The sequence below is a fragment of the Spinacia oleracea genome, chromosome 3, assembly GCF_020520425.1.
Source record: "Spinacia oleracea cultivar Varoflay chromosome 3, BTI_SOV_V1, whole genome shotgun sequence".
NCBI lineage: Eukaryota > Viridiplantae > Streptophyta > Magnoliopsida > Caryophyllales > Amaranthaceae > Spinacia > Spinacia oleracea.
In genome coordinates, this window is record NC_079489.1 from 77,753,843 (window position 1) to 77,819,940 (window position 66,098).

Sequence of the window (66,098 nt, forward strand, 5' to 3'; positions counted from 1 at the left end):
AAATATGTTTGCACTCAACGCATATCACGATAACCAGGTTTTGTCAGTTTTCTTAAACTGAATGGCGACTCCTACAGACTAGTATAAAGAGGCTAACGCCCACAGTTAGTTCCTATTTACTCAATATGCTTGCCATATCCAGAGGAGAAAATTCGTGCAGGCCGTATACTCTTTTAGAGGCTCCCCATCATGTTTTTTGACCCCCTCACAATGACTACTACTAGTCTGCCACCTCATCAACATATATATTAAAATGATATTATAATGTGTTACACTCTTACTAGTATGTGCCCGTGCTAATGCACAGGATAACTATATTTATAATCAATACTTAATTAACAATGTTTATAGAGAATACTTCGTATAATGGACGTGAATACTCCGTATAATGTTTTGATAAACCAAATTAAAAAACTAATTAAGAGCAATAAAAGACATTTCTAGAAAATCATGATGGCCTTTGCAAATAAAAACTTCGAAAATGATTATATATGTGGTTAATATTAATTTGTGGATGCCCTATCGTAATGATAAAGTTATTTTTCTTATCTCATTCAAGTTAATTTTCTCATCTAATTCAAAGGATTGTCGTCAGTTGCCAAGCACATTTCTTCATTTTTTCTTGTGAAACACGTAGAATTAGGGGTGTTCATTGGTCCAAACCCGGACCGGACCGGACCGACCCGGACCAGACCGAAGACCGAATTTTGATAATTCAAGACCCGAAGACCGGAACGATTATGCTTGGACCGAACCCGGACCGGACCGAAAAAATCGGTCCAAAACCCGGACCGGACCGGTTTGGACCGGTTGTAGACCTATTTCTATATATTTTTTATTTTTTCTAAAAATTATGGTAAAAAAGAAAAAAAATATATAAAGCCAATTGTTTAAGGCCTTTTTTGGAAGCTAAAATAAAATATATGACAATATAGTAATATTTACAACATATTAAAGGAGAGAATTACATTTTTTAATAGAATATATTTTATTTTATTAAGGAAAAATCGGTCCTGTCCAAGATCGGGTTTTTGACCGGACCAGACCGAAGACCGGAAATTGAAATTTCTCGACCCGAAGACCGGACCGATTGCCTTCAGTCCAGTCTGGTCCGGTCTGGGTCGGTCTGCTCCGGTCTATTTTTCGGTCCGAACCAATTTTTTCACACCCCTACGTAGAATAAAAGTAAATGAATTCAGATGATGCTTACGTAAATATTTGTTGACATGCTTCATAATATTTAGTCTTTATAAACTTGAGTTTGTATAATCCTCCAAACTTATTAAGCTTATAATTTATAATTTTACCAAAGGATCCTTATACTACATATTTTTTTATTCCATATTACGGGAATGGTTTACTCTCTAAATTTAGTTGTCAAATTTAAAATTCAATCTATGTTATGTTCCTTTAATTGTGTGGTTTTGATGGACATTGTCGTTTCTTGGAGATTGAACCGGCGATTTTGGAAGATAACTTTATAGTGTATTATGAATTATGATTGTGTAATGTGTTATTGTCACAGAAGGCATGGAACATCAAACGAGGAAAAGGAGTAATGCTTAAGTTATTCTGTACTAGATTTTAGCCCGTGTGATGCACGGATTCTATTAAATTGTTTTATTTTTTGGCAAGTAAGTGAGAAATATATTAATTGGAACCAAACAGATTACAAGCTGCTAGGGAGATGGCCCTAGACAAACAAAAGGCAAAATCCTACAAATAGTTCCTATCACACAAACAAAAAGAAAAAACAGAGTTACAAGGAGTTGAACCACTCCCTATCTATATCCTTAACTTTTTTGCTAATCAGGTTTTGCACTCTACCCCTGATGTCTGCGTGAATGTTCTTCACTGTGAGGTTCCAAAATGGCTGAATTCCTGGCTCTCCAAATGTGATACACCAGAGCTGCAGTGACATCATAAGCAACCTCCTTCTTGAACTTCCCTTTACTGTACCTTCTTAGCCAAGTAAACACCTGACTAATGTTGTCCTTAGTACATAGCAGACCAAGCCAATCCAGAATGGCAGTTTTACAAGAACTTCCAAAAGAACACTTGAAAAATAAGTTATCTACACCTTCTACTGAGTTTCCACAGATACCACACCCAGTATTACAGGTAACATGCATCTTGTGTAATCTTTCCCTGGTTTTTAGTCTATCATGTATTGCCAACCAGAGAACAAATCCGTGTTTAGGAACAGATAACCTGTTCCAAACATGAGAGCAGCATCTAACTCTAGAGTTTGAAATGGACATGGACTCGTATATCTTTTTAATGGAGAATCTAGGTGATTGCATCCATTGAGAAGATTGAAGGAAGTTAGTGATGGTGTCTTTGACTGAGCAAACATATTTAACCACCCAACTTGCTGCTACAAGAGCAGCAAATTCCTCCCATGTTTTATCCTTAACATATAAAGCATGAACCCATTTTACCCACAGGTTGTCTTGCTTCTTGGCTATTGCCCATGCCTGTTTCCCTAATGCAGCTAGGGGTGTGCATTGGTCCAAACCCGGACCGGACCGGACCGACCCGGACCGAAGACAGAAATTTGATAATTCAAGATCCGAACACCGGACCGATTATGCTTGGACCGAAACCGGACCGGACCGAAAAAATCGGTCCAAAACCCGGACCGACCGGTTGGACCGGTTTGGACATGTTTCTACATAATATTTATTTTTTCAAAAAATTATGGTAAAAAAAGAAATAATATATATAATAAAATCAATTGTTTAAGGCATTTTTTGGAAGCTAAAATAAAATATATCATAATATAGTAATATTTACAACATATTAAAGGAGAGAATTAAATTTTCAAATAGTTTATAATATATTTTATTAAGGAAAAATCGACCTGGTCCAAAATCGGGTTTTGGACCGGACCGTACCGGATCGGACCGAAGACCGGAAATTGATATTTCTCGACCCGGAGACTGTACCGATTGCCTTCGGTCCGGTCCGGTCCGGTCTGGGTTGGTCCGATCCGGTCCATTTTTTCGGTTCGGACCAATTTTAGCACACCCCTAAATGAAGCTTGATTCCAAAGCATAATATTCCTGAATCCAAGTCCATCATGACTCTTAGGTTGACATAAGTTATTCCAAGCTATTGAACCTGGTATATTGTCCTCAAAAGTGCCATACCAAAGAAAAGTTCTGCAAATAGCATTTATCCTCTGTAGAGCAGCTCTGGGAAAGATGAACAACTGGGACCAATAGACACATATGCTCATGAGGACAGAGTTAATCAGTTGATCCCTTCCTGCAAAGGAAAAATGTTTGGAACTCCAGATCTTAATTATGTGAATCATTTTGTCCACCACTCCATCACAATCACCAGCTCTAAGTTTCCAAGGGCTAACAAGAACTCCCAGGTATTTAAAAGGCAAACTTCCCTCTAGAAATCCAGAAAGCTTCACTATGTCATTGATAGTGTTATCATTCATCCCACAACAAAAGAGAGAAGACTTAGCTTAATTAACCTGCAACCTAGTAGTGTCAGCAAACAGTTGAAAACCTTATAGCATAATTTGGATCACTGATTTATCTCCTTTCCAGAACATAAGGAGATCATGAGCAAAACATAAATGATTTTGTTTCAAGCTCTTGCATCTAGAATGGAATTTAAACAGGGGGTGATCCCCTACAATTGCCATAACTCTGGAAAAGTACTCCATGCGTAGAGTAAAGAGAAGTGGAGAAAGAGGATCTCCTTGTCTCAAGCCTCTCTGGGTTGGATGATTGCAGTGGGAGCACCATTAATCAAAATTGTATATTGAGTTGTAGTAAGACAAGTCATGATGAGCTGAATAAAGTGATTTGGAAAACCTAGTTCCACCATGATTTCACCAATAAAAGCCCACTCTACAGTGTCATAGGCCTTTTTAAGGTCTAGTTTCATGAAGGAGTTGGCCTGTTTTTGCCATTTCCTGTACATTTTGATTATGTCTTGACACGCCAGTACATTGTGTAAAATTGATCTTCTAGCTACAAAAGCCCTTTGGTTTGGGGAGATGATGTCAGGTAAGACAGGGTTGATTTTGGCACAAAGAGGCTTGGAAATGTACTTGTACACTATAGAGCAACAAACTATTGGTCTGAAGTCACCAACAGAAGAGGGCACACTCACTTTTGGGACCAGGGTAATGGAAGTAACATTGATCTCTTTGAGTAGCTTACCAGTTCTGAAAAAGTAAAAAATGGCATTACAGAGGTCAGTTTTGATGATATTCCAGGAGGATTTGAAGAATAGACTGTTAAAGCCATCAAGGCCAGGTGCTTTGTTGTTTGGAATAGAATCTAGTACCCCCTTGATATCTGCCATGGAGAAGCTGCAGTCAAGTTTAGCTATGTGAATATTAGAGAGTCTTGCACCTCTGTCAACAATAGCTGCCTTCACATGAATTCTATGAGTCATTATTGACCTGAAGAGATTGCTGTAAAAGTCCAAAAAAATCCTTCTGAACCCCCTCACTAGTATTGATCCATTCCCCATCACCTTCTTGTAAAGAGTATATCACATTCTGCTTACTTCTCTGCTTGATACTTTGGTGAAAAGCTTTGGATTTTTCATCACCATGCTCTAACCAGTGAAGCTTTGCTCTTTGTTGCATGAAATAATCATAATTTGCCTTTGTAGCTATGTATTGTTCTGCATAAGCTCTCTCGGCAGTAGCAAGCTCACCACTGGTGGGGTTGGAGTGAAGTTGCTTCTGAGCAGAAAGAAATAGTTCTTTACTTCTAAAATAAGCTACTTCAACAGAATTGAATCCAGCTTTATTCAAGAGTTTCAGATCAGCTTTGATCCATTTGAGTTTTTGAAGTACCCTAAACATGGGGCATCCATATACAAATTTTCACCAATGAGTCTGAACAATCTCTAAAAAATTTGGAGAGGAGACCCACATATTGTAGAATCTAAAAGGTCTCTTCACAGAATCAGCTTTGTAAGTACTTAGGATCACGGGGCAGTGGTCAAAATCTTCCTCAGGTAAGAAGCAAGCTTATGCATTCTCAAAACAGTCACCCCAGTTGGAGTTGGCCAAAACTCTATCAATCCTTGTTATAAAAACCCTGTCTGCACCATCTTTCTTGTTGTTCCAAGTGAAGTGTCTTCCCACAGTTTTGATGGTGGTGAGCTGACACAGAGCCATACATTGTCTCATAGGTTGCACTTCACTCACTCTACATTGGAACAAATTCCGTCCTCCATCTCCATAATGGCATTAAAGTCCCCCATAATGATCAATGCAGAGGTATTGCACACCCTAGCCACTTCAAAGAGAGTGTTCCAAAAGTCTTCCCTTTCCTTAGTTGTATTCAACCCATAAACAAAGGTGCAAAAGAATTTACTCTGTGTGGAGGAAGGAGTAACAGAGCAGTGAAGAACTTGACTAGTCATATGAATAATATCAATTGTGAAAGTAGCTGCATCCTAGGCAAGAACAATCCTCCCATTTTTGTGAAAACTACTATTTGAAGTAAAACACCAAGAAGGGCAAAGGTTCAAATAGAGATCACCCATTTTTGAAGCCTTCACCCTTGTTTTAAGGAGACTGGACAGTTTAGCTTTGTGAGAAGAGATCATCTCTCACCTTGAGTTGTTTTTGTTTCCTATTGAATCCCCTTACATTCCAGCATAAGATTTTATCCATAAGGCATAGGGGCTATCACCTCCCTGCCTGTAGGACTATCCTGAACCACCAACACCTCATTAAGATCCTCCACGTGATCCACCACTGAGTCATCATCCCTCTCATCACTAAGCATCTGAAACTTGTTTGCAGTATTGATTGGCTTTAGCTGTTGGCCTCTATATTTGATGAACCTAGTGGCCTGAACAAATCCATTGGGAGTGATAGCTTGAGTGTCATTGTCAGCATCCTCCATTGGGGATGGAGGTTGTGAGGCGCATATTCTATTAAATTGTTAAGTTAAAATAAAAAATCCTATATATACCAACTTCTATATTTTATATATTAGATTAGATTAGTTTTTGAATTTGGATTTAATTTCATTTTAAATTTATTTTTTAATTATTAGAGTGTTTGGTTTTGGATGAAATTAGCGGTAGAGGTAGCGAGTGTGTAGCTTTTGTCAAACGTTAAAATTAGTAGCTTTTAAGGTAGAGGGTAGCGTTTGACAAATTTATAGTAAAATTTTAAACAATATTCTAGTGTTTATTTTATTTTACATTATCAACCGCTACTTTTTCCAAACACTCATATTAGTTACTCACTACCTTGACAGCTAACCGTTACCCATTACTATTCACCACTACCCGCTACTCAACCGCTACCGCTAGTTTTTCCGAACAGGGCCAAAATCACAAATTATATATAAAACTAGATTTTAGCCCGTGCGATACACGAATTCTATTAAATAGTTAAGTTAAAATAAAATTCATATATATACTAACTGCTATATTTTATATATTAGATTAGATTAGGTTAGTGTTTGGTTTTGGATTGAATTTTATTTTAGATTTATTTTTTTAATTAAGATTTGGTTGATTTTGGATGGAGTTGTACATACGTAGTATTAATAATAAATTAATAAAAAAATCTACGTGACACTCGACATTTTTAATTCGTAAATAATTTTGAAATCTTATTTTTCATTCGCCTAAGTCATTAGATTTATTACGTGGCACTCTAATATTAGATTAGTGTTTGATTTTGGATTGAATCTTATTTTTTATTAGTGTTTGATTTTGGATTAAATTTTATTATAGATTGGTGTTTGATTTTGGAAGAAATTTTATTTTATATTTTTTTTAAATTATTAGAGTGTTTCATTTTGTACGGAGTTGTATATATTAGTGATTAATTAATTAAAATATCTATGTGGCACTTAATTAATTATCTACATGGCACTCTATTTTTTTAATTCAAAAATAAATTAGAAATCTTATTTTTCATTGGCCGAAACCATTAGATTTCCTACGTGGCGCTCTAATAGCTCTTATGTCCTCTTACCCTCTTTTTTTTTTATGTAAAATAATGATGTGGAACTAGCTCTTATTTGTAAGAGTTAGCTCTTATTTCATAATTTATTTTACAAACTTTAATTAAAAGTCTCTCATTTCTCACCTAAGAGATATCTCTTAATTTTTCTCTGAGCCTCCCCTTATTCATGCTCTAAGTATTTCTCATCTTCTTCATTTATTCTTATGGTTAAATATAGAAAGGGGGATTTGTTTGCGCGAAAGAAAACAACTTCCAAATCAAGGTATGACATTATTTTCCAAACAACTTCCAAATCAAGGTATGACATTATTTTCCAAACAACTTCCAAATCAAGGTATGACATTATCTTCCAAATCAAGTAATTATATTTGTTATCAACCAATTCTATATGTACAAGTGTCCTTTTTAAAGCTCAAACTTGGAGGCAGTTTGACCTTGTCGTTCAGTACTCCGTAGACGCAAAGGCTTTGCTTACCCTGAGGGTAAGTGGTCCCTGGGAACCCTTGCATTTAACTGGACCATTCCACGTCACCCTTGACACGTCATACCCAAAATTTCAAAACGAAATTTGAGTTTGTTTTTGAATTTGAAATTCAAAATCTATATTGTTTTTTTTTCTTGTCGATGATACCTAAGTCAGATCTAATCTTCCATGAATGAAACTCAACTTGGTGCAATTTCTATCAATGAAACTCAAACCTGTAATTTCTATGAATGAAACTCAAGTTGGTGTTCAACTTAACTAAATTTATCCACATCTTCTAAAATCCTAAAAACCTAAACATGATAGCCCTTTCGATTGTAATAAAAATAGATGGATTTCTGAAATCTGTTGTTCGTTTCCACAACCATCAATACCAGTGTATGTGGATATCAATAAATGGGGAAAATCTAATGTATTTTTTAAAAAATTGGTTGCAGAAGATGAAATCGGAGAAGATGATGGCAGAGAATCCAATGTTAAAACGATAGGGTTAAAAAAATTGGATGGGTTGGGAATAATAAGTTTGCGTGAAATCGAACCCGTGAACTTAGCGTAATCATGTCGAAGAGCAATGTGTAGTACTAGTAGTAATCATTGTGACAGTGAGGCAAACCCATTGGCTATTGTCATTGTAAATTGTAGTTAAACGTTACCGTAACAATTAAGCTGAACGTATATCCTTCCTTGTAGTTGTATCTCAAAAATCGAGTAAAACATTTATATTGTATAAAAAGTTGAATAAATTAAAAAACCTAATAAGTTTGTAAAATAAATAATTGTAAAAAATTTGTAGTTATCTTAAATTGTTTCGTTTATTTATGTTTTCAATTCTTGTTACTTTGAATTTTTTTTAAAAAAAAGTCATTCGAAACAAAGAGTACTAGAAAAGAGTAATTAAACATATATCCACTAATTCAAGAAGTAATGAAAATTCCATAATTCATATTGAGTAATGATATTATAATTGTGTACACAATTTCGACATGATAATACCGTACACAAATCCAAAAAACTTTAGGCCATACAAAAGTTGTTAATAATAATTACAAACCCAAAAAATTTAGGCCATTAAACCCTTCTAAAATACTAACTAGTACCGATTAGACTACTTAAGTTAAATCATCATAATCTTTATGATGAACAAAATGTTGCTTGATCGGACTATAACCATAGTTGCGTCTCGACTTGAACTAGTATATTAGGTTACCTAATGACTCTATACACAATGTTAGATCGGAATTACGAGTCAACTCTAGCTAGTAAACCAAGAATAACTTGATCGGACTTTAACCATAGTTGCGTCGCAACTTGAACTAGTATATTAGGTTACCTAATGAATCGATACACAATGTTAGATCGGAATTACGAGTCAGCTTTACATAGTCAACCAAGAATAACTTGATCCAACAATAACCATAGTTGCGTCTCGACTTGAACTAGTATTTTAGGTTACCTAATGACTCGATACACAATGTTAGATCGGAATTACGAGTCAACTCTACATAGTCAACCAAGAATAACTTGATCGGACTATAACCATAGTTGTAAACCATAGTTGCGTCTCGACTTGAACTAGTATATTAGGTTACCTAATGACTCCATACACAATGTTAGATAACTCTACCTAGTCAACCATGAATAACTTGATCGGACTATAACCCAAAATTAGTTTATAAGGTTATATAATGCCTCGATACACAATATTAGATCGAAATTACGAGTCAACTATACTTAGTCAACCACGAACAACTTGATCGGTCTTAAATGAACTTAGTGCTTATTATATCAGGTTTGAACATACAATCAATAGGTATTATGTTTTATTTAAATACGTATCATATATACAAAAAAAGGTTTAGCTTTAAAAGAAATAACAGTAATGTGGTATTTAAAGTTAAATTAAATAATAAAAAAAAGGAAATGGTTAATTTAATTTAATTTAATTGAAACCGCTTTTTGTATATTGAAACAAGCAAAAGCGTGTCAGACATTGAATGCAGTGTCTGGGAATCCATACTTGGACTAAATTGACCAACCGTGACATTTTTACATTTGGTGAGACTTAAATATCCATAAATTGTTATTATTATTTGAAATAAATAATAAGTTTCGTTGTATGCACGGTGGTATTTATGCACTAATAATGGGATGAGTAGAATTGTTTATAAATGCCAATGGTTTTGCCTCATTGTCACATTAGTTACTCATTCTTCTGCACTCCTTGTTTGCTAGCTCTGCCATTTGGTCCTGGGTTCTATGCCTAAATCAATCCCCTATTACCGCATTTTTTTTTCTTTTGGGTTTCCAAGCGATTGCAAAAGGGCATTAACTACTAAGTTGGTTTTGAATCAAACATATAGATATTTATTCTAATGTATAACACCAAAAGCATCTACATTTGTTTTAGAATTTTAGTTCACCCTAACATTAGTTCGGAGCACGGTGTAGAGTATAACACCAAAAGAAAATTTTGCAATAAATTTATTTGTGAAATGAAAATTTAATAAGAAACAATTACATAAAATCATTTATGGATATAAAAAAAATAGTCAATTACGTTAATTCATTTTGAAAGAAATAATTTTACATAAAAATTTATAAAAATGTTTACGGTGTATAAAATAGACGAATAAAATGATTTTTTTTAAAGGGGAGTAAGTTGTATGACTATATATGTATGTCGTATTAAATTAGCTAACTTGTCTTGATATTAAAATTCGATCTATTTAAAAGCTGGAATTATGATTTTTTTGAAGAAAAATATATAAATATTATTTATTAGATGAATTAATATTTAAAAAGGTGTTCACGTTTTACTTTATGATTCGAGCCTCCTAAATTTCAAGAACAACTATGTTAGTTTGTATATATATATATCCTACAATGTTTTGTTTATATTTCGTAGGCAAATACTTTTTTGATAAAATAAGTAAGTCATTTTCTACATATTATAAATAAAATGATAAAAAAAAAAATCAAACAATCAATATTCTTGCAAATGTATATACATAAACATTTCAATAAAACTACTGGATTAAATAAAAAACAAATAATAAATAGGAAAATTTGTAATTATTAATCCAACCTTTGACTGGTTTTCTTTAATTAAGCCTACCTATGCGATATTTCTAAATAATCCAACCTTTATGACCCAACTACTATTATTAAGCCTGGATGACCGGTTACCTGCTACAAAGTTAAGGAAATTTTTTAATTATTAATCCAACCTTTCCCGATTTTCTTTAATTAAGCCTACCTATGCGATATTTCTAAATAATCCAACCTTTATGACCCAACTACTATTATTAAGCCTGAATGACCGGTTACCTGCTACAAAGTTAAGGAAATTTTGTAATTATTAATCCAACCTTTCCCGATTTTCTTTAATTAAGCCTACCTATGCGATATTTCTAAATAATGCAACATTTATGACCCAACTACTATTATTAAGCCTGGATGACCGGTTACCTGCTACAAAGTCAATGTTAAAAACGTTGACAACCTAAAGTTGGTTTCCCTCCTAAAATATTGGACACGTCATCATCACTTGCCACCTAAACAAGGATTTCATTTTTTTTCAAAAAACCCTTAACCCTTCTCTTCTCTGTACCGTGTTTCAATTCCTCTCTCCTCCATTACTGCTGCTTCAACCACAATTGTACTGGTTCAAGACATCATCAGCGATTTTCTTGTAGAAATAGGTGACTTCATCCACACGCATTCAAATTTCGTCTCCAAAATCGTACAATTGAAGGTGAACTTACGAACCTTAGCGTTTTGGTTTCTTTTTTGGTAAATTTTGAATTTTGGGCTTCCTTGATGGTCAGTTCGTAAAAACCCGAGCTGTTGCAATAATATAGTTCTTTTTATGTTGTGGGATGTTGGTTATTGTGGTCTTGTTGAAAATTTAGAAAGAAAAAAGACCTTGAATTTGAAGAAGATCCAGATCCAACAGGCAATTGCTTTACCCCAGCCATTTGCTGATTATTTTTGATAAACTTCGAATGGAGAGGTATGAGGGATCGACAATGGTGGAGAAGAGGTAAAAGAGAAATAATGGAGAGGAGTACAGAGATGAAGCAGAAAATTGCAGAGGAGAGAGGAACGAAAATTAAAATAGCAATTAAAGAAAATAAGGGGAAAAAAATAAAAAATATATATAATTGTTATATGCCACGTACGAGTGAATACCGCCTATAGCAGGTTAGTAACTTGTTAGGCTTAATAATAGTAGTAGGGTCATAAAGGTTGGATTATTTAGAAATATCACATAGGTAGGCTTAATTAAAGAAAATCGGAAAAAAGTTGGATTAATAATTACAAATTTTCCTAATAAATATCTATGATAACATTAACTACTGAATTTAGCTTGTGCAATGCACGGATTCTAATAAATTATTAAGTTAAAGTAAAACTCCTTTTACAACTAATGTATTTTATATATTAGATTAGATTAGTGTTTGATTTTAAATTAAATTTCATTTTTGATTTATTTTTAAATTATTATACTTTTTGATTTTGAATGGAGTTGTATTTATTAGTAATTAGCCAGATTAAAATATCTACATGACACCTAATTATTATTTACGTGGTACTCGACTTCTTTACTTCAAAAATAATTTGTAAATCTTATTTTTCATTGGCCAAAATATATTTTACATTGTAGTAAAAATTAGCTTAAAATGTTTAAAAGTTACCCCTGCATAATGTAACATTTATCTATTATTTGGTAATAAAAAAAATCGCTTTAATAAAAAACTACCCCTTTAACATCTCCAATAATGTATAAAGTTAATTGTGACTCGTAATTCTTCTAATATTTACTGAAGAGGTATATATTATATATTCTTCTAATAAAGTTAAAAACTACCCCTTTAAAATCTCTAATAATGTTGTAACTCTTACGATCGTGAAGAGGTATATAATTCTTCTAATATTTACTTTATGATTTTAAAATAAACTTCTTAAATTAACTTAAATCAAATTTTGTCCAACACTTTCGTCCAAAATTAGTTGAGGGGAAAATCTACACAAATAGATTTTATTTTAGTCCAACCTAATAAGGAACAATATCGTATTTTCGGAGACAACAATATAATGATACAATTTTGTCAAAATATTGTTGTTAGGGCCGTTGGGGATATAGATAAGATCCCAATGCATCAATTTGATTGTGTACAGTTAAAATACTTGAATCAGTTTGTTAAAAACTACTCACTTCTTGTTATATGTATTTTTTTTATTTAGGTATTCAAAATGTTTATTTGCTAAAAAAATAAATTTTAACACCATAAAAAAATAAATAATAACACCATAAAAAATAAATTTTTTTTATTCAGGTATTCAACATGTTTATTTGCTAAAAAAATTGTATTTTTTTCCTTGTTTTTTTATCTTTTTAGATGTCGTTGGTGTGATTGTGAATGAAGTTAGAGATTCTATCGAAATAGAAGACCTATGTACACATTTTTTTTCTTCTAAAGAGTTAATTAAATATATTTTTTATGGTATTATTTTTTATTTAATTTTCTTATCTAACAGGGGACAACATGCCCAATTAAAAATTTGGAGCAACTGTTTTGATGAATATTCGCAACAAAAAAATCATTCCACTAAGCCTTTTTCTATAGTTGTTACTTCTACCTATGTAAAACAATTTTTAGGTAAGTATTGATATCACACATTATAACTCATGTATTTCTTAAAAAATGTTTTATGAACCATTTATATTTTTTATATTGTATTTTCTACAGGTAAAATTAATCTAACCACTTCATTGTCAATATATATGGTTTTTATACTTCAAAACTACGAATTAGTCTCATTAGGATCTGTTGTTGCTTGGTGGTTGTCCTGTTTTCGATTGGATTTTCGCTTGTGGTTCTAGAGTATTTAGAAAGTAGTGAAGAAGGTATACATAATCAAACGGCTGAAAGTGATGCGTTTTTAGTATTGCTTAATTTCGGAGTGCTACGTACAATGCTAAATTAATTATCAAGTGATCTAGAGAAAATAATATAAATTTATGGTAGAACGAGACATGCATAAAATTAGTTACAATCGTAGGATGAAGGATTGATGACGCAATAAGTCAACATAGTGAAGAAGGTATAATTAATCAAACGGCTTAATTTGAAGTCGTATATGGATTCAAGAATATAGTTTGAGACTTGAGAGCATACAGTATAGCCTATATGATGGTTTGTAGATATTCTATGATGCGTTTTCGGCTACATAAGCCTGTTTACCAATAACACTCCATGCATGAAATTCTATGATACGTTTTCGGCTACAAACTAACACTCCATGCATGGAATATAGATATGGTTTACTCTTAATATATATTTGTATCATAATAAACTACAACTTCACAAGAGATGATATACTAGTGCGTAATAATGAGATTTACAATAGAAACTTAATTAAACAAATACTTAAATAGTTTAAGTAATTGGACTTAGAAATAGTTAAATTTATTTGATATAAATGTTTAACATATATAATGGTTCAAAATTCTAAATACAAATTCGTGCATCGCACGGGCTTAAAACTAGTGTATATATAGGTTTAGGCCAGGGGCGTGACAAAGCAATGAGGGGCCCTGTGCGATTTTATAAAATTGGGGCCCTCGTTAAATTTTTTAAAATATATATTGACGATATATATAAATAAAAAAAATTACTTAAATAATTAAATATACAAAGTGTAAAGTAAAATATAATAAAATAAACTCTATATTCCATAATCTAACTTAAAAATGTAGCTTACCCATTTTATTATGGAAAAAAATTAAAAATAAAACTTTAAAATGCTTTTTTTTAAGTTACAAGTATTATTATTTACCAAAAACAATTATTTTAGAATTTAAATTTAAAGAATAAGTTTTCCTCAAAGAAAAAGTTAAAAGAATAAGTAGTCTACCAAAAAAAAGTCAACTGAAAACTTTGGAAAAGAAACAAAAAGATGAAGTTAAAAGCAGTAGTACAACAGTATGGAGTGAATGAAAAAAACGGAGTAAAAGTTAAAGCATAGTACTGTATAGGTACAACTGTAAACTTTCATTTGTAAAACAAAATCCTTTGAGATTCGAACCCGAATCTACCGTGCAGCATTCACTACTTCTATCCACGGAACCTAACATATTCATTATTAGAAACTGCCAATCTAATTACTATATAACAATATTTGATTTCGGGGCCCCCATTTTTGGGGGGCCCCTGTGCGGTCACCCTGGTAGCACCACCCCTCCGCCTAGGGGTGTTCAAAAATACCCGACCCGTTGACCCGCTGACCCGCTTCAAATTAACCGGGTATTTTGCTGATTTTTTAAAATTTAACGGGTCGGGTACCCGACCCGGTAAACTATGCTTTTAATCGGGTCGGGTCATGGGCCAATGTTTTGTTCTGGCGGGTACCCGAATACCCGTTATTTCTAATCTCAACCCTTTTTTTGGTTCATTGTTTTTTATGATTCTCTCTTCTGCTTCTCATTTCTATCCAAACATTATCATCTTTTTTCTCTCTCCTCCAAAAAAACTCTAATTTCTCGGATCTTCGGTCTAGAAATTCGAATCTTGTAATTTCTTCACTTGATTCTAAAAATTGGTTTGACGATCTACGTTTTGAGTATAATATCTTTGTTGGTCATCAATGGATGTTCTCTTCAAAATCGTATTCAACTAAATGTTATATTGTGATGTTGCTACTGTGTTCTTCAATCCATGGAGTGTAAATCGCTTAAGTTAATTTACCACTATTATGAGGAAGGATGCGTGAGATGTTGCTGTTGCTGTTTGTTCGTTCTTAGATTCTTACCCATTTCATCCTCTTCCCAGTAAATTCCTCTCAAAAAGAAATCAAAGGAAGGTCAGGTCAACCATTCAGTTGGGTGTATAGCTGTGTATAACAATAGAATTGAAATTATATATACCCGTATGTCATTAATCTATTTGGTTTAATTTACTTTTGTCAAACTTTTAATTAAAATTAGATTATTTTGTTATGTTGTTTGTCATTATGGATTTAATTTCCAGGATTTGACTACTATGAGTCTCTAACTCGACTAGTAATCTTATTTTAGTGCTATTGATTGGATCCCTATATTTGTTCTATGTTCAAAACTTTCGCTAATTAAAATTTCGGGTACCCGATATCCCGACCCGGGAAAATCGGGTACCCGAAATCCGGGTACCCGCTTTTTCCGGGTCGGGTCATGGGCCGATATTTTAACTACCCGCAAAAGCGGGTACCCGTATTATCGGGTACCCGATAAGCCGGATACCCGGTAATGAACACCCCTACCTCCGCCGCCCCTGGTTTAAGCTCACGTGAGAAATACAAGTTACGTGAAAAGCGTGAGAAGCATTTCGAACCGTTGGATCAAGTAAATCAACAGATGATAGCGCACCCACATTTGTTTAATTAGTAACACTAAATTCCTCAACCCAGCCCATCTTCCCACATGTGATACAACCAAACAAACAAACATCCATTTTTTCTCTCATCTTTCTTTCTTCCTCCTCTCTTTTTTCTATTGTGATTTTTTATGCTAATTCTTTTTTGCGGGTAATTTTTGTTTTTTTGGTAAAATAGAGAATTTTATTACCAAAACATAGTATCCAAACAAGGAAACAACAAAAACAGCAGAGGAAGCACATTCCACTTCCTAACTAAAACACAAAAGAAGCTACAAGAGAGGAGCCACTCTCTGCAAACAACATCTGCAGGACCACACACCCTAGCCTGCATCTAGCAAAAAACACCACAGGAGCCAACAACCAGGCTGAACAAGAGTCTGCAACCAGACAACACAAAAGCAAAGTCTGCAACAGCAGAGACCACAAAGCAAAAGCTTGAAAAAAGAAGCAGCAGCAAAAATTATAGCAAGACTGCACACAACAGCAAACAAACAAAACCAACAAACTAAGGCACTAAGCCACACAGCTTGGGGCTTTGGAAGCATCTGATGTAAGTAAGAAGTTGAATTTGTTTCACCACATTGCCAGGTTCCTGCTTCACATTCTGAAATCTTCTGCAATTCCGTTCCTTCCAGATACACTACGCAGTAACACAAAAAACCATTCTGAGAATTTGGTGATGACCAGATTTGGTGTTCCAGTTCATCATCACAATCTGAAGTTCATTCTCCCAAGACTCAGGCTTTCTGTGTATACCCAACCATCTCAACAGAAAAAGCCACACACTGCTAGAAAATTCACACTTAAAAAACATGTGACTAATGGTCTCGTTTTCCTTCTGACACAAGGCACATAATTGGTCACAATGAATATCAATTTTTAGAAGATTATCACAAGTGACCAATCTTCCCAGAATAGTCAACCAAACAATGAAAATACATTTAGGAGGAGCAGGAGTATTGCAAATAATCCTTCGCCAAGCAACTTTACTTAGAACACCCCTAAGAGAATTATAAACTCTCCGAACATAAAACATAGGTTGCTGTAGAAAGCTACCTCCAATGGAATCTATATACTTGACAGACTCCAGAACCTTCCTCACCACCCATGAAGCTTGTGGCGGAATATCCATGGTAGTGAGGTTCTTGTTCTTGACATAATACACATGAATCCACCTAATCCATACTTTATCTTTTTTCTGGGCCAAATTCCATAGTAATTTGCACAAAGCAGCCTTTTTCCAAGTATGGAGGTAGGTGAGATTCCAACCTCCTGCTGACGTAGGTAAACACAATCGTTCCCAAGCAACAAGAGCCCTTTTAGACACACCCGAGCTACCAGTCCATAAAAAGGTTCTACAAGCTGTTTGAATAAGCTTTAAAACCTTTTTAGGGATTAGAAAGACTTGACACCAATAAGCTTCCACACCAAACAAAACAGATTTGATAAGCTGGATTGTACCAGCATAAGACAACAATTTTGAGGACCAACTATCAATATTTGTAAGAACCTTCTTGATGAGAGGTTGGCACTGCATTACAGTGAGCTTCTTAGAGGAAAGGGGAACCCCTATGTATCTGAAAGGTAGCTCACCTCTAGCAAAGTTGAATTCACCAATAATAGCATCTTGAACATCCTAACGAACACCACCAAAATAAATTGAACTCTTGGCCTGATTAGCTTTGAGCCCAGAAGCACTAGAGAACAACTCAAAAGCATTGAACATTTGCCTCACAGAATCCAAGTCTCCTCTCGTGAACAAAAGTAAGTCATCAGCAAAGCACACGTAGAAAAATTGCAATTTCTTACAACGAGGATGAAATTTAAAAGCAGGGTTACTACTCAGGGATTGCAAACATCTGGAAAGATACTCCATACTAAGTACAAACAGACAGGGGGAGATGGGGTCGCCCTGTCTCAACCCTTTCTTTCCATCAAAAGGCAAGGTGAGATCTCCGTTGACATTAAAAGTATAGGAAACAGTAGTGAGACAAGCGAGAATCCATCTAACAAACTGGTAAGGAAAACCCAACTCTAGAAGGAGATGCTCAATAAACGGCCATTCTACCGAATCATAAGCCTTTTGAATATCTATCTTCAACATACATCTGGGGGAGATATTTTTCCTTCCATAACCTTTGATAATCTCATGACTTAACAGAATATTATAAAAAATGACTCTACCCTTAATGAAAGCAGATTGGCTCTCATGAACCAAATTATGCATAACACTTTGCATTCTATTAGTAAGAGTTTTGGATATTATCTTATAAAGAATTGAGCAACATGCAATAGGTCTAAATTCTCTAACAGAAGCAGCATTGGGAACCTTAGGTAAAAGAGACACATAGGTGCCATTAAGAAGTTTAGGCATAAAACCACTTCTAAAGAACTCTTGAATAGCATCAATAACACTAGGATCTATAATATGCCAACATTTTTTTTATTGAAATGCACATTATAACCATCAATACCTGGTGCCTTAAATGAATCCATAGAAAAGAGAGCATCCTTAATCTCCTGCCCAGAAACCGGCTGACAAAGAGACATTTGATGATCATGACCAAGAACAGGCCCCTTACCAATAATTTGCTTATCCGCCATAGGTAAAGAAGTTGCAGAACTTCCCATAACCCTACTGTAGAAGAGAACCACCTCCTCCTTCATCTGAACTTGAGACTGAAGTCTAGTACCATCTTCTCGGATAAGAACTCTGATAGCATTCTGACCCTTCCTTTCATTAGCATATGCATGAAAGTACTTGGTGTTAGAATCTCCGAGTTGAATCCAAGAAGCTCTCGATTTTTGCTGCCAATTTTTCTCCTCTAGAGTACTTCATTTTTCCAAGCCTCGAAGCCAACTCTTCTCTTTCACAATCAAATCATCATTAAGTTGATCATGAGCTAAAGACAATTGAATATTCTGTAGTCAACACGACAATTTTCCACTCTTTGAGCACGGCTCTTAATACATTGAGAGTTAATGTTTTTGAGTAAAGGCTTTAAAGACTTCAGTTTATACCACATGTTGATGAGAAGATTACTATGCAAATCGTGCTTCCAGTGTTCTGCAACAATTTCATAAAACTTGTCATGTTCTGTTAAAATGTTCAAGAACTTGAATGGCGTATTCCTGTGTACCTGGAGTTGTGTGAAATCAACAACAAGTGGACAGTGATTAGAAACACCCTTATCAAGAACTTCAACCACAACTTCAGGAAAATAAGTTAACCAAGCAGCGTTAGCAAAACATCTATCAATCTTGCTATAAATTATGTCCTCTCCATCTTGATTATTACACCAAGTGTAATAACTCCCGATAGTTCGTACTTCTGTTAGGTTATTTCTCTGCAAACAGGAAGAGAAATCACATATATCACCCTCAGAAATAGGCTGCCCCTGCAATCTGTCCTCAATCAACAACACAGGATTAAAATCCCCACCAAGAAGAAGCGGAGAAGAAGTTTGATTACACACCAAATCAATAAATTTCCATAAATCATGTCTGAGTTCATGGGACTTAAAACCATACACGGCCAGAAAATGAAAACTAGTTCCTGAATGAAAATCCAAGACAGTAACGAAAAGACCCTGAGCATTCTCAAGAACAGCTAAAACATCAAGTTTTCTAGGATCCCAACTGACCCAGATTCTACCATTTGTAGCAGAAGCGTAATTATTAATTACATGCCAACCCTTGAACATCTTCGAAGAAACTTGATTGAACTTTCCTTTCTTAACTCTAGTTTCAAGAACTGCACACATATCAACTTTATTTCGAAGCAGAAACGATCTAATTTCTTTCTGCTTAAAGGGTTTATTGCAACCCCTTAAGTTCCAGCATATTGTGAGGGGGTCGAAAAAGCACGAGGCTAATGCGTGACCTCGTCCCTCGTGGGCGTGACGTTGTCAGATCAAGTGTAATTCGATTTCCTGTGAGTTGACACCCAATCGACTAGTAATATAGGAGTCGTCATTCAGTTTCTAACGACAATGAGAAAAACTGACAAAACCCGGTTATCGTGACATAAAGGGAGTGCCATTATGTTCGACCCCGACGGCTATAGGTTCCCTTGTGATCCCTGGTGTGGGGATCGCTCAACATACACCCGCATGGCAGAGATTGAGAGTTCGGGGGACTGTAACTACCAAGAGGAGTGCTCATCGATAATACTCCAGAGGCAGGTTATCCTTACTAGCTCAGCATAAATAATTGAAGGGACATGCGTTAAACTATTAAACTATTCTGAATTGATTTTAGCAATATGCAACACATAATACTAAATCGATCGTGATTATCTTATTTAGATTGGTTTACCACCTAGCATGATAATTCAATTGTCCAGGGTATTATCTTATTAGGCGTGATAGATCAATCAAATTAATAGTTTGACAATTTTATAAAAGGGTGATGAAAGAGATTAAATCATATGAGGGACACATTACAATGCACCCTTGAGAGGTGCGTTGTGGTTCTCAGAAAACTAACCACTTGGCTTTGCTATTTCTCCTTTTATTTAGCGAATCTCGGGCTTCCAAGCAATGTTCCAGTATTTAGACTTAATTCATCAAGCTACAAGGGGCAGGATGCGTTCTGTTCGACTTTTGGGTCGATTGCGACAGAACGCCAGATCAATTTCGCAGCGTGAGGCTTAGGCTTAAGGCTAGAGTCAATACTCAGATTAAGGAATTGTGTGTTCTTTTCACTTCGGTTTTAGGCTGTATTTATAGGAAAAGAGTGTGTGGAAAGATAGATTTTAAGATACGAATCCAAAAAGAATCCGGAGATAAAACGGCCCCAAGCACTTTCAGCGCCCAGGGCTGGGCGCCGAAGATTTCGGCGCCCAGATCCAGGCGTTGAAAATGGGATCTGGGCCGAGTTCTTTGTCAGATTTGGACTCTTAGAACACAGAGCTTTTGAGATTTATCCGAGTCTTTTAGTGCGTATTAACTTATGACGGAATGCGTCTGGGCCCGTTACGAACTCTAGGTTCGTTAGGAATTTAATTAATACGTAACTCTTATTTTCAAATAATACCAGGAATAGAATTCCTTTGTAAATTCTATCTCTTTTAGGATTTATGTTGGAGTGCAACACCTAATTCTGACAGATTTCTATCTTTTATGATTTTGCCACTTTTAACAACTACCTTTTACGGCAGTTACTATTCTTAGCAGGTTTCTATAAATAGCAGCTTTGGCTGAAATGAAAGGGTGATTGAGATTCGTTATTTTATAGGAGATGCGTTGCCAAGTGGAGATTTATGTTCTCATAATCGAACCTTCCCTTTCGGAAATGGGGACAAAAGTAGGCGTCTACACATATAAGCTTCATAATGAACCAAAGGGGATAGGGTCCCCGACTCCAAGCATTGCTCCTTTGTCTTTTCCCATTGCATCCTACTGAACATTCTCAAAAGTACTCTCATCTAAAGGAAGCAACTCATACGGATTCTGAACAGTAACCGGAATTGAACAAGAAGCCTCAGAGGTTCTAGTTGCAGACTTTCGAGGTACATTCCATGCTTCCTTATCAGCAACAACAGTAACAGGAACAGGAACTATAACCTCCTGAGCAACACGCACAGGTTGTTTTGGCACCCATTTCTTCTTCTACATCACTTGTTTCTCTTGCCTCGGCACATCCTTACCACAATCATGGCCAGTCTTTTGACACTTCTTACAGAAATTAGGAACCCAGTCATAGTGAACTACCTATTCAAACAACTTCCCACTAGGTTCCTGCACCATAACCTTTTGCATAATAGGCCTAGTTACATCAATTTCAACCAACATTCGTGCAAAAGAAATCCGGGATTGCTTACTAGTGCATTCATCAGCAAATAATGGGGTACCAAGGGCACTACCAATCCTACTTAGAGAATCCGTACCCCAACAATTTAGAGGAAAATTAGGAAGTTGTATCCACAAGGGAACCACTTTCAAGATTTCAGAATTGAAATCAAAGTCAGAGGTCCAAGCCTTCACAATTACTGGCTTATTGGCAATAGTGTAAGGCCCTAAAAACAACACTTCATTTCTCTCATTCAAGGTACCAAATCTAATAACAAAATATCCATCATTATGCAATAACACCTCTGGTTGAGTTACACAATTCCAGTTCTTCTCAATAAAAGTATTTATGTACTTCAGAGTGGGTTGGTCACCAACAACATACAAAATTACCGAGGAAGCCCATTTTGCAGATTCACTAGCTACCTCATTGACTTGCAAACAAGCAGTAAGATTACAATTCCTAATTGTAGGAGCAATGAAGGAAAGTTTCATGCCCTTAGTTGCACGTCTATTACCCTCATGCCCAGAATTTGTCGGCACCGCAACCACCTCTTCAGGAACTGGAATCTCACGCAATTCCAATCGGCGAGAAGCAGCCACCGTTGGTCTTGCGGTAGCCAGAATAGCTGATTCGGAGTGTTGAGTTGTCGACCCAGTACTATTAATTGTTCCATTGCTAACATTGCTTACAAGAGGTGAGTTCACCGGAGTAGTCTTATCGGACTGAGAATCAATCGGCACAGACGTCACCACTGGAGCAGTCGGAGTCGATTGAACTTTTTGGTTCTTGCGTGGCCTTCCTCTTTGCCCCATATCAATGGCGAAGCTCACGATAGCAAACACCGCTAATCGTGCGCTTGAAGAGAAAAAGCAATCGCTACAAAAATTTTGCGGGTAAAATTAGTTTAAATAATAATGATTATTACTCTGTGTTATTGTTTCTAATTTTTAAGGTGAAGAGATGACTCAAAGAAACTAGAATCAAGCTCAAATCAATTTGAAAATTTTTAACCCCTGCTTTTTTCGTACGATGCATTTGAGAGAGAGTTATAATGTATCTCCAATTGTTTTTTATGTATCTCCAATACATTTGTGATGTACCCTGACATATTTTCAATGTATCTGCATTTTTCATACTCTAAATAAGGAGGATGGACATGGAGCAGAGATAAAGAGGGGGCTTGGCAGGTTGGAGAAGAGAGAAAGATGAGTACTCCGTATGTGCAAGCTTCCATGATCCATGACAGCTTTAGTTACATATTGATTGGACAAAGGGGGATAGAGAAAGAAACAGTTGACAAAACGTGTCCTCGTACTCTCGTAGTATAAAGTTGAGTTTGCAATTTAGTTTTTAGAATTACCGAATCACCATTAGTAACACGGAGGTAATTTACTCCGTTAGATCTAGTTGATCGATCGGTTGAGGGCGTCACATAGAAAATCTACTGGTTTCGGCCAATGAAAAATAAGATTTCTAATTTTTATTTCGAATTAAAAAAAATTATGTGCCATGTAGATAATTAATTAGGTGCCATGTAGATATTTAATTAATTAATTACTAATATATTTAACTCCATCCAAAATCGAACAATCTAATAATTAAAAAAATATAGCTAAAATAAATTTTATCCAAAACCAAACACTAATCTAATCTAATATATATATATAAAGGAGGCATATTTGCTGAAATATTAGAGCGTCACCTAGGATTACTAATGGTTTCGGCCAATAAAAAATAAGATTTCTAATTTATTTTTGAATTAAAAAAATCGATTGCCACGTAGATAATAATTAGGTACCACGTAGATATTTTAATTAATTAATTACTAATATATACAACTCCATTTAAAATCAAACACTCTAATATTATTAAAAAATAAATCTTTAATAAAATTCATCCAAAATCAAATACTAATCTAAAATAAAATAAATAAAATTCAATTTAAAATCAAACATTAGTCCAATATTAGAGCGCCACGTGGGAAATCTAATGGTTTCGGCCAATGAAAAATAAGATTTCAAACTTAATTTTGAATTAAAAAAGTCGATTTCCACGTAGATAAATAATTAAGTGCCACGTAGATATTATTATTAATTATTTATTTATATTGCGCATATACAATTTCATCAAAAAACAAACACTCTCATAATTTTAAAAAAAAATCTAAAATGAAATTCAATGCAAAATCAAAAACTAATCTAATATAATATTATATATATAAAGGAGGCATATTTGCTGAATTATTAGATTGTCACGTAGGATTACTAATGTTTTCGGCCAATGAAAAATAAGATTTCTAATTTATTTTTGAATTAAAAAAATCAATTTCCACGTAGATAATTAATTAGGTGTCACATAGATATTTTAATTACTTAATTACTAATATATACAACTCCATCTAAAATCAAACACTCTAATAATTAAAAAATAAATCTAAAATAAAATTCTTCTAAAATCAAACACTAATCTAAGATAAAATAAATAAGATTCAATTTAAAATCAAACATTAATCCAATATTAGAGCGCCACGTAGGAAATCTAATGGTTTCCGCCAATAAAAAAGTAAGATTTCAAAATTAATTTTGAATTGAAAAAAGGTAGAGTGCCACGTAGATAAATAATTAATGTCACGTTGATATTTTTATTAATTAATTTATAATATTACGCATATACAATTTCATCCAAAAACAAACACTCTAATAATTAAAAAAATCTAAAATGAAATTCAATGCAAAATCAAAAACTGTATATATATATATATATATACATACATATATATATATATATATATATATATAGGACCAATTTCTGGTGAGAACCCCTCTTAAGATGAGAACCTCCTTATAATGAGAACCTCTAATAACAGTTCGATTTGAATGAAATGAATGGACGAGATCTAATCTCACACAAGCCTCTAATTAATCGAAATTCAGTGACATTTTTCTCCCTCTACTCCCAAAAACTCTCTCTCTCTACCTTCTGAAAATCTCGACCTGCGATTAATCTCAATCCCAGAAAATTCAGCCCAAAATCAAGGTGTTCAATCTAAATTGCAATTACACTTTAATGATTCACGAAATCTCAAAGTATTGTAGCAATTTCCAGCTTCAATTTTTGAGTTCGTTATTATGCGCCGAAGAGTACTTGTTTGATTTGGCAAAATTACTTCAAATTTCGTCTGCGATACTCAACTATTCACTGGATAATGCTAAAATCGAGCTGAAAATAAATCAGGTATTATTAGAATATTATTAAATTCGAATTGCTTTGTTATTATGATTCCGAATTTTGTGATTTTTAGTCAATTTTGTCAAGTGTTTTATGCGCTGAATTTTGGTGTGAGATTGTGAAATACTGCGTTTAAGTCAAATTGGACGAGTTCTTGCGAGATATATTTGTATCAAAGTTGGAATTATTTAGCTATTTCGGTTGTGTATGAATTATTAGCTGTTTTAGTTGTGTATGAATTATTAGCTGTTTTAGTTGTTTATGAATTATTAGAGCTCAAATACATGCTTATTTCAATGCTATGGAGTATTTAGCCATGTATGTGAACTAATCGTGTCTGGTTATATTGAATAATTAAAACGATTTTTTCAGTGAATTTCAGATCTTTAAAACTGCTCGATCAAAAGTAAACTAAATCTCTATAAAAGTAAACTAAACCTCTTTAAAGGTAAACCTAAATCTCTAGAAAATCAGATGACCTAATGATTTTGTTGTTACTTCTGTAGCCTGTTGTTGGTAATGTTGTTGTTTGTTACAAAATGAAAGTCAGATGTCATGCTCTTAATTGAGGGTGTGTTAGTTACATAATGAAAGTAACCAAATTAACAAAAAAGTAAACTTAATCTCTCTAATAGTAAACTCAATCCCTCTAAAAGTAAACATAAAAATCTCTCATGAAGTATTCTTTACTCTTATTTTAAAAAGTAGATCAAAACTTGGTAATAGTAAATCAATTATTCTCAGAAGTAAACTCGTGAGGCTGGTTTCTGGTTCTGAATTCTTATGACGACTATTATAGAAATGCAATGGTTGATTAATATATGGTGTTCTGTGTTATTCTGTGCTATTGTGCTGCTGCAGATCTGCTTGAGACTGAAGGAAATAATGCCCTTGGTCCAAGTATGCATTCTATGTTAAGTCTAATAAATGCGGTTCAGAATTAATTAACAAGTTAATAATTCAGTGAGATCAAGTGAGCTGAATGCCTAGCTAGAGGCCGCTTTAGTTCAAGTGGAATTAATAATATTAATCCACAGCTTACTCTTGACTGAACCCGTAGGGTCACACAAATAGTACGTAAACGGATCAAGTATTTAATAGCATTAAATACTCCATCTATGAATATTCGGAACCGACGGATCTTGGTTTCAGTGGGAGCTAAGATCGTCACAGGCAAGGAATGAATACTCCGGAAACGATGATATTGCCGGAAACGGAAATATGGATCGTATCGGAAATATAAATATTATCCAAGTCGTAGATGTTGCCGGAAACGGAAACATGGTACGTGTCGGAAAATATTATCGGAAATGGAAATATTTCCAGAATCGGAAATATTGCCGGAAACGGAAATATTGTCAGAATCGGAAATATTACCGGAATCGGAAAATAATTCCGGAAACGGAAATATTAAATATTTATTCGAAACGGAAATTAATTCCGGAATCGGAAATATTGAATATTGTTCGTATCGGAAATGAATTCCGGAATCGGAAAATTTAATCGGAAGCGCATCGTACGAATAAGCATCGGACGAAGCCTGCCGGACGAGGCCCAGCACGAAGCCAGGCCATCGCCCAGCAAGCCAAGCGCGCCGCACAAACAGCCACGCCAGGCCCAGCGCAAGGCCAGGCCCAGCAGGCTGCGTGCAGCGCGCAGCGCGCACAGCGCGCACAGCGCGCACAGCGCGCACAGCACGCGCAGCGCACAGCGCGCACAGCGCGCACAGCACGCGCGGCGCGCAGCGCGCGCGGGCGCTGAGTGGGCTGCTGCTCGCGCGCACGCATGGGGCCCATCGTGGCTGCCGTGCGTGTGTGTGCAAGTGTTTGTGTTCGTGCACGTTTCCTAAAACATGCAGAGTTCGGTTAATGATTAAATTCCTAATTCTATTTGATAAATTAATTAAATTAGAGTTCTTATAGGATTCTAGGTTTAATTAATTTGTATCTGAATAGGATTTCGATTCCCTTTCCATACCGCTATAAATATGAGGCTAGGGCTCACAATTTATAACACAAGTTTCAAAGTATTCAAAGTGAGTTTTTGAGAGAAAAATTCAGTCACACATTTGCCTATAAAGTGCCGAAAATAATAGTACCTTAAGGGCGATTCTAGTTGGTCAATCTTAAGGCGGATCCGGACGTGCTGTGGACTATCTACGGAGGGACGACACTTGGAGTCCTAAAGACTTGTTCTTGTTCGGTTAGGGCGCAGCTAGGGAAGGCACGCAACAAAGAGTATGCATCTAATCTATGCTAAATGATTATGTGTAAATAATATGTTTTCCTGGGTTTATGGTTTTTCCGCATGATTTATGAATTGTCATATGTATCATAACCTAACAGAGACTGCTTCTGTTCGGCCTTTGTTTCTGCCGGTCTTTTTTGCATATGTTCTAAGCCTAGGCTGCGTAGATAAAAAACGTGCAATGTTTAGAGATGTTGTTAAAATTTCTTAATGTAGGCCTTTTTTAGACGTATTGAAGGCCTTGTAGTAGCTTACTCTGTCCCTATGATTCCTGCTAATAAGACTGATTATAGCACCATCAATAGGCTTAGCCTCTTTGAAAGACCATGATCCTGAGTACTTGCAGCTCTGACAGTAGACCATCCCTTCAACTACATCTGTTTCCATCTTTGGTGGTGGTGCATATGGTTTTGGGTACGACTTCTTTTGCGTTTCATATGCATTCGCGCTTGCGTGAGGGAACGCCAAACCTAGGAGCATAACTGATAACAGAAACAAATTCAGGGTTCTTGCCATTTTTGTCTGTTTTGTTTTTTTTTCAGGGTTTTGAGAAAATTGGGTTATGTTTTTGTTTTAGGAGTAAAGGGATTAATGGAGGGTATTTATAAGTAATGGAATATGTTGATGATATGAATAATGGTTCAACGTACGAGGGTGCTACTAATTAAGGTTAAGTGTTTTGCTGTGATTTTAAATTCAGAAAATTAACTTCAGACATGTAGGCAACTACTGCAGCCTGCAAGAGGAAGGAAAAGGTCAACAAAAATACATATAAATAATTCTATTAAATTACAGTAAACACTGAACCTTGACCGTCCTTTACTTGTAGTTGATGCAGCCTGTTTTATTCTTAGCTAACTGGCTAAATGTGTTGTATACGTACGTTTCATGCTTCTGCATTTATATGCAGACGTTTCATGCCCCGATTGACTGGGTTTCTTGTCGCTCAACTTCTATGGTTTCGTTTATTAGTCTTTGAGTTTGCCTCTCTGTATTTTTGGTTGATATTCATGTGGCTCTTTTAAATTAGTTTCATTTACTTTTCTTAGTTATTTATCTACTTTTAACTTAGTTCCATTTACTTTTATAACTGAAAAAAGTAAATAGAAATGATCCAAAGTAAACAAAATATGGCAGGTTCTGAGAAAAGTATTTCATTTACTTTTAAATTAGTTCCATTTACTTTTAAATTAGTTCCATTTACTTTTCATAGTTCATTATCTACTTTTTTCAAAGGTATGCTTGGCACAAAATGTCAGACCTATACAACCACAGTAGAGTGAAAAGAGAATTGTCAAAAGTAGATAGTGGAACTAATTTAAAATCTTCACACTACTCGCAAGAAGAGCATGGGGTTTTGTGGTACAAGCAGCAGGGAACAAAGGGCCTGACCCTAGCTCCATGGTATCCTTAAGTCTCCATGGTATCCTTCAGTCCTTGGTTTGTTGTTGGAGTCACTGCTTGCAGCATGGACAAAAGTTACCCTGCTACTCTCTTTCTCGGAAATGGTAAAAAGATTGCAGGAGTTGGGTTATCAGGCAAGTCTGAATCCTTTATAAACATGTATTTACTGTCAATGAATGAAGACATACATGTAAATTTTCTGTTTTATATGAGACATTTCTCAAATGCAGTTGATCTTCAGGTTGCTGAAAATGGGATACTAAAATATAAGTTGATGCAGTTTGTGCATTTGATCTTCAGGTTTGGCTAGCAGTTACTCCGAAAGTAAACTAAATCTCTGTAAAAGTAAACAAAATTTCTCTAAAAGTAAACTAAATAACAATGAAACATCAATAATAATTTTCTCTTAAATGTTATATGAAAACCTATTAGCTCAAATGGTAGAGCACTATGCATATGCATATGAGATGTAGGTTCGATTCCTACATAGGTTGTCTTCTAAAGTGAATTAACAAAACCTCAAAAGTGATACTCCTAAGTAAATAAAAGCAACTCAAAGTAAATCAAAATAAATAAAAAGTAAATAAAAGTAAATAAAAAGTAAATCAAACTAAATAAAAAGTAGATAAATAACTTAAAAAGTAAATCATAATATTTTTAAAGTACATGTACAATTAGTGTACATTAAACTAAAAAGAAAAGAGTTACTAAACTTATTCAAAAGAAAAACATGTAATACAAAAGTAAAGAAAATGATAGTATATACGTAAATGGAATTGCTCCAAAAGCAGATTGAATTGTTCCAAAAGTAAATTGAAACTATTTTCCACTTTCATTTTCATCAATTTGATTCAAAGGTACAAAATGTTTATCAGGTTCGACATAATTTCCTTTTGTTCAATTCAGAAGTAAATAAAAAATCCAACACTTACATAGATAACCTACGTGGGATTCGAACCCACATTTTTGTGCATTTGCACAATGCTCTACCCATTGAGCTAGTAGGCTAGTTTTTTAAAATAGAATAAATGAAAGTAAAGAAAGTACCCAAAAAAAATCAAAACAGTTCAAAAGTAGAGGCTTGTAAAAGTTGCTTCAAATCTGCAAAATCGAATCAGAAGTTGGGGTGAATCTATTTTCTGTTGGCTCATCAAGCTCAGCAAAGGAGAGAATGTAGTACCAGCTGACTTTCACTCACTAACCCCTCCCACATTGACGAAAGACCCACAATGGACCACAAAGCATCCTAACGATGGGTGTGCCAGTATCTTCTGCTGCTGCACCCACCCACCGTGAACCACCCTTCACCCGCCAACCGAATGATTAAATAGAACCCATTTAAAAGTAAATAACCATGAATCAGGAAAGTTGAAGTAAAACTTATAAACAATCTAGAACCATAATACACATTCAAGTCCCAACCTGGATACCAAGAAATTACAGACTTCATCCATCTCCATGGGTATTGTGTAATGTCCAAGATTGTATTTTTTCCACACATAATTAGTCTTAGTTGAAAAGATTGCAGTTGGCAAAACCCAGAAAAACTAGATGTTACTACAAAAGAAACAGATGCTAAATTATACCCATCATGGCTTTTGAATGTGAGATTTCAAAATCCACCTGAAGTCAAGGCTTGTGCGTATTTCTCCCCAAATTTATATGCAACTACTTCATCAGTTGCAAGAACAAATGGTGATGTTAGAATTATCCCTCAACATCGTTAGAGTTAGTTGAGTATTTGATGTTTTAAACCAAGTTTTTAGTATTCTCTGAATTGTTCTGATGTTCTTTGACAACAACATGAATATAGGAGAAAAGATACAGAAGGAGTTACATTTTCCATGACAGATGAAAATAGGCAAGGACGCGGCCCTCCTTGCAGCACCATATGAACCTCCCATCTTGTTCCTCAAGTTCCTGCAACAATGAACATAAAGTATTATTAGCATTAAGAAGAAAAAATTCATCCTAATGACATGTTCTATAATGTACATGAGAATGTAATTTACTGCATATTTTATAACCAGGAAATTATTAATACTTTGCACTTGGAAGCCAACCACTAAGTCCAACTATTGCCCTCAAATTAATCGGGTAGAAGTTTCCATTAGCGTATTTCCCAACAGCGAAACAGGATGCTGAGTGAGCCCAATTACAACAACACTCGTACTAAATCCTCCAATACCAAATTTAACCGTTTTAACTAAAAATAACAAGGAAATAATCAGATTTGTCTTGAATTTTGGTTGTTTTTTTGTCTAATTATAACAAGAAGCATTTGGATAATCAGGTATGTTATTGAAGTTTTATTGTTCTTGTAGTGAAAAGTTCAAACAGTTACCATTAAAAATCTAATTAAAGCAAATCAGAATTGCAAAACAAAATCGCAATTTTAAAAGCTCTAATTTTAGCAACCTAAGATCGAAAATTTATGAAACAAATATTTTATGAAACCCTAGTTTACAACAATCGAAATTGAAAATAATTGAATAAAAAAATAATAGATAAACTAAATCGGATACTTACTTGATGAAGGGAGAAGATTCAAGGTTGATATGCGAAAGACCGTGAAAATCTGGGTAAAGATGAGAGAAGCCGCAGAGGATTTGAAGAGGTGAGAGAAAATCGAAGGAAGAGAGAGAAAGGGTTGTGAGAGTGAATCACGAAATGAGGAGGTCATTCATGCGTTAATTTTACCAAAATACCCTTAAATGGTCGGGTAAAATCTCATCCGTCATATTAGACGAGATAGACGGCTCATATTGGTTCTCAGTTCTCATCTTAAGGGGTGGTTCTCACCGGATCCTGATATATATATATATATATATATATATATATATATATATATATATATATATATATATATATATATATATATATATATATATATATATATATATATATATATATATATATATATATGTAGACATCTACTTTTGTCCCCGTTCCCGCAAGGGAAAGGTTCGATGATGAAAGCATAAAAACTCCACTTGACAACGCATCTCATATAAAATAAACGAATCTCGATTCCCCATTTCATTTCACCCGAAACCTGCTATTTATGGAAACCTGCTAAAAATAGTAACTGCCGTAAAAGGTAGCTTCTAAAAATGGCAAATCATAAAAGATAGAAACCTGTCAGAATTAGGTGTTGCATTCCAACATAAATCCTAAATGAGATAGAAAACTGCGAGAATCCTATTCCTAATATGGTTCAGAAATAAGAGTTACGTATTAATTAAAATCCTAACGAGCCTAGAGTTCGTAACGGGCCCAGACGCATTCCGTCATAAAATTGATACGCGCTAAAAGACTCGAATTAATCTCAAACTCTACGGATTTCAGGAATCCGAATCTGACTAAAGAAAACAGCCCATACCCTATTTTCAACGCCTGGCTCTGGGCGCTGAAAATACCTGGGTACGTGTTTTTTCCTAATTCTTTGAGGATTAGAACTCTGCAATTCTATCTTTCCACGAATTCTTCCCTATAAATAGGCCCCTAAATTCGACGTGAAAGAACACACAACAACACATAATCATACTCTGAGTATTGACTCTAAACCCCTTAGCCTAAGCCTCTCGCTGCGAAATTGTTCACGCGTTCTGTCGCAATCGATCCATAAATCGAACAGAACGTATCCTGTCCCATAATTGAGATTCGTTAAATAAAAAGGAGAAATAGCAAAGTCAAAGTGGTTAGTTTTCTGAGAGCCGTGACGCACCTCTCAAGGGTGCGTCGTAATGTGTCCATTTTCGATGATTTAACTGCTTTCCTCGCCCTTTTTATGAACCGTTAAACTAACCTAATCTGATTGTTCTATCACGCCTAACAAATATAATATTTTTGGGAAATCGGATTATCATGCTAGGTCCCTTAACGCTATTTAAATCAGATAATCACGATCGAATTAGTATTATATGTTGCATATTGCTAAAATCAACTCAGATTAGTTTAATAGTTAACGCATGTCCCTTCAATTATTTATGCTGAGCTAGTAAGGATATCCTGCCTCTGGAGTTATCGACGAGCGAAGTACTCCTCTCGGTAGTTACAGTCCCCCGAACCCTCAATCTCTACCTTGCGGGTGTATGTTGAGAGATCCCCACACCAGGGATCACAAGGGAACCTACGGCCGTCGTGGTCAAACATAATTGCACTCCATTTATGTCACGATAACCGGGTTTTGTCAGTTTTTCTCATTGTCGTTAAAAACTGAATGGCGACTCCTATATTACTAGTCAATTGGGTGTATACTCACAGGAAATCCAATTACACTTGATTGAATAAAAAAGAATCGTCACACCCACGAGGGACAAGGTCACGCATTAGCCTCGCGCTTTTTCGACCCCCTCACAGTGGCGACTCCACTGGGGATAGTGAAGGAAATACTCGTGCTTGTAGGTAATCAAAATAGCCGAAGGGTGAAACGATCCTACCCCGCGTTTATTTCCCCATCAAGTTGGGACGACCTGAAAATCAGCATATTAATGTGAACGGGCAGAACCGCATAACGAATCTCGGCTCCCTCGGGAGTTGGGACTAAGGATACCTTTTTTCGCCAATAGGGGGGTGCATACACCGCGCATGTTGCCCACTCGGTACTTGTGCAGGTAGTATACCTATCCCGAACCCAATCGCTCGCTCATTAGGTCCCTCTCGCCTGCATGCCCCCTTGGCTTGCACTTGCGGGTTGGCCTCTTGAGCGAAATTCGTCTGTTGAAGACACTACCTCGACCGGGGCATGTGTTGGATCTACGATAGAAGCGGTACCAAGCCAGGCGCAAATAAACTACCCATAGGAGCCTATCATAAACTACGTGGCATATTTAAGTTTCAAATCCATGTTTGTAATGTAGTTATGTGTAGCGAACTATGTGACTATGTTATGATTGTGCGTACGAATAATGCTAGACAAATAATACTAGAAAACCAACGACCTTAAAAGTTGCCCAAACATTCATGAACCAATTGGCCAAAGAGTTATACCAACATACGTGTTCCGCAAGCCCGAACGATCGCCACAAAAATAAGCGACGCTCGGGATGGCCTGTAACGAATCCCACAAACGCTGCACAACGCGTAAAGGACGTTATAAGGCAAGCACGCAAAACTAAATTCGCAAAAACAAAAGTATACGCAAACAGAAAACGAGAACCAGCCAGGGACGCATTTTCAACGCCCCTGGCTGGGCGCCAAAATTTCTCACGCCCACTGCTGGGCGCTGAAGTTGTTGCCTGGCCTTTTGGTCAGGCACAGCAGCCTCGGTGCCCACGCATGAAGAAAATACGTAGCAAAAAATAACTTTACGTGAAAAAAAATTGCTACGAGGGCGTATGAAAAGCACTCGATTCTAAAAGCGACTTATAAAAAAAATAACTCTTTGTGTCGTTGTTAGACCTCCTACGACGACGATGTTCGGCACCAAAACCGAGCATGCTAATTAAACCTTGAATGTCACAAGGACAAAGTATTCAAAAAATAATGTTCAAATGAAGTTTTCAAAGAAAAATAATGTTCGAATAAAAAAATAAATCCGAGTCTAGACTAGGCTATGCCAAAGTACAATCTAAATCCTAAGTCTTAGTTGTCTTATCCATAGAATCGGTCCTAATGCTTGGTGTCGTTCTGCAAGTTAAAAGGTTAAACCATATTGAGTCTCCTCTCCTAACATTTAAATCAATAAGCACCCATATGTAATTGTCATCCTTTGCTAAGAATCCACGGCCTCAATACTCTCTCTCACCAATAAAAAGAATATATTATAGTATTTGCAAAATGGAAACGGTCACATTCTGAAAATCATTCCCCCATAGTCGCACAACCCCCAAAGTGAACCTAAGGTGTCAATACCATTGGCAAAGAAAAAATTAATGGCCTCAAGGCTTATAATCACATTGGGTCACGACTATCATAGTCCTCTCGAGTCACTCGCTCCTTGAAATACTACTAAGTACGGACTAAAAGATTTCCATGAATGCAACATGACCAACCATGAAAATACCCAAATCGGCATACCATAAGGCTACCATTGGGGTAAAGCAATACACACTAAGAGAGAAGCCGCAGTAATGATTCTAGCCTTGTAAAAATAGAAATTCGATCTCCCCAATTAAGTACCTTGCCAACATTAAGCAAAATGGCGCATGACAAATGAAATCTAAAGTGTCAACCAACGAAAGTTATGGTCCAATTAACCTAAGTCTAAAAGTCGCTTGGTCAAGTATTATAGGCTTACGCCATGTCATTATTTTGAGTATAGGCCACCTCCTTGTATTTATACACGGGTTATAATCGGAAAGATTAATGAAAGTTCGAGTCTAAATCACAACTTCCAATTAAATCCCAGAAACTGGAATCTGAAAAGAAGCAAAAATTATTTTCGATGTAATTCTTTCGTTAAATTTCAATAAGGTAGAAGCAACATTTTGAATCTACGCTATTTGCACATTTTAAGAAACGACTAAATACGCTTGCAAAGTAAGACAATTTAAAAGGTCCACCCTAGGCCTACTAAAGTTAAAGGTCCACTATAGGCCTACCAAACGAGGCTCACTCAGTCTCGCCTCGTGACTCAAAAACCACAACAATCTACCTTTTAGCCCAAGTAAAAAAAAATTTGAAGTATTTATGTTGGGGAGAGATCCCACGCAAAAAGAAGAAAAATAGAAAGAGAAAAGAGCGAGCCATGAAATACTTAAAAAGAAAGAGAAAAGGGAGAGCGAAAAGAGCCATGAAATATTTAGCCCGTACCTCCCAAAGTGCGAAATCTACCCAAGTAAATGAAGGAAAAGAATTGAGTCAACCAATCCAAATCATAAAATTCTGCGATGTCTACCCTTTCCAATCCTTATGCTCTTAGACGCCTTCGCTCTGGGGTCCCTGTTCAGCTCATTTAACCCATCCATATTCTCATTGCTAACCCAAGAAACCATTACCTCAACTCTTGTTTTTTGAACTTGTTATCAACCGCAAACCACGCGCGGCCATCGACACGTGCGTCATGCCCATTATTTCCAAAGCCCAAAACCTGTTCTTACACCACCATTAGCATAATGACCATATAACTTGTGTGGATACATCCTGTTGATATACCCTTGAGCCGTCCCCATACTACTCATTGGCCTTGATTGATGTAAACTCGTGACACTAGCTTGAGGCTGCAAATTGTGAGTCCTAGCAGATATAATCCTCATAATGCCTATACAAATTATCCTATCTCATTCAACCCATCTTTCAAACCGCCTTGAGTCACGAGTAAAAAAGGAAGACAAATGAAAAGTACAAAAAAAAAAAAAAAATAATAAAAAAGCAAACTTTGCAAAGCGCCTTTAAAAGTTCGTCTAAAAAGAAAAAAAAGCATTTAGCGCACCAAAAAAGATCCTCCTAGAAGTCATTTTCAGCGCCCATAGCTGGGCGCCGAAATCTTTAGCGCCCCAGCCTGGGCGCTGAATCTCTCTGCTTGCTAAAATTTGTCCAGAAGTGCTCGTCATTTTATCCGCACATGCACGGAAAAATAACGAACACTTGGAGGGGTACAGCACGTATTCAGATATACGTACCATCAAAAAATACATGTACTCAAAAAAACATATATGATATAAAACAAATTTTTGGCTTACGGCAAGGCAGCAGATTAAAATAATAATAAATTTCACTTATTCCACCGTTTCAAATAATATGTTTCCACCTCATAACGTACTTGTTTAAAATCGGCATTCTAAGAAACCATTTTCTAGGCTAAGAACTACGCAAGACCTGATTCCAAATTAAATCTATTTAAGGCGGATACGTAGGCAATCCATGATTCGGTCCAATCAATTTGCAAAAATATTAAAGCCTATAACAAGAATAAAAATAGAAGTCCCTTATTGAAATTTAATTACTTGCAACCCAAGTCGAAAGAAAAATTTAAGTCAAAGGAAGAATCCAAGTCACCAAGATGCCAAATTAATGAGCACACATCGAAAAATAATAAGGGCACGTACCCTTGCCAGAAGGAGCACTCACACTCCTAGGCACTTAGCCAAGACTCAAAAGATCACTCTACCTCAATTGAATGGGGGCTAACGCAAGCGTCCATGACCTCTAAAGTACTCGACTTGACCCTCCCTAAAGCGAACTAACTCGCTTAAAGACCTTCTTTCACCACTAGACACAGTCATGATCGCCAACAAGTAGTAAGGGCAGTAAGCTTGCAATAAAGATGATTGTTCTACGGCATCGCCCCACCGTTCCTTCGAACTCAGGGCACCCGTTCATGGTAATTCAAATGCTTGCTAATCCCCTTTGAAAAAAAAATGGTACATTGTCAATAGGACTTGGCACTTAACCAAGGCTCACCCTACTCAGGAATATGACATGGGCATCTAAAATCGAAATCTGAAAGCATCATTAATGGGAAGACATAACAGCAACTGGGGGCTAAAAAGTGAAATGAACGAGCTAGGGAAAGAACTAAATATACCTTGACCTTTTGTACAGACATACACCAAGTAAATCTAAGTCAATTTGAAAACGGTTTATATTCCCGCAATTCTGGAAAAGATGGCCCTAAAAGCCTAAAAACATATGCCAAATGGGCACGAGTATATCTTGACACCTGCACCCTGGCTTCCAGCAAATCCTTAGACAGCATTCCAAAAATCGTAACAGTATTCTGATTCACTCATGTAATCCTGTACGAACCCTTCTATAAGTCAACCTACTTAGGACACCTCGGATTGTACACAGTAGGACTCGGATTTTAAATAATTTTCAAATGATTTTTAAAAGAGTTTTTCGAACATAATAAAGTGTCGTTGGCTTAAGCTAAGTATGCGTTTATCTCAACGTTGCAAGTAAGTCGAAGGCTTTCCAAATATGATTATGGGTAAAGAAAGGCACCTAGCTTTTGGTCAAGGCACACTACCTTGACCATGGCAATGTCGCACAATACGACAATTACAAGAAAAGTAGCAAATTACTACCCGAACGTACCTCGCACTAAACAAGTCTGGTTCAAACTATTCATGATCCATGTCACCATGAATGCATAAAGATGTATGCAAAGAATTATAGCACCAAGCCAATCCCATAGCTACAATTGGGGGCTTGAGAAAAACACTCTAAAAAATGCTTGAAATGACGATTTCATCGCAAATTCTCGGCGCTAATGCTATACATATGTCATAGGGGCTCAATCCTAAGCTTTAATCGTGTAAAACGAACCTTAGAATGGCTACAACCCCTCCCAAATTCTAAGCACTACTTAGAATATATAAAGTCACCCCACTAACAAGGGTAACTGAAAATCGCGAGTCACCAAAACTCCGATCAAACCACTGCACATAAAGCTCGCCCTGTAAAGCGCACGTACACAGTCTACATCGTTCTAAAGCAAAAGCGAAAAAAAAATCAAAAAAACTGTCAAAGTTCTGCCCAGAAATCATTTTCAACGCCCAGAGCTGGGCGCCGATATCTTTAACGCCCCAGCCTGGGCGCTGAAACTTTCTGCTAGCCAAGTTTTGCCCAGATATAAAAATAAGAAAGAAACACCTACGAATCCTCGCATCGAACGAAGTAATAAGCCGTGCAAACCCACGCAGAAGGTGTCACACTTATTCAAGCACCTGAACAAGGCATGATGAAATACTCCAATGCAAATAATATCCCAACACCTAAAGGAATGTTCTAAGACACGCCGTTAGGCCACACAAGCCTACGTCGCACCATAAGTTCAACCATCCCACAGTACAAGTCTAAAAAAGGTGGAAGGCATATCGCACTAATGCAGGCACGACCAAGAGCATGTGTAAAAGAGGCAAGGACTACTTATCGCCCAAATGCAAGCCACACGACTTCTACATTAAGGATTAAGGGTGGCAAAACATTGCCTACCACGGAAGGGATAGCTCGCACCTACACGAGCGGAACCCCAAGGCATCTTTCTTGAAAGAACCTAAAAAATCATACGCCAAAAGAAAGCATCCCAACATGCATACTTGGGAGCTCCAAGCTACTAAACGACCATAGCAAAATAAAAAAAATCTCTCGAAGCAAATGTTTGAACAATCGAAAGGGCACGATGTTTAAGCCCACTTCATGAATGGGCCTGAACCCTATCAAGCTTCTAAGCAAACTATTCAAAATCAGTCATTGCTAAAAAAAAATGATTCAAGCAAACTGATTAATGGACCGCACACAACGGCCATTCTATGAACGCTCGTTCGCACATACATATCATCATCCTAAGTATCGAACATTCACGAACACGTTCAAAAAAATATAAGAGCGATCATGTCTTACACCTCAAGGTATGTTCCTCGGGCCATATAGACTCGCCCAACTATCGCAATAACTGTACGCCTTAAGAGCAACAGTTCCTTAAAATAATCGCCCCAAAGCAACAAGCACCGTAGTCCACCAATCGGCTACGGCTTCTCAAGAAAATCATCACGTTCTAAAAACAAAGAAAAAACAAAAGAAGAAAGAATACATAGAACTTCCAAGTGAAATAAGCGAATGAGCAAGAGGCCAACTGTGTCATCAAAAGACCAGCCCAAACAACACTTTCAACGCCCCACCTGGGCGTGAATTATTTCGACGCCCAGGCCTGGGCGCCGAAAATGAACTCAGGCTCAAAAAAGGCCCTAACTTCTAGTGGGCCCTGCCGCACCCATTCGACTCGAAAATTGCCGATTTCCTTACTGAAAGTCGCACCTCACGGCTTTGTTAAGAGTAGCACACCACAACAAAGATCGCTCGCACTTACGAGCACAATCCCAAACACGATCAAGGACATTACAGAATGCGTATCCCCAAGGAACCTCTTTGACAAGAAATGATCGTCAAGCACGAATGCTTGGGGGCTCGAAAGAAAATATATATTTCAAAAAAAAGGTATGCAAAGTTAAAACAATATTCCCAGACTACGCTGTACAAAGTCCCGTGTTTGGATGTCTCAAAAAATAAAACTGGTTTACGACCTCAAGACAAAGGTCGCCATTGACACTTATACATAGTCCCCTAATCAAGGACCCAGGTAGTGGCACGATTGAGCCGAAAAGACTAGCTCAAAACCATGAAAAGATGATGACCACGAGACAATGGTCCGTCTAAGCACGTTGTCAACCCACATTCAGGTTGCAACTAAATCCGAGCATCCCTCGAAAGAATTCGCTCTTACGAGAATGAACAAAAAGAAATTCTCAAAAGAAATCACAAAGAACCAAAGAAATAGGAACTTGCCCATATTCAGTCAGCAAGATCGCGTCACAAACCGCGCGAGTTCCCAAATCGAAAAAAAACGAATTCAGGAACGTCCACCCTCAGCGGACAGGGCTCGCCCACCCTCAGCGGGCGGGGTCTGCGTCACTAGCCGCGCAGGTCCTCAGTTTTCGACAAAAATAAAGTCTTCAAATTTAAAATAGGCTCACCATCTTCAGCCGGCGGGGTCTACGCGCAAACCACGTAGGTCCTTATTTTCAAAAAAAACAAAATAAAATTTCAAAACAGATTCGTCCACTTCTATCGGACGGGGAGTCCACCCTCAGCGGACAGGTTCGCCATCTTCAGCCGGCGGGGTCTACGTCACAAACCGCGTAGGTCCTTATTTTCAAAACATCAAAACAGATTCGTCCACTTCTATCGGACGGGGCGTCCACCCTCAGCGGACAGGCTCGCCCACCTTCAGCGGGCGGGGTCTGCGTCACTAACCGCGCAGGTCCTTAGTCACTGCAGCGATAACTTTTTTCGGTTTTCCCTTTTTTCAAAAATTAAAGGATTGGTTTTCCGTTTTTCCAAAAAAGAACGATGTGCTGGATTTTCCTTCGTTTTACGTCCTATAAAAACAAGGGGGTTTTCTCGTTTAGCTAGCCCTGAAAATGAGAATCTTTTAAAAAACGTTTTACCTCGTGATTGGGCTCGGCCAGGCCCAATTACACTTTATAGCTTTGATTTCGAAAAACTCTGTAGCTACTCCCAATGACAAAGTGAGGGAGTTTCTACGCACCTTTAGATTCTTCCAATGACAAAGTGAGGAAGTTTCTATACTATCAGTTGACAAATCCCAATGACACGTGAGGGATATGTCGACACTTCAAGTGATGACCCTTAAGTCAAATGTTATCACTCGGGGGCTCGTGAGACCCTCGCAAAACAGGTCACATACACCATGGCTTGTGTGACGCACTCCGTCTAATACTTTGACCATCGTCTTACTCCAAGACCCAGTCAAAGTGGGGGCTAACTGTAGACACCTACTTTTGTCCCCGTTCCCGCAAGGGAAAGGTTCGATGATGAAAGCATAAAAACTCCACTTGACAACGCATCTCATATAAAATAAACGAATCTCGATTCCCCATTTCATTTCACCCGAAACCTGCTATTTATGGAAACCTGCTAAAAATAGTAACTGCCGTAAAAGGTAGCTTCTAAAAATGGCAAATCATAAAAGATAGAAACCTGTCAGAATTAGGTGTTGCATTCCAACATAAATCCTAAATGAGATAGAAAACTGCGAGAATCCTATTCCTAATATGGTTCAGAAATAAGAGTTACGTATTAATTAAAATCCTAACGAGCCTAGAGTTCGTAACGGGCCCAGACGCATTCCGTCATAAAATTGATACGCACTAAAAGACTCGAATTAATCTCAAACTCTACGGATTTCAGGAATCCGAATCTGACTAAAGAAAACAGCCCAGACCCTATTTTCAACGCCTGGCTCTGGGCGCCGAAATCTTCGGCGCCCAGGCCTGGGCGCTGAAAATACCTGGGTACGTGTTTTTTCCTAATTCTTTGAGGATTAGAACTCTGCAATTCTATCTTTCCACGAACTCTTCCCTATAAATAGGCCCCTAAATTCGACGTGAAAGAACACACAACAACACATAATCATACTCTGAGTATTGACTCTAAACCCCTTAGCCTAAGCCTCTCGCTGCGAAATTGTTCACGCGTTCTGTCGCAATCGATCCATAAATCGAACAGAACGTATCCTGTCCCATAATTGAGATTCGTTAAATAAAAAGGAGAAATAGCAAAGTCAAAGTGGTTAGTTTTCTGAGAGCCGTGACGCACCTCTCAAGGGTGCGTCGTAATGTGTCCCTTTTCGATGATTTAACTGCTTTCCTCGCCCTTTTTATGAACTGTTAAACTAACCTAATCTGATTGTTCTATGACGCCTAACAAATATAATATTTTTGGGAAATCGGATTATCATGCTAGGTCCCTTAACGCTATTTAAATCAGATAATCACGTTCGAATTAGTATTATATGTTGCATATTGCTAAAATCAACTCAGATTAGTTTAATAGTTAACGCATGTCCCTTCAATTATTTATGCTGAGCTAGTAAGGATATCCTGCCTCTGGAGTTATCGACGAGCGAAGTACTCCTCTCGGTAGTTACAGTCCCCCGAACCCTCAATCTCTACCTTGCGGGTGTATGTTGAGAGATCCCCACACCAGGGATCACAAGGGAACCTACGGCCGTCGTGGTCAAACATAATTGCACTCCCTTTATGTCACGATAACCGGGTTTTGTCAGTTTTTCTCATTGTCGTTAAAAACTGAATGGCGACTCCTATATTACTAGTCAATTGGGTGTATACTCACAGGAAATCCAATTACACTTGATTGAATAAAAAAGAATTGTCACACCCACGAGGGACAAGGTCACGCATTAGCCTCGCGCTTTTTCGACCCCCTCACAACATATATATATATATATATAAATATATATATATATATATATATATATAAATATATATAAATATATATATATATATATATAAATATATATATATATATATATATATATATATATGTATATATATATATAAGGAGGCATATTTGTTGAAATATTAGAGCGCCACGTAGGATTACTATTGATTTCGGCCAATGAAAAATAAGATTTCTAATTTATTTTTGAATTAAAAAAATTGAGTGCCACGTAGATAATTAGTTAGATGTCATGTAGATATATTTAAATGCAAACAAATTTAAATCACGTTTACAAATTTTTCCTAAGAGTCATAATAAGGGATAGAATTACAATAACAATAAAGTTCTACCAAAAGATAATTACGAAGTATTATAGTTTTTAGAACAATTAAATTGCTATTGAGTACAAAATATAATAAAAAGATTCAATATTTTATATGCCATCTACCATTATGCCATGTACAGCGTTCTCGTTGGAATAATACTCCCTATGTGAGGTCTTTTCTTGTGTTCCAAGAAGTCTCAATTGATGCAACTATAAAGCTTGAGTCATTGATTGATTCGTGTGAAATTTGTAATGATATTGATGTAAGTTCCTCTTTTTTATCGTTCCTCTTTTTTTTTTTTGATGTTCTGGTAAAAATAGTTTCATGGTTATCGAACGTTCCCAGTGTGTTTTGTCATAAAATGAACTTTTCTTTGGATAGGATGTTGTTGGGCGGATTTGTTTTGTGCTTAGTTGGTTATACACGTCACTGATGGTTTGTGTTTATAATTTGGTATGTCTGTTAGGGCTCTGTGCAATGTGAAACAGAAGCAAGTGACATTAGTAAATTGAGCGTGAAAGAGCTAATGGAGGAAGAGATGCTTGGAGAGCAAGATCAATTCCAACCAGGTTTTTGCACTTCTCTGGCAATTTTACGAGGAGTCTTTACTGCACATACAAAAAGTCCAAACAATCTCCTTCGAACAACCCATAACGGAGATTTGTCTAAAGAGAACGTACTATATAAACTTTTTAAGTCATATGTGGTGAAACTTATATATAGTGTATAATTCGTATTTCCTAATACTTTTTTTTTGGTTGTTTGTTGTTGTTGCAGTGACTCATTCAACAGATTTAGGCACGAAACTAATTATTATATCCAGTAATAGTTTCATATGAATGTATTAATAAAATCAATGAAAATGTATTAATGGTAGGGTGGAGTATGCGCACCGTCAAGTAAAAAAAGAATACAAACCTCCACACCACCAGTTGTTTAAGGGGATTACGTTGTGAAAATTGTTACTCAAAAACCTCCTCTTGGGGTCGGAATATTCAAGGCCAAATAATTGCGAAACATAAATCAATACACTATATGTCTATATTTGGTTGACGATCAGTTGATCACATTGCATGTTATGGAGTATTTGTTATTTCTTCGTACGATCATCATAGTGAAATAGAAGTAGATAATAAGTCTATTACAAGGAAGAAAACATATTTACTTTGAAGCCGAATGTTAGAGCACCACATAATAAAATCTAACGGTTTCGGCCAATGAAAAATAAGATTTCTAATTTATTTTTGAATTAAAAAAGTCGAGTGCCACATGGATAATTGATTTGGCGCCACATAGATATTTTAATTAATTAATTACAAATATATACAACTCCATCCAAAATCAAACACTCTAATAATTAAAAAAAAATCTAAAATAAAATTCATCCAAAATCAAACATGCAATGTAAAATAAAATTCATTCCAAAATCAAACATTAATCCAATGTTAGAACGCCACGTAGGAAATCTAATGGTTTTGGCTAATGAAAAATAAGATTTTTAATTTATTTTTGAAAAAATCGAGTGCCGTGTAGATAATTTACTTGGTGCCACATAGATATTTTTAATTAATTAGTTACTAATATATACAACTCCATCCAAAATCGAAGACTCTAATAATTAAAAAAATAAATCTAAAATCATAGTCATCCAAAATCAAACGCTAATCTAAAATAAAATTCAATCAAAAACCAAACACCAATCCAATATTAGAGTGCCATGTAGGAAATCTAATAGATTTCGATTTTTTTTGAATTAAAAAGGTCGAGCGTCACGTAGATAAATAATTAGGTGCCACGTAGATATTTTTATTAATTAATTACTAATATTACACATATACAACTAATTAAAAATCAATCTAAAATAAAATTCAATCCAAAATCAAAATAAAAAACTAATAGGATAATCTAATATATAAAATATATCAGTTGGTATATATAGAAGTTTTATTTTTAACTTAACAATTTAATAGAATCCGTGCATCACACGGGATAAAATCTAGTCTAAATAAAATTCAATCAAAAATCAAACACTAATCCAATATTAGAGCGCCGTGTAGGAAATTTAATGGTTTCGACCAATGAAAAATAAGATTTCAAAATTAGTTTTGAATTAAAAAGTTGAATGCCACGTAGATAAATAATTAGGTGTCACATATATATTTTTGTTAATTAATTACTAATATTGCGCATATACAACTTCACTCAAAATCGAACACTCTAATAGTTAAAAAAATAAAAATAAATCGAAATTCAATACTCCCTATGTTCTCGAATATTAGTCCATTTGGAATCTTGACACTATTCACAATTGAAGAGAATATTCTAATTTCTTTCCAATACGTACTTCAAAACATGTGAGATCTTATTTTATTCGTTTCAATGTGTAGGTTAACATGACTAATATTTAAAAACGGAGGGAGTACAAAATAAAAAAGCTAATTTAATATAACGTGTGTATATATATATATATATATATATATATATATATATATATATATATATATATATATATATATATATATATATATATATATATATATATATATATATAAGAGTTTTATTTTAACTTAACAATTTAATAGAATCTGTACATCGCCCCGGCTAAAATCTAATCGTCTTTGATCCCCGACATGATTTCCTAATTTAAAAAAAAGTCAAATTCCAATCCAACGCGGTAGCAGATGGCGGGTGTCCGTTTGCGGAAGGAAACTACCGGAGCAGCATCAAGTCTTCTCTTTCTTTCATCTTCATCCTGCATTTTTGCACCTCCTTCCTTCTTTTTCACTCCAAATCATATCATCTCAAGAATCAATCCAATCCTTTCTCTCTATCTCCTAAATCACCCACCTAAGAATTTATTCATCTAATTCAATCTTTTAATCCCAGAAATAATTCAGAAACATGTACCAAAATTCGGGTGACACTACCACCAATTCGTTCTACCCCCACCAATTCCATCAACCCCCTAACCCTAATCCAATCGTCGATCCTTACGCCAATCAATGGCCTCAATCTTCCGCTTCTGCTCCACCTCTTTCATCTTCCTACGCCCCACCTTCCGATTACCTCAGTTTCCCACCTCCTTACCCTTCGCAAACTTCCGATCATGTCCATAACTCGGCCCCAACTGCTCCTCCCCCTTTCTCGTCAAATCCTAATCCACAATTCCCCCCTTCTTCTAGTTACCCTTATGATCATAATCAACCTCCGTATTACTCCTACGATCATAATCAACCTGCCCCCAATTCCAATTTGAATCCGAATCCATCGTTTTCGGGTCCTCAATACTTGTCTCCGCCTTCGTATGACGACAGTGGGGTGAAGTATGACCATCAGGGTGGCTTTGGGGAGCAGGAGCAGGGAGTATACAGCTCGCAGGGGTATAGTGATGATGGGGTTTATAGATATGAGGGTGGGAAGGTGGAGCCTTATGGTGCTCGAGGAACGGCTGGTTTTTCGGGGTCTTCTTCACAGGCTATGTTCGATGATTATGGGCGGCCAATCAATGTTTCAAATGGTAATGACAGTGGGAAGACGAGTGGGAGTTATCAGGGAGGAACCAAGGCGGGTCCGAAAATGGTGAGGGCGATTCCGAAAGAGGATGCGGAGGAGGATGCTAAAGGTGGAGTGCAAAAGTTTCGGGTTAAGGTCTTGTCCGAGGGTTATGGACAGAATGATTTGGATGTTATATGCCAGGTTTGGTTTCAGCTTAATTGTTAATTTTAATGGTGTTGAAGTGTTGATTACTATTTGATGATTGTTTGTTCTATGTTTACATTTTAATAGTGTGTTATCAGTGTGAATGTTTTATTTGCTGTGAAATGAAGCATGATGATATTGTTATAGCATTTCAGTTACTATGTTAATAATTGGAAATAAAAACAAAAGGAATCCATATAGTTCTGTATAGCTATAAAGTAGAATAGATGTTTTTAAAATTTGGACTCTTTGGGAATCAAACCCCTCTAATATCAAGGGTGTTTCTATTATCCATTTTATTTTGGATATGTAAGCTTTGCTTTTTTTACAATTTGGTTTACATGATAAACAGGTTGGTTTGGATGGAATTCGAATGCTTGATCCAGCTACAGGTCGTACGCTGAGAATTTATCCTTTTGAGACAGTGACAAGATGGGAGGTAGGATGAAGGTTTCTTATTGATTTTCCTTTTTATGTGATCTTTGTTATATGTTCTTTGAAGCCTCTGTCTGCTGTCCTACACAGGTCTTGGATTCCTACATCTTTGCATTTTGGGCCAAAATGCCAGTGGACATTGAACCAAAACGCATAAGGATAAAGTCAAACAGTTACACTACAAATACAATTTTGGACACAGTTACAGCAGCAAGTGTGCAGGTTAGAGACTTTTTACTATTTCATATAATAATGTTCTGCTGGTTTTCTATAGTTCACCTGTGTTCTTGTGACTCCTGGTAACTTATTCGCTTAAAATAGCTTACAAATTGCCCTGCTGAGTTGAATTCTTTGGAAATTGTGATACTTTTCTATTATTTGTGGAGCCTTTGGCGCTATGTTGTTTTTACCTGCTATGTACATGCCTTCAAAGGAGTTCCGCACTTGCCTGTTATCCGTGATGCTTACAGCGAGTCTCCTCCCTTCCTATATCTTCCTGTTCATTTTTTAGAACGATGATGGTTATACTTCTTGGACTTTAGAAGCTATGTGACAAATAGTTCTGTTTTTCGTAGCAATTCATTGAGTGATTAAGATGGGCTATGATAATTAGTAACTTTTAATCAAACCTGTTGTAGATGCCATTTTTATTTTAACACTCTTACACCTGATTGCTATTAGACTCGAAAGCCGGATGATTTCTTTCTTTCGCATGATACGGGGATCCTTTTTCGCCTCTAATGTGCGAGGGGCTTCCTTTGTAGATATTTGCAACGATGCTCGTTAATTTTTATAGGGTTGATTGTTCATTTGGTCGTCCTTGTCACAATGGTTGATTGTTCATTTGGTCGTCCTTGGCACGATGGTCAAGTGACTCAAGTGTGTACTTGCTATCCGCTAGGTGAAGGGTTCGATCAATGGGAACAACCTCTTTTTGAAAATAAGAGTAAGGCCACGTACATTTGGCCCTTCTTAGGACCCTATCCTAAATAGCAGGAGCCTTGTGCACTCTTGTTTTTGTCTTTTTAATTGTTCATTTGTTACAGTCTAGAATGACCTATGGTAGTTATACCTGTACATATGGAAGATTTACGATAGCTGAATTTGTTTATTTTTGATTTATTGATGCATATTCTTGGATGTGATTGTTTAAGACTAATTTGATATTAGATTAGAAAATTAGATAAACAAAAGATACAAAAGTGCCAATGTTGAACAATTTCTTAAAATTCTATAACTTTGCGGTAGTGTGATAGGCTAAATCTCACTCCTATCAAAAGATAAACCTAATGTTCATCGACTAAGAATATAGCTAAGGAAGTAATGATCAAATCCAGAAGGAACTGTGTTTTTCACTGCTATCAAACAAAAGATCTAGACTAAGAGTAACCGGTAAATTGGGTGTTTTATGATTAAACTAAAACAAGAATTAAACAAGGATAAATCAATGATAAAAAGGTCTAGGGCAACGGTTCACCACAAATGTAATCTAGGTTGTGACTCGAACAACAAACAATAAATCAGGATGTAATACCTAGATCGACAAGACGACAAGTTCTCTCGAATCGAAGTCTCCCTTAAAGCAATAGACCAGCAGGCTCTCGCAATGTACTAGAACATGTCCTACCTAATGGTCATGAGTCTAAAAGTATCAAGTTTATACCTCTCGGCGCATAATCTAATACCAACAACACTTAATCAACCTAGTCCGACCGAACAGGATTAACAAGCAATAAATACAAACCATAGGAGGTAATAAAAACTAATCAATTGCAAGAAATTCATAAACAACCCCTTAATGCATTCATGGATCTCCAAACCCTAGAAACTAAACTTGATTGAAATTGAATAAAAGTAGAAAAACAATAAAAGTGTGTAGAATTTGAGAGCAAACTAAACTAGGTAAAATAAAATTCCAGAAATCCAAGATAGTTTATAAGTCATTAGGACTTGGTATTTATAGTCTTCTAAAAAATTTTGGAAAAAAAGGAAGTCATTAAACTAGAAAACATGGAAAACGAGTCGCCGCCCGATCGGGCTCGAATTGCACCCGAAGAAAATCTCCCCTGATCGGGACAAATCCGCCTGGTCGGGTGCGCATGCAAATGAGAATCCAGTGCTAAAATCGCCCGGCCAAAATCGCCCGGTCGGGATGATTCTAGTCGCCTCCAAGGATCTGGTAAAGCTTATGTTTGGGCCCTGGGAGTCAGACTTAGGCCCTGGAGAAGGAAATGACGTCCACGAGCCTAAGTCTGACTCTCAGGTCCAACCATAAGATTCTCTAGCTCCTTGGGAGTCGACTAGGAGTCTAGGATCATCTCGAACTAGCTCGGGATCGTGTACCATAGTAGTGGTCCAGATAGCATGAAAACAAGTCTAGAATAGCCAATTTCCATCAAAATGACCTGAAAACTCAACTCACTGCACAACACATATTAGTATTAAAGTAGCTCCGAAGAGCTCATTTAAGATCAAAAAGTACTAAGAGACGGGGCAAAAAATCTATATAAAACTAATATTTCATAGTCACAAGTGTGAAATCAGCTGCCAATTACGGGCTATCTTCTGGTACAAAATTCGTATCAGAAAGCCCTTTTTGGATTCTAGTGACTACCTTGTCAAGAGATAGTCATCTTGCATACCTACAACATTGATTCCCAGCAATACACCACAAATTGACTTACTGACTTGTTACCTTTTCTCTTGACACAATATTTAAGGAAGCAAAGAAGTTGGAGAGAAAAAGTGTGTGGGTGTGGGATCTAACTTTAGATCAAAGTTGAAGAGAAAAACTTGCTAAAGGAGAATGATGTTTAAAGTTGAATAATGCAGCAAGTAATTTGGTTTTTTGGGGGTTTCAAAGACGGTAAATTTGCAGATGCTTTAGATGTAGGGATTTAGGGTAAAACCCTAGATCAAAGTCATCTAGTTGATCGACATCCTTCACATGAAGAACCAAAAAGATTGGTTTTCTTGTTTGGCAGCGCGGGCGAGAGAGAAGTGATGGTTGCAGCTATAATAGCTGGCCAATCAAAAGGAGGGTTTATTGAGGTAAAGCCACCCCAGTGGTTCTTGGCTTTGGATTTGCTTAGTCTAATAGTTTGTTGAGTGTAACTACTAGTGGTTCGCGTTGGGTCTCTCTTGTTTTTTTTTGTTTTCTGGCTTGGCTTAGTAATAAAATATGGTGGTTTGGGTTGGGTTTCTCTACCTTTTTTTTCGTGCTTGGTATAGTAATAAATCTAGTGGTTTGTACGATATTTTTCATCGCATTGTCCCAGTTCCCCATAGATCTCTCATTGGTGCCATCTTCAGCTTGCATCGCTCAGTAGAGCCAATAGGCCCAATACATTGCAATCTTATATGTGAGTAATTATACTAAAGCACAATTTTCCCCCCTCCAAACCTCATGCGTTTTTTATATTTTAATTTAATATTATTTAGAGGTTAAGTACCCACACTAATTCATTATTCCCCGGAAACAATGATGACTTTAAAACATTCAATGTGGATTGAATTAAGAAGTGACTCCGTTTTTATTATTGCATCTAAATGCATCTCCCTCTTTTGAATTGTTGACATTGGAAATCAAAATTATTAATTAATGTCCACTTTGTACTTATCTTTGTCGCACATATTAATGTAGCATTTGAATAAACTAAATGTTACTCCCTTCGTTCTTGATTACTCGTTACTCTTACCTTTGCATAAAGTTTTAGGTGATAAGTGATTGTTTGGTTATCAATTGTTAATAATTAATGTTCACTTTGTACTTATCTTTGTCGCACATATTAATGTAGCATTTGAATAAACTAAATGTTACTCCCTTCGTTCTTGATTACTCGTTACTCTTACCTTTGCATAAAGTTTTAGGTGATAATTGGTTGTTTGGTTATTAGTTGTTATTTTATCGAAAAAGTAGATGTGATAGAAGTTAGCGGGGTAATTTTTAAAATTAAATGAGACAGGGTGTGGGGACCAAACTTTTGTTAATGGGATGAGAAAGGCAATATAGTAATTGTGGGACCATTCCTAATTTGGAAGTGTGACAAGTAATGTGAGGCGAATGAAAAAAGACAGTGTAACGAGTAATGTGGGACTGAGGGATTAAATTTTTTTTAACGAAGCCGTAAATTGCAAAGGTGCTAATTAGTCTTATACGAAGTATATGAATAAAAGGAAATTTTGTATGAGATATTTTTTATATGAATTTTATGTCCATTTAGGACAATGTCCCCTTACAACAACAACAACTACTATAACAAAGCCTTAACCGACTCACATGACCATAATAAGGTAAAGGAACCGTTTGCGAAACGTGAAGTAAGAAAACTAGAAGGATATGTTGAAGAGAGTGAACATAAAATTGAGAAAGTGAAAGAGGGTAATGAGGTAGCCGACTCACATGATCATAATAAGGTAAAGGAACCGTTTGCGAAACGTGAAATAAGAAAACTAGAAGGATATGTTGAAGAGAGTGAACATAAAATTGAGAAAGTGAAAGAGGGTAATGAGGTAGACTCGAAAACAGGAACAAGAAAACAAGATCGGTTTAATGAAGAAGCACAAAGATGAAAAGATATACTTCGTATAATTTTTTATTAAGAAAGAGAAGTTTGCAAAGGAAAATAGAAAAAAGAAGTCATATTGAGTCGTCAACATATATTATCTCCCTCCACTCCTCCCTACGTAACGCCCTATTTTCCTTAATCCGCAAATCCGCAATAGACCAATATCACTCTCAACCACCATTTTTCATGTTTGATTTGGTCTTCCCCTGCCCCCTCACAATTCCATCAATTTGACACTCTTCAAGCTTTCTACTTTCCTAGCTGGTACATCATTTGGTCTACTTATTACATCGTCAAATCATTTTTGTCGATTCTCCCTCATCTTGTTTTCCATCTGTGTAGCCCTTCCCTAATTACCTCATTTTCAGTTGATCCTTTCTTGTATGGTCACACATTCAACGCAACATACGCATCCGACGCAACCGATCCCTTGCACTAACTTTTAAAATTTATTTTATCAACTATTCGGGTTGGTAGCTATACATTACGACAACACCTTCTCCCCGTTCCAAGTAATATGGACTCAGGATGATTAGTCTTACGAGCTTGTGTTATATACCTTTTCTTGTGATGACTTTTGAATTTCTTGGGTTCACTTTTAGTTGTGTGTTTGGTGAGTCTCACTATAATACCGTGAGATCATCTCACTCATGAGTTGCTCAATTTTTTGTACTTATCTGTGCAAACTTGTTGACACAGCTTAAGGAGATCGGTGAAAGAAAAGATTCAAGCTTATCCAAGACCTCTGAACAGCTTGCTGAGAGGAAGAAAGGTTTTGACTGGAAAAACTTGATTAAACCCGCAAACGAGGAGAAAGATTATTGGGTTAGTCATTTTTCTATGTAAACCATGATTATTAATGATGATATTTTGTAAGTTGTTTCTTGTTGAGTCTACAACTTCAAATGAGATAGTCATCAATTCATCATGTAGCCGTTGGAATGTAATTATACTTTTTCATTTTATTTTTATTTTTTCTGCAATTCAAATGTATTGTTGCAATTATATTAAGACTAAGATAGTTATTGAAGTATATTTTTTGGAGAAGGATATGCCAATGGTGGATATCTGGTTTTTGTCCTTCAATCGAAAAGCGCTTGACAGATTAATTTATTTCCTGTCACTGTGGCATTTTCCTAGCTTCCCTAATAATTCTCAAGTGCCTCTCAAGACCTGAAATCTCTTCGTTTCCTGGTCATTGCCTGAGCTATCATTTTGCAGTTTAAGCTATAACTTATCTCATTTTAGTTAATCCTTGAATTGAAATGTCAAGAATGGGGTTGACTAGTAGAATATTTACTTGGAGGAAAATAAGAGTACACTTTTGCCTTTTATGTCAATGACTTTTCAGTTTACAGTTCACATTCTAGTCCATAGATTCCTGAAATATTATTAAGTCCATAGATTCATGAAATGTTATCAATTATTACAATGAGCTCAACCTTGTACTGAACAGGTACCTGATGAAGCAGTCAATAAATGTACTTCCTGTGCCACAAACTTTAATGCCTTCAATCGAAAGGTTTGTGTTTTGAGCATTCGTAAATTTGATTTAGTGCTGTGTTCATATTTCATGTTTTTGACTTGTCTTTTCATGTCTTTCTCCCCACACCAACCATAGCATCACTGCAGAAATTGTGGTGAGATTTTCTGTGACAAATGTACTCAAGGAAGAACGCCTCTTACAGCAGATGAGCAAGCGGCACCAGTTCGAGTGTGTGATCGTTGCATGGTATAGTCAAATGCTTCTTTTCCTTAACTGCTAACTGAGCTTAATTAAGACTATTATTCGGGACTCAGAAGTGGAAGAAATGTATTCACCATTTCCTCATTTACTTGCTTTTTTTTGTTAGATATGTAATGCTTCCCATCTCTAACTGGTTACCGAATCCTTTTCATTTCATTTTTTCTTTTCACCAACTACGAATTTGCTTATAGCAATTGTTTTTCGCATTGTTTGACGTGTGCTGTATGCTGATGATTATAAAAAAGATCCTGGCTGAATCTTCCTAATCTTTTTTCCCCCTTCTGTTTGGAGACCAAGTTTTTTCTGTTCATCTGTTCTTACTGACTGATGTTTGATTCCTTACAGGCAGAAGTCACTCAAAGGCTAACCAATTCTAAGGAGGCTGCTAATAGAAGTGGCTCAATGCTAAGTCATGAGGATTTGGCTAAAAAGCTTAAGGTAACTTTATGTCTTTATCTTGATTTTGGATGTATTTTGATAGCTGATAAGATCACAGTTGTGTGCTTGTAGTGCTGGTTAAAAGAGAAAGTTTTTATGATGTTCGTTCTCAATAAAATGGCATCTACTTTCTCAACTCATGGCCATATTATACCTTCTGAGTTCTGACTACAACTTGAGTTAATTTAGATTTAGACAATAATATGTTTCGAGTTGGCCTGTTTTATTTAAACTACTTTCAACAACTATAACTGATGTGAACTCAGCTAGTTGTGTGGTTTTGTAGTCACTTTCTCTTATGTAATCGTGTGACTGGTGTGCACCTTGATCTTTTAGTTTGAGGCTTGATGTAATCATTCTTATCCTGGTCTTGGATGGTGAATGAAAGTGGATTTATTTTGTTTGTAAGTTGTCTGGAGACAAAAATGTTCCACTTGTGCTGGATCTACATATGCAAGCAACGTCCTTGTTGGGGCCTGTCGCGGTGTTGTCTAAGTAGACGGAGTATTATACAGTTTTAACCTAGTTGTCTGAGGAGAGAAGCATAGCTTCTGCAACATGTCTGTATTGAGTGCAGTCTTGCTTGTGTAGTCTATGATGCAGCACCTGGCTTGGCTCTGCTAACTCTGTGACTTCCATTGTTGTGGACCTTTTGTTCTGTTATGCTCAAGTACTGGATGATGATATAACTATAGTTCTTGGTGGAACGTATCTCAAATGTAGTAATAGCGTTACACTGTGGTAGATTTGATCATATGAATGTAATACTGACACGCTCACCTATTGATTTTGATCAGGAGGAGATGAGCAGAAATTCAAAGTCATCGGCAGGTACTCATTGGTTTCCAACTTTTCATTTGACAAATACTATAAATTCTGAAATTGGGTTTTAATTAGAAAATATGAAGCTGGCCAGATATTCAAGAAACAAAGCAACACTAAATAGCTTATTCCTGGTTCATTCTATGTTGTTCATCATTCTTTTATAATAGTTCCATGATATATTACTAAATTGGGACAACGAACAGGTTCTAAGTCTGAAGGGTCTCAGACACGGATGAGAGACGTTGCCTGTCCTACTTGCACAGTCCACCTGCAGGTTTGTTATCCTATCTACTTCATCATTATCAGCTCTTTTACATGTGAAAATTGGTCTTGTTTACTCTTCTTTCCTTTCCATTTTGTGGCTGCTGTATAACATAATTCCATGATGTTGATGTTGGGATTTGCTGTAGGTTAAAGTTCCAGCCTCAGGTTCAGAGACGATTGAATGCAGCGTGTGCCAGCATCCCTTCCTTGTAAACTCCCAATAATATCTATATTGAATCGTTTGAAACGAGTGCCTGATAATAATTCTTTGGTATGGATTTGAATATCTTTGTTCATACATCTTATCACGTGCCATAATTTAGAGTTAATGTCAAGCTAATGGTGTTGTACCATGCAAATCTACTTTTATGAATGTAAATACGGAGCATATTTCATATGTTATACCCCTTCATTTCTTATTGGTGAATAACACGAGTTAAGGGAAAAAATACAAGTGTGTGTAAGAAAAATAATTGTTGTTGTGTACTTATATTGAGAATGTATAAAATTTAATGGTTGTTTAATGAAAAAGAATAGAAAAAAAGCGTAATTTGAATTATACACCCGGGTGCACAGTGCTCATTGTGCACCCTGTTGAACATTTATTGAAAATCTAATGAACATTGAGAACGATTTCAATGTACATGTACTAGTGAAATATTTAAACTATATGTTCTATGGATTTGAACTATATGTTCATTGGCTATATGTTCTTTGAGTATGAACAATATGTTCTCTGTATTTGAACTATATGTTCTTTGTAAATTCTTTGTAAAATAGGGTGCACAGTGAGCATTGTGCACCCGAGTGTATAAACCATATTTTGAAAAAAAAGCGGATGCGGGAGATGATTAGCAGGAAAAAAAGCAAGTCGTGTATAAGAACAAACAACTTTTTTTTATTGTTATTATTTAGATTTTTTTAAAATTACCACCTTTATAAGATTACTTTTTTCAAACTTATCACTTTCAAAATTTTATTTAAAATTAACGCCTTAAAAAATCACAAATCTTTCACCATTTAGGCTTTTTTTGTTTTTCCTCCTTTTCACACGATTTCGCTTTTACTCTTTTCCTCCTTCCTTATGACCTAACAATCACCTTTTTCCCTTCCTCGTTAGTGCTATCATCCTCCTCCTCTCACAAAATTGATTAAAATTAAATGCACTAGGCTAACCTTAAACCTCAAGTCTTATATGAGACCAGTCACACCATTAACTTGATGGTGTGACATGTTCACACTTATAAATAAACCCAACGCGTTTAAAAACATAAAATAAAGTAACATCGGCATAGAAATAAAGTAACATCAGCATAGAAAATAAAGTAACATCAGTATATACAAAGAAACTCTAACATGAAATTGAAGAAAACGCAATAAAACAAAAAGAGTAACCGCGAATACAAGGTATAAGTAACATCAGCATAGAAATTCAAGGAACCTAGCTCTAACATGAAATTGAAGAAAACGCAATAACTAAAAGTAACATCAGCATAAAAGGTCAAGTAACACCGGTCTATACAAGGAACCTCGAACATGAAATTCAAGAAAATGTAATAAACACAAGAAAATAACAGCGAATACAACGTACAAGTAACATCACCATAGAAAGTCAAGTAACACTAGTCTATACAAGGAACCTCTTACATGAAACTGCAATAAAACAAAAAAAAAGTAACCGCGGATACAAGGTATAAGTAACATCAACATAGTAATTCAAATAACACTAGTTTATACAAGGAACCTCTAACATGAAATTGAAGAAAATGCAATAACTAAAAGTAACATCAGCATAAAAGATCAAGTAACACCAGTCTATACAAGGAACCTCGAACATGAAATTCAAGAAAATGTAGTAAACACAAGAAAACAACAACGAATACAACGTACAAGTAACATCATCATAGAAAGTCAAGTAACACTAGTCTATACAAGGAACCTCTTATATGAAACTGCAATAAAATAAGAAAAATAACGACAAATACAATGTATAAGTAACACCAGCATAGAGTATCAAGTAACACTCGTCTATACAAGCAACCTTTAACATGAAATTCAAGAAACTGCAGTAAAACAAAAAAAAGTAACGGCGAATACAATGTATAAGTAACACCAGCATAGAAGTCAAGTAACACTCGTCTATAACTTTCTCCATATTAATTGCGCGCGTTACACCATCAAGTTGATGGTGTGACTGGTCACACATGAGACGCACTGAACCTTAAATGCATAGTGGAAGTTTTAGATATTACAAATCCAAACAACAAAATTACACAAATCATCCAAATCAAAGGGAGAAAAAATATTTTCATACCCAACTCCCCATCTCAACTACGCCGGAAAATAAATAAATTATTATGTTAAAAACAGGAAATTACAAAGTTAACCCGAAACCCACAATTATAGCTCAAAAGTTCAGGAAATTATTGGGGATGACAGAAAAATATCTTATCGTGTAGACGTGCGAAATTGTTGCATAAATTTTCCTTTGATTGAAGCATGTACATAATCACCCTATAATTATAAAATTATTATTAGAAGTTAAAAAAAAAGGAAAAAAAATATGAAGCCACAATTACATAGAAAAATCAATTACATACCTCTTCACTAATGACACTATTTTGTTTACGGAAGTTTAGCACATCAAAAAGCCTTAAAACACGTACTTTTATTTTCCAATCGTTTCTACTTGAATTAATTGCTCGAATCAAAGAAATATTTATGAAAAATAAACATAAGGAGTATTTAAATCATAATAACTACATGGAAAAAGGAAAATTAATTATAAAAAAAGAAGAGTATAGGTTTATAAATTTACGCAGCCATGATCACAAAAAGTTGAGATTTTATGTTAAGATTTTATGTTGACAGTTAGATATGGGTTAAACATATAAAGTCATATATTTATAACCAAAAAAAATATAGTTTAATATAAGTAAAATTCTAATGTAAATGTCGTAGGATAAAATTTGCACATGTAGAATTAGAGTTCGACGTCTAAGTAAACGTCATAAGATATTGCGAAGTTATATTTGGCTCACGTTGTCATTATCATTGTCTCCTACGTTTCAAACTTTTAATACGGAGTAATTGCGAAGATTAGAAGCAAGAGTGTTTCATTGTTTATGTCTTAAAAGGGGTGTTTATGTCTATCTTTTAAAAGGGGTTTTTATCTTTTAAAAGGGTGTTTATGTCTATCTTTTAAATATACAGAGTAATCTATTTAAGCCAATCGATGATATCATTGTTTATTACTCCCTCCGTCCCGGAATACTCGACCCGGTTTGACCGGCACAGAGTTTAAGGGACTTGAATTGACTTTTTTAATTTAATAGGTAGTAGTTGATAGTGGGGTATTATTTTAATGTAGTTAGTGGGAAATGTGTAAAGGGGTGGGGTTGGGGAGAGTAGGGGTTGAATTTTTAATTATTTTTTGTATGGAGTAGGGGGTAGGTGGGTTAATAGGGGTGGAGTGAGAAATAATATAATATTGTTAGAATATTTCCATTTTTAGAAACAGGTCAAGTATTAAGGGACGGCCCGATAAGGAAAACAGGTCAAGTATTCCGGGACGGAGGGAGTATTTTTATTTTATAATATTATTTATTTATTTAATTAATTAATTTAATTAATTAATTTAATTATACTCGATGACGTGGAAATCCTACGTGGCGCTTCGAAAACTCTCCAAAAAACCTCCCCTTTATATATATATATATATATATATATATATATATATATATATATATATATATATATATATATATATATATATATATATATATATATATATATATATATATATATATATATATATATATATATATATATATTATATTAAAGAAAAAAAGAAGTCAGTAGAAGGAACAGAGGCAGTAACGTAAATATCTAACACCATCCCTCAAATTATATTTAGTATCACGTTTGATTTCTCCATCTCTTTTGCCCCTACCTACGTAATTATCTTTAAGGACATGTTTGAATTGCGTGTAATGAATTATGGGGGTAATAAAAGTCAAACCACCTTAATAAAAACACAAGAAGGTGAATTGAGCTGATTGCAAGGAGAATGGTGTGGTGGTATTGTGATGAGAAGTTGTGGTAGTGGTGGTGTTGTGAGGAGAAGGGAGGAAGGGGGATGTTATTACCCCAAAATGAGGGTATTTGTTTCCCCTTTCCTTTTATTTTCTTCTTGCCAATACTAGCTTGTTCTCTTTGCCACCATTTTATCCGCTCATCATCACCTTTAATTACCTTTTTTTTTAGTTTGACTTTTATTAATCCCTTAATGCATTACTTTCAATCCAAGCATGCCCTAAGAAAAGAAAGAGAGACAAGGAAGATGGTCTTAAGCAGTGAAGAAGATGATCGACAATAAGTTCAATAACCCCAGTCAAAGATTTGCTCCTCCGTCACATGAAAACTTTAGACTATCATAAATACTTACCAGTCACCAACCTTCAAAAACCTTCCGCATCAATAGCACCCTCAATCGACCATACAAATTCAAATTTTTGGTGAGAGGATCGTCGTAGAATTGTCTGAAATTAATTAAAAACACCCTAATTCTACGACACAAAGCCCCTAATTTCATAATAATTGATTAATACTTCTTAATTAATACTTCATCCGTCCCTTAATACTCGCACCGTTTTCCTTTTCGGTCCGTCCCTTAATAATTACACCGTTTCTATAAATTGAAATCTTTACCAATATAATATTATTTCTCACACTTACTTACTACCCACCTACACCCCTACTCCTTACAAAAAGTCATTTAAAAATCCATACTCCCCACTCACCACTCCCCACCCCTTACACATTTCTCACTAACTATATTAAAAAAAATACCCCACTATCAACTAACACCCATTAAATTAATAAGTCAATTCAAATGTCTTAAACTCCGCACCGGTTTGACCGGTCAAATCGGTGCGAGTATTAAGGGACTGAGGGAGTAAATAAATACCCTATTTCAGTGCGAAGTTAACTTATAACAACTAGAATAACTGTAGCATACCCCAATTTGTATAACTAATCAATGTAAACAAAATTCACAAATCAATTAGATATCCCAAATTGAAGTAAAACACTCAAATTGAAATGAAATATGTGTTTGCTTGACCTTGTCATGTTCGATTTGCTCCTGCGTTCCACTTCCATGTCATGATTTCTCCTTAATTTGGTTACGTAAAGAATTGATTTTGGGTGAAAGATGATGAAGGAAGGACGAACAATCGTGGAAAAAGTGGAGGAAAACAAAAGAAAACGAAAAAGTGGATCGACCCACTAACGGAAAATTTAACTATTTTCGTTAAGTGGTACTCCCTTCGTCCCAAAATTATAGTCATATTTGACTAAAAATACGAATTTTAAGAAAAGTGGAATATTGTGTGTAGGAAATTGAAATATAGTACATTGATGATTAATTTGTATGAGAAAGTAGAATATAGTACATGTAAACAGACGCAAAACCCACACTTACCCCCATGGTAAGTATAATAAGCTTACCCTAGCATCCTATTGGGTACACTAATCCCATTCACCGTCTAGTCATCCATAATCCTTCCTAGTTAATTTAAAATTTTTAAGGGTGTTTTGAATTTGAATTTCAAAACTGAATTCTTTTTGTTTTCCTTTTTTTTTTTTAATTTTTTTTTTTTATGTTCAGCTTTGTCGATGTTTCCAAATAACATCGTTAAAATGAATCTTCGTAGTTCAAGCGTTTGAGGGATTCTAATATGCAAGAGTTACATTCATCAACAGCTTCATCGATGGTCGACCAAACGAATCCGAAGTTTTCCTGCGTTTTATAGGTGGTCGGCGAAACCAATCCGCAGTTTTCCTGCGTTTTATCGGTAACCGATGTTGGTAGTTGTGTTTAATTTTTTGCGAAGTATGGTGATACAAGAAGATCTGCAAATCATTTGGTGGATTTCGTTTCCATTTCGTGTTGTACTCTAATTTACCGAGTCATTGTATGGAATTAAAATTTATTCTTCAATTTTTATTATTTCAATTGAGTAATCTAATTTGTAAAAAAAAAAAAATTATATTTTTAATATACGGCCAATTTTTTTTTTTAGGGTAGGGGAGGGAACGAGGGATGTTTATATGCGCGAATATGTATGCTCATTGCCAGTTTCGAACCCATGATCTGTTGGTAACCAATGCTCTATGTTGATGTTGTAACCATTGTGACGTGAGGTCGAAGCCATTGATAGTTTGGCGTAAAAATTACACAAAGGATTTGTTATCCGTATAGAATACAAGAAATATTAATGAAAGTATATTTTTTTCTCATCAAATATATTATAAGATACTAATAAAAATAAGTTACATCTTACTTAGTAGTGAGTATTAACCAAAAGACCATAATATTATAAACTAGGCTTGAAGCCTCAAAATGTGGCTTGAAGCCAAAGAAACAACACAACATATTGTTTGTTAATCCAACCAAATTATATACAAGCTTATGTTTTTAATGGTTGGCTAAATTAGTTAGTTAGGGAAATTGCGTGTAATACACCAAAAGCGCAAAAAACCCGACATTAAACACATTGAGCTAAGAAGTCCTAAATCTGAATCCTAATACTGACCGAAACTCCTCAACTACAATCCCAGGTGTTGTCCCTCTTCTGTGCCATCACCGACGATGTAGTTTTTCTCTTCGTCGTCTGTTTCCCATTCCTCATCCAAGAAGGTTGTGTAATACCCCATATTATTATGCATTTTATTAATCAGTTTATGCATTTTTCAATATATATTTAACATCAAATTATTTTGGAGGGAAAAATATTCAAATATTTTGGAGGAAATATTATTGTCAAAATTATATATATAATATTATTATCAGATTTTATTGAAATTTAAAGTGGTATTAAATTCCTAATTCCATTAGGAATTGATTTTGAAGAAAAGAGTTTTACTCACTTTAAATTCTTTTATTAATCTGAAAATTATTTTTATTATTTTATAAAATTATTTTATATGATAAGATATTTATTATAATATATTTCGGATTTATTTTGCCAAAATAAAGCAATTTTACTCAAAATTGGATTTTAAGAGTCTAAACAATTCAAAATTCCATAAAAACCCTAATACTTCAAGATAAATTCTAAAGTTTTCAGATAATTCCTAAATACTTACCAAAGTCTCTGTATAAAATTTCATGATTTTATCATTTGTACTTCTATTTAAAATCAATTTTACTCTAAACTGAAAACCACCACAATCATGACTAGATTCAGAATTCTATTCTAGCTTAAACACCAAGTTCGAATCTATCTCTTAGGGTTCAATTCTGACCCTAAATATAATCCTATACCTATAAATACCCCCTCCCTCATTCATTGTTATTCAGATCAAAAGTTGAGAGGTTTCCCAACCCCGCTCTTAAACTTCTTCTCCTTCTGCTCTAAACCTTCTTACCTAAAACCCCAATACCACCACCACGACACCCCCGTCATGCACTCCTTCCCGCCGATGTCTACCTCTTGGTGTTGTGACTTTTCACACCCCAATTGATTTCAAAGCATTCTCTCTTTACGACCAATTTTTACTATTTAAATTCTTTTAAATTAACGCGTAATTTTTAAAAGTATATTTTTAAACCATGAATTAGAAATCATAATTATTGTACTGTTATTATGCATGCATAACTCATGAATTAAATTTAAGACCATTAGATTTAATTTTGTTAATTTAATTGTTCAATCAGGAATTAATTAGGATTTTATTTATTAATTGTTAGGAATTTGTGAGTGATCCGTAGTAGGATCAAATTAATATTTTTGTGAGGTGCTAGTTAATCAAGGTACGTGTATGTGGCTAGATTATCATATGATTGAAATCTATGCATGACTTGATTGTTAATTTCGAATTATTAATTCTTTTCAAATTGAAAATGTGAATCACAAATTTTGAATTGATTTTGGATCTGAGGATTTTCGAAAGGTTAAATATTTTTATTGATTTTTAAAATGATGATGGATTTGTTCAAGTGGTGTTCGAAATATTTGTCTTGGTTTTGATGAGTTTTAAATCTTTATTTCAAAATACGTTGTTTTCTTTTAAAAATAAGTTTGATTAAATAAAAGGAGGATTATTGGTTTATCATATGGTTGGAATTAGATGGTCTTTCATCACATTATTGTACTTTTATAAAGTCTCAAAGTGGAGTGGATTTTATGGAACTTTTATATTCATACGCATCACTTGTTGGGTAAGTCGAGGGTCACTTGTTGACCATTATTTAGTTAGTACCCCAATGCATAGATTTGGGATGGAATACTAGCTTGTGGGTGTGCACATTTAGGAAGGAAGGGGAGATAAGAAGATATGTTTGATTTCCATATTTTAATTGGAATCTATTTTTGGAAAGTTTTTATTTTTGGAATATTGTTATATTTGGAATATTTTTATTCATGGAATGTTTCTACTTTTGGAAAGTTTCTATTTTGAAAACATTTATTCTTCAAATGTTTATACTTTTGAAAAGTTACTATATTTGGAAATTTAATATTTCTGGAAAGTTTCTATTTTTATTCTTGAAATGTTTATACTTTTGAAAAGTTACTATATTTGGGACGTTACTATTTATGGAAGTTTCTAATTTTGGAAAATGGATATTCTATGATTTCAGTTAAACTTGTTTGAATAAATTGGTTTATGAAAGTATGTTCAAGAATAAATAAATGTTTTACATGTCTTGCATATATTCGTACTTAGCTTTTGCTAACCCGTATTTCCTATTTGTTTTGGCTTGGCCCTGTTTACCTTTTGGTGAGCAGTTTTCAGGAACTGAATGTGATGATGTGGCATGCTTACATACGGGGTTAATGGAGAGTTTCACCTAGTTAGGATTTTTTTGAAGTTGGTTTTATTTAAGGATTTCACTTATTGAGGTTTTAATTCCAAATTTATTAAATACATTATTATTATTTCAATTATTTATTATATAATAAAGAAAAGCATTTTGAGTTATTTCCGTTGCATTAGTTGAGATAGTTAGCCTTTAACGTAATCACGTGGCAGTAATACTCCTAAGTTTCTCTCAAGGTTAGCTTTATTCAATTAAATGATGGTTTTTAAAAAGAGAGAAATTTGGGGTGTTACAGGGTGCCCCGTACTCATCCTTATTTTTTCCCCTTTACCACATATTTCAAAAGCTTTGTTAATCACATGAGATTGTTGAGGGACACCTTCCTCGTTGAGTTTTGGATGGTCTAGCCTATACTCATGCATGACCCAATCGGTCTTACCATCCTTATTTTTGTTAAAATGTAAAGTTTTAACAAACCCTATTCTAGTTGATACCGAATAGACAATCTTGTCTTTCCTAGAGACGTTCCAACACCCCCCATTGGCAGCTCTAATTGATCTTTGGGGTGTAGAGTAGTTCTTATTGTTTGGTAAAAATAAACCAATTTATTACTCGAATTACCAAAATAGCATCAAAATTTCGAACAAGAAGATAAACTGCACAATAAAATGATAAAATAAACAATAATTTACCTCATAATCTGGAGATTGTTGGGTAATTACTGGGACCTGTAGTTCCTTTTCCATCTTATTTGAATTGAGATTAAAATTTTGGTGGTGCTTGTTGAGTAAGCTTGTAAAAGAAGAGTGGAGAAGAGAAGTGATGGTATGTAACACCCCGGCAATTCCCTCTTTTCTAAAATTACTATAGAGAATTATCAAGGCATTATCGCCTGTGTGAAAACGGAACGGCTTATTCAGAATTTTGCAGCTTAAAACATAAAACTAACTTTAAGTTTATAAATAATCAACTACAGAGTTAACTCCAAAACCAATCAACGAAAATAAAGTCAATGTAGCTAGTTCAACAAGTTTAAAGTCCAATTCAACAAACCAAAGTCAACTTAGCAAATCGAACCTAAATACAAGCTCTCTAGTCCCGAACCCAATGATGCATCATCTTCAAACCTGTAGATGGGCAACGCTGATCCTTAGGGACTGCTCACCAAAATGGGTCTATCACAGGATCAATAAGGCATAGCCATGATCAACACACACAAACAAAGCATGTAATAAGCAAAGCTGAGTACTACATACTAAATCAATAATAATCCTAACATGATTCTATTAAACGAACAACCCTAACATGATACTAATAAAACATAAGTAAGGACAACCAAAACATATTAACTTGAAGACCACACTTTTGTAGACTAGACTAGACTAGACTAGACTGGACTAGACTTTTAGAACATTAATATTATTTTAATTGAAATAGTCAATAGACCGAGTTGTCCAACCAGAAGTCTTCACTAAGGAAGACAAGGTTCGTGCGCGACTCCGTAACCTCAGTGACCTGCTATATCGAGGAACTTTGAATAAAATAGAACACGGCGATCAATCCGGTCTCAGAAAAGGCCATGGGCTACCACCATGAACCCCAACTCTTGTTTGTCCGTCACTTCAGACGTGCACAGTATAAAGCTATTGCTATTCAGTTTCACTTTACATGATTTACCAATTAATACTTTGTTATGACTCATCAATCACATAAACCACGTAATCAACAAGTATTCACAATTGTTTTTATCTTGGAATTAAGGTAGCGATCACAAAATTATCAATCAAGAACTCATTCCAATTAATTCAACCTTTCCTTTAACAATGGTTAACCCCTTTATATGGGTATAAAGTTTCAACTTACTAAACAAGGTCCTCGACCCTCATAAAGTAGTGAAATGCTAAAAGGGAACAACGATCAATCGATCTAAACCAATATATATAAAGTAATATAATGTTCCCAACCGACATGCTTGCATCAAACATCCATTCTAACATGTTATAATTCTCATAATAAAATCTATGTTCAACATGTTCATCCAACAACATTAAACATATAAATTTCAACATGACCAAGTTTATAGACATATTTAACATGATTTCAATAATATAACACATCCACAAGCACATAGGTATGTACGTACGTTGTGTAAACAAATTGAGAAGCCACTTTAATAATTCAAAAGCCGCCTACAGAGAATTCTCCACCTAAAAACAACCAATATAGATTCATATCAATTTACATTGAAATTTCAGCAACATTAGGGTGCTTCAAACCCTTCCTAAACATAATTACAGCATTCCCAATATCAAAACTTAACTACTAAACCTCATAACATAGTGATTACTACACTAATGACTGCCAATTATCATAAACTCCAATGAACATGCCCATTCACAATTTCCAGCAATATACATTAATTCCAAACTACTCCAAAATGTATCAAACATACTTAAGATCATAAAAATAATAATTTAATAACTTATAATCATCCTACCATGAATTTAAAATATTAAAACCTTAAAATTCATGATTTAAATAATTCGAATTCTCGTTTCAAACAATTTATGAAATCTGAAAATTAATAATTCAATTATGCAACATTAAAATCTGAAATTCAAAAATAAATTATAAAAATTATAAATTTAATTCAAGAAAACATAAATTAAATTAATAAAACATAATTAAAACATATAATTAGTTTAAG

At 35.3% G+C, this 66,098-nt stretch overlaps 2 protein-coding genes, 1 long non-coding RNA gene and 1 pseudogene across 5 annotated transcripts in view; 1 reads left to right on the plus strand and 3 right to left on the minus strand.

Annotated features, from left to right (window-relative positions):
• Positions 1-21,591: 21,591 nt before the first annotated feature.
• On the minus strand, positions 21,592-22,485 carry LOC130469797 (uncharacterized). The gene has a single exon (XM_056839281.1). It carries the CDS (start codon positions 22,483-22,485, stop codon positions 21,592-21,594), a length of 894 nt encoding a protein of 297 aa, XP_056695259.1.
• A 7,264-nt stretch (positions 22,486-29,749) lies between these two features.
• Positions 29,750-31,235, minus strand: LOC130469798 (uncharacterized; annotated as a pseudogene).
• Positions 31,236-45,233: 13,998 nt separating this feature from the next.
• Positions 45,234-55,024, plus strand: LOC110791340 (protein FREE1). Its single transcript, XM_021996090.2, has 10 exons — positions 45,234-46,284; positions 46,640-46,726; positions 46,813-46,944; positions 51,990-52,115; positions 52,747-52,812; positions 52,912-53,022; positions 53,383-53,475; positions 54,273-54,306; positions 54,504-54,574; positions 54,711-55,024. The coding sequence occupies exons 1-10, from the start codon at positions 45,490-45,492 to the stop codon at positions 54,786-54,788; spliced, it is 1,593 nt and encodes a 530-aa protein (XP_021851782.1). The 5' UTR covers positions 45,234-45,489; the 3' UTR covers positions 54,789-55,024.
• A 9,260-nt stretch (positions 55,025-64,284) lies between these two features.
• The window catches only part of LOC130469148 (uncharacterized), a 2,323-nt gene continuing 509 nt past the window's right edge, over positions 64,285-66,098 (minus strand). The window contains exon 3 of one of the 3 annotated variants that reach the window (XR_008929520.1): positions 64,285-64,518. This is a non-coding gene — a long non-coding RNA (uncharacterized lncRNA). Of the gene's footprint in view, positions 64,519-65,533; positions 65,599-66,098 lie in introns of those variants that run through there. The other 2 variants (XR_008929521.1, XR_008929519.1) reach the window with 2 other exon arrangements.

Excerpts from the sequence above, each read along its gene's own strand:
- LOC130469797 (XM_056839281.1), bottom strand. The coding sequence starts at position 22,485 with ATGGGGCAAAGAGGAAGGCCACGCAAGAACCAAAAAGTTCAATCGACT.
- LOC110791340 (XM_021996090.2), top strand. The coding sequence starts at position 45,490 with ATGTACCAAAATTCGGGTGACACTACCACCAATTCGTTCTACCCCCAC. Across the intron at positions 46,727-46,812 it reads AGACAGTGACAAGATGGGAG|GTCTTGGATTCCTACATCTT; the intron begins GTAGGATGAAGG and ends TGTCCTACACAG. Across the intron at positions 53,023-53,382 it reads GAGTGTGTGATCGTTGCATG|GCAGAAGTCACTCAAAGGCT; the intron begins GTATAGTCAAAT and ends GATTCCTTACAG.